This window comes from Urocitellus parryii, chromosome 2 (assembly GCF_045843805.1).
Source record: "Urocitellus parryii isolate mUroPar1 chromosome 2, mUroPar1.hap1, whole genome shotgun sequence".
NCBI lineage: Eukaryota > Metazoa > Chordata > Mammalia > Rodentia > Sciuridae > Urocitellus > Urocitellus parryii.
Genome location: NC_135532.1, coordinates 22543592 through 22615680, shown reverse-complemented (window position 1 = coordinate 22615680; position 72089 = coordinate 22543592). Strand labels below are relative to the sequence as shown.

At 32.7% G+C, this 72089-nt stretch overlaps 1 pseudogene; it reads right to left on the bottom strand.

The window, feature by feature from the left end:
* Window positions 1-33892: 33892 nt before the first annotated feature.
* On the bottom strand, window positions 33893-37752 carry LOC113182470 (rho GTPase-activating protein 29-like; annotated as a pseudogene).
* Window positions 37753-72089: the final 34337 nt, after the last annotated feature.

Sequence of the window (72089 nt, the reverse complement as noted above, 5' to 3'; positions counted from 1 at the left end):
AATGTAGGCATTCCTTAAAGAATATTGTGTGAGAATGTAAGTTTCTTGAGTAAAGCAAAATTTAAATAACATTTTGAAAATGTGTAGTTGAGAGTTGACAACATATTAATTGAGATGGATATAGTGACTATTTTAAGAAGGAATGGGACAAAGAGGAATTTTTGTCTTTAATTAAAATTTGTGATTTCATGTAAGAGACAATTAAGGAGCATGGAAGAATCCAAAGAAGTAGATGTCTTGACAGAATCAAAATACTACTTAAGAAAACTGATTTTAATTTTATTTTTATTTTTTAGTACATTTAAAAAGAGAAGAGGTAAAATAATTATGCTTCAGGTAACTAAAGCATGATAACAATTTATAAAATGTCCTTAAAATAATCATGTGGTTATTAATTCGAAAGTACTAGGCTAGTGTTAAGATACATAGAAGACACATTGTAGCCAATGACACAAGAATTAGGTTAAGGTAGCAAGATACAGGGATGCAAATACTTACCAAGGAATACCATGTCTCAGAGCATTGTTAAAAAAAATAAATAGATATGCTTCTCCATGAACTAATATAATGTTGGTGCCTTAGAGACCTTGTACCAATTACAGAGGGTGAAATTTCAGTTGTCTTGGTCATACTATAACTGTTAATATACATCCGCTCCCTTAAAAATGAATAAAATAGAAAATAAATTATTACCAAATAAGGTCAATGAAGAAATAGGGTAATCACATAGCTACATTCTCTTTATCTCTTATAGTTCATGAAAATCTCCAGCTTTTTTTTTTTTTTTTTTTTTGGAAAGCATGCACTTTCCTTCTCTTCTAGTTCAAAGTCTTCAGAAATTTTAATGGAATAACACCTCCCCATTAACAGCTGCCTTAGAAGCTGATGAGGAACATGGAGGAGTGTGCACCCCACAACTGACCTCTTAGCATAGTGTAGGTAGATAGAAGCATTTTCAGAAAAAGACTGCAGTAATTAAGGGCAGCATCATGGGAAAGAAATGTTTCTCATGGCACATTTAGGAATGATATTTCTTGGAAATGACCATATGTCACCATTTTTGGCACCATATAGGTATCAATTCACTAGAAGGCAGTGGAGTTTGCCTTTTGAAATTAAAAAAACCCTTTTTTATATGCTTTATAACATAAACAATGTACAAGCACTTAATCGAGCACTTATTTCAGTGGGGCTTCAGAGTAAGTGCACTTGTCTCACAGCCTATCCTAGATGGCAAAGGCTGCTTAGATAGAGGTTTCACATCAAAATAAGTAGGAAAACAAAAATGTTTTTCTTGCCATGCTCCCTTTGCATACAGATTTTAAATAATGTAGCTTTAATAATTAGTTGACAAATTTGGAGTCCGCAGCTTCTCTCTGAATTCATTTTTATCAGAAAGACAACTAATAAAAATAAATTCTAATATGAATAAGTACATGAAAAGATAATAAAATGATATTTTTAAACATCAAATGACAAAGTATATTTATTGTATTGTGTTATGGATGTTAGAGACTTTTTTTTCAAAAGTTATATTTTTAAGAAATTTCAGGCCTTATTAAAAGTAGTTGGAGTTTTAACCCTGATAAGCATGTAAAATGGATGCACTTTTTGCATGTTTATTACAATGAAAATGTAATGTAGTACTTCTTTCAAAAGAAATGACATAGACATTTCCAATATTAAACACTAAAGGTGACAATACGTTTTTGTTGCAACACCACTTTTACTGGGCTCAGCTGTTTAAAAACACATTGAATTTTAGAACTTTCTATTATTTAGGCTGCCTAACATTTAATTCTATGTTCTTGTACCAGAATAATTATTTGTGACCATGGAATCTATTTATAACTGAATCTACATTGATTTACTATGTGTCCCTGAGCAAGGCAATTAACTTCTTTTTGATTCCATTTCTTAATTTATACGGTACAGGTGCCATTATTATGAAGGAATGGTGGAATAAATTTTAAATTTCCAATGACGAAGAAACTAAGGGGGAGCAAAGGGCACTATGTGATGGAAATCTGGTCATCCAGCTTAAAACACTAGTTTTTAAACTCTGTGGAAGCTTCAGATGACTCAATCTATATAATAGATAAAAGTAAGAATATAAATGGAATAATGTACTTAATGCTTTTTTTCCAACAAGCAGGGAAAGCCATTTTACATATAACAAGAGTCATTCTTATGAACATTAGCTGGTTCCACAGGATAGTAAGGCTACATATAATGCCAATCACAGCAGAAAATGGGTTACAAATTATTTATTCTTTCCTTATCAGAAATCCCTATGAAAAAGCAATGCTGATAGTCCTTAGCTCTGTAAGTTTTCACATTAGACATGATTTGCAGTATATTTCACGTAAGCATAGCTCCCTGGAGATTATCATTCAGATCCCTGCAATTATGACATTAGAAAATATTTTCCTCATAGATACAAATTACCTTATTCTATATTATGAAAATAATTCCCTGATTTAAAAAATGCAGAATTAAATATTAACAAATATTCCCTAGAGCTTTTGTAGTAAATGATCCCGAGGATGATGGAATCTAAGTGGTAATCATGAATTGAAGAAATGGCTGCCCTGAAGAATTGTCAGTACTGTGTGTGGGTAGGGTGGAGATTTGGTGTTGGCAAGAGGGAGAAATGATACACTCCTTGATCAAATTAAGAGAGTTTCACTTTCAATGAAAGATTAATCTGGAAGAAAAAAATAAAACCAGAGAGACAGCTACAGAGAAATAGATGGAAGGAGAAAGAAGGGGAAGGGAAAAGGAAAATTGAAAAGTAAAAAGAAAATTATATGACCTGGAAGTTAATTAATGGGGGAATATTTCTCCTCCCATATTTTAGTATCAATAGTTTCCTCCAATGATCTTGTGGTTTTGGAATCCCATTATAAATAACTTGTAGTATCTGAAAAGCTAGAAATTGGAAAAAATAGTTATGGAAGTCACATTTTAGTAAAAAGGTAGTCAAGCAAATGCAAAAACAAAAAGCTGCTGCTGTCAGTGTTTCTAAAACTAAATCCTGGAGGCTTAGAAATCACTATTCCAAATTGCTAGACATAAGTAAATATAGCATCTTATTGTAGATTCACCAGAAAAAAATTATGGCATAATTAGTGTTCTTATTTTTATATTGAGTGACTCATCAAATATATAAAATAGGAAACAATAGACAAAGTATTTTAAAAAAACAGCTTATTTTTAAAAAAGTGACTATATGAATTAATTAATGTAAGCTTAAGAAATGAATAAACCAACACAAAAGATGAGTTGAAAAAACAATTAATGAATTGGAAGATGAGACTATAGATATAGTGAAAAATAGAGTACCCAGCATCAAAGATATGAAACATGAACAAGAAATAATGTAATAGGAAAGATGATAAAATCACCAATATATGGCTACATGTAATTCCAAATTTAAAAGTAATTTTAAAGTACACACACACACACAGACACACAAATCACAAAAATTCCCAAGCAAAATGCATATAAATAAAATTATACAAAGTCTAATGCTTGTTAAGTTTCAAAATATAGACTATAAATATATCTCAAAAGCAAATGAACAGGGCTGGTGCTGTGGCTCAGTAGTAGAGCACTTGCCTAACCTGTTAGGCACTGGGTTGGATCCTCAACTCCACAATAGTAGAGCACTTGTCTAGCATGTGTTAGGCACTGGATTGGATCCTCAGCACCACATAAAAATAAATAAATAAATAAATAAAGGTTAAAAAAATGAACAAAATGAATAAAACCCCCCCAAACAACCAGAGTAAATGTAGAAAAAAAATATTTATTAGAATACTTACCTCTAGAACAGTCTTAACAGGATGTAGGGACTTAGGGATACTATAACAAAGCAACTCAAAATGTATAGATATGTGGGACATTGTTTCCTAGAAAATGTCATATGAGCTATGATTTCAAAAGAAGAAAACTAGCAATGTTTCATAGATGTCAATGGGTTGAGTTAATTTCCCAAGGGTTCTTGCACTAGAAGCCAGTCCCAGGGAGGCAGTGTTAGGAAGTGGTATGGAGCCTTAAGAGGTGGGAATTAGTGAGAGGCTCTTAGGTCAATGAGGCGCATGTGCTCAAAAGAGACTTCAGCTTCTCTGTGGTTCTTGATGGTGTTATCATTTTTGTGTCCTGCATGTGTTCCCACCATTCTGATACATTTACCTTGATGGTTTCACCAGAACCAAGCAGATATCTGCACCAGAGCTAAGCAGATGTCTGTACCATGACCTTGAACCTCTGGAACTGTAAGTTAAATAAGCCACTCTTCTTTGTAAAGTAGCTTGCCTTTATGTTACTATATTTAATTACAGTGACAGAAGACTAATGCATTGTTGAAACACTCCAATGCTTCATGGAGTAAATCCAGAAAATCTCACTCATAAATCTTTTCTGTTATTTTAGTTCAAAACTAAATATCTGTGAAGAAAAAATATGGAAAGCTGGCCTTGACATCCTTGACATTCCTTGATTTTTCTTATTCATTGCCTGAATCTTTAAAATTATTAGTGAAATAAGATGTCTATTTATTAAAGCCTCATCTAAAATTCTATCTCATGTATTAGTCTTATTAGTTATTTTTTTTCCATTGCTGATTATAAGCACTTGTTCACACACTGTGGAAAATATGCTTAGAATATCTTATTTATCCCCTGTATCCTTTGTATATAAAAATACGAATAGAAAATGTGAATTAGGGGCTGGAGTTACAGCTCAGTGTTAGAGTGCTTGCCTCACACATGGGAGGCACTGGGTTCCATCCTCAGCACCACATTAAAATAATGTAAAATAAAGTTATTGTGTCCACCTTAAAAATTTAAAAAAGAAGCATTGTTTTTTTAAAAAAAGAAAAGAAAATATGAATTAATAAATTTGAGACATTTGAATGTGATTTTTAATATGCTGGCATTCTGAAGTAAAATTTGATGGAATATATATTCAAGGAAACAGCATTTTCTGTTCAAAATCAATTTGATTAGTTCAGTAAGTCATTTTTGACATTTGAGATCAGTACATTAATCTTCCATTTAGCCATTATTCCTTCAACTTAGGAGATCAAGAGAGCAAACTTAAATGCAACTAAATGGTACTTAAAAGCACAAGTACAGAATCTAGTGTCCTTTGGGCACACACTCACTGAATTCATATTCACTCTAATTTTTATTTTCTTTGACATAATTCTATTACTTTTGTGACGTATTTTATTACTCAAAATTTAACTTGCAATGGAGATGCCCTTAAATTTGTCCTTGAATCATGCAATCATTTCCCAAGAATTCAAAGGTACTTTAAAGAAAATGAGTTATTGAGATAGAAAATCAAAGAACAGTTTAGACTAGTACATGAGAATATAATTGCAGGAAAACTTATGAGTAGGTATAATATTTTATATTATTAAAACTAGTTAAAATATTCAATCATTTTCTACATATGAATCTTCAAATTGAGAAATATCTATGCTAAAAGAATAGTATTAATTTTGTCATTTTATGCTGATTTTTGAGCATTTCATGGATATTTGATAAAGTTAGTGGCAATTAATAGAACTGGTAATATTAATAATCCCATTGGTTGTAAAACTGGGTCATAGAATCTTAACATGTTATGATTAGGTAAGAAGTATTTTCTTGGCACTTTTCTGAAACCTAAATAAAATAGTGAACTTGAAAAATTATTCGGTGTTCATTAATTTCATGTAGTAAAATTATATTAACATGAAAAATACCCTAAATTTGTAATTCGTTGCTGAAATGAAAAATGATATAACAGTCGAATGACTGATAATCAAGAAGGCATATTTTCAGGTACCATGCCACAATGTTTATATAAACAAGACTGGATAAGTGACCATTATATTTACAGATATAATTTAGGGTTTAGATTATTTTTAAAAAAATGACAAAGGCACCGGTATGAAGGAAAATAAAGACTAACATGACTAGATGATACAGAAGTAAAGTACTGCTGCCAGATTATTCAGTGGTGAAATCAACCATGTGTACCCTCTAGGTAGGAAGGAGGCGCAAATTACTAAACCACAAGTTATACTCCAGAAGATAGTAGATTATTTTAAAACTGGCTTCTATTGCTCTTGTTGGCAAATAAGACATTTTAATGAAAATATTTGTTGAAAGACCACATAAAAATTATTTTTAAAGTATATTCCAGCCTGTTTGAGAATTTCTAGACATTTATTACTAGACAAAAACATAGAAAACAAGTCAAATTGTACCAATGTTTTGACTGATTGATTCATTTTATGTAGTATCTTTTTACTGACACTATGTTAGGTGCTGAGGGTCAGTCTCTGCCCTTACAAACTGGCACAACTACCAAAAATAAAAATGAAATACAATCAAAACAAAACAAAAAATTCTTAAAAGTTAAAAAAAAAAAACTCGACAAAAGGAAATTTATCCAAAATAATGGCATTTTAGTGGGTTGAGTTGTGGTGATCTTTTTGTCTCTGCTTTTTCTTTTTCCTGTGAGGTGACTCTTACCTTATAAGCACCCTGAAGAACTACTGTGGGAGCATGGGGTGCTTTATAAACATCATTTCATTCAGCTAATGATTAATTACAATCTTATACTTACAGAAACTAAGTTTTTTTTTTAAAAAATTAAACCTCCCTTCGGACACTTAACAGTAATTTCTCATTTGTAGGATGACTTTTGTGTCTGTATTCTGACATTGAGGAAGTGTATCTCTTCTGAATAGTCAGAATTATTTTGGCATTCGTATCTGTAATGATTTGAATAAATGGTTAGAGCACATACAGAAGAGCTTGCAGATCTAAATTTTTGTAATGTGTTCTAGAGCTTATTTACTTATGGAAAGATAACTTGATGACCGTTATTTGAAATTCTGTTAATAAGTGATGTGACCTCCCCCCCAAATATTTTAAAAGTAATATCATCCATCTGCAAATGTATGTACATTATACTTATAGCTACATCTCCTCCCATGTGACCATGTCATCTAATGTCCTTTGACTGCTTTTGCGGTAAACAGCTGGATTCCACACACTGCTTTCAGTCTCAAAAAAAAAAAAAAGTGCCACATTTTAACAATTTTTTATTTTTTTGTCAGTCATATATATTTGTCCAGAAGTGTGATTAATTTGAGTTACAAAATCATTTTTGTTTGCTCTATAAAAAGGATTGGATCTTCAGTAATTTCTGAGTTTTGGGATATTTGGAACCTGAATAATAGGATTTAATTAGGCAGACTGACTCATTTTGAGACTTAATAAAAATATTTCAGTGAAAAACTCATTTGTGGCAGTTTGAGACTTTTCCTAGGTCATGTTGACTGAGTTTACTTTTTCCAGAATGGACAGATACCAATGTGCGAGAGGTGAGATGTCTCAGTTCCAACTGCAGGACAGAGAGAATTTTATTCTATGACAAAACCAGTACCTATAAAACACTTCCGTCATGTCCTGTGCCTCATTGTATAAAATTCTTTCCAGATCTTAAAGTTAGAAAAAGGAGGAAAGGGGGTAAAAATAAGAAAGAAAACTAATGGAACAAGATTCTAAGAGTGAGACAATCATACTTGAAATTACTTGACTTTTAAATACAAGAGATTTTTCTAATTACAGTTACTATTTTTTTTTATTGGTTGTTCACAACATTACAAAGCTCTTGACATCTCATATTTCATACATTAGAATCAAGTGGGTTATGAACTCCCATTTTTACCCCAAATACAGATTGCAGAATCACATCGGTTACACATCCACATTTACATTTTTACATACTGCCATATTAGTGGCTGTTGTATTCTGCTACCTTTCCTATCCTCTACTATCCCCCCTCCCCTCCCCTCCCATCTTCTCTCTATTAAGCTGAAAATTTGACTAGGCAAAAGTGTTTATCTGTGAAGAATTGTAGGTACAGTTCTTGATTTCTTCATTTATCTACATCATATTAATCATAATATAAAATAAAAAAATTTACACAACTGATTCCAGGTTTGAAACAGAAATAATGCAAAAGAAAAGGACTTCTCATTTAATAATAAGAATTTTAAAAATGCAAAAAATTCCTACAATCCTTTTATTATATTTTTCCTTAATTGATTCATCCTCATAGGGAAATTTGGCTTACCAGTAAGTCTGAGAACATCTCTATTGTTATTTACTGTCTCCAAAACTTAAAATGGTTTCATGCATTACAATATGCAAGCCAGTTTTCAAGAAAATACTAGCCTCTGCTCTGACTTTAGGATTCACATTTTATCTCCACATAGACATGTCATACTCCCGAGTTTGGATGATACCTGTGGTTCTATTATAGAAATTAGATCTTGTCAGTTCTTCACAATATTGAGGTCCTACACAAAATTTTACATTTTTTTTTCACCAGGCCATAGGGTTGCAATTTTATAATCTGTAAGTCATTACTGAGTAAGTCAAAATAATAAATGTGCAAATACATTTTTAAAAATTCTCCAATCATCTTCCCCAACATTAAAATTTATAGTACATGCATATGCATATGTGCATGTGTTTGTGCAAATGTGTGTATGTGTGTACACGTATTTACAAAATAAATCATGACAAATCTTAACATTTTAAAAAGAAAATTAGTGAGGAAAATAGATGATAAGATTGGAAATTTGTCCAATTTTAAATTTTAGAAATCCTTATATAATTGAATTTAGGTGGAATGCGAAACTTAAATATTTGCATTGATATTTATGTTGGAAATTGATGATAATTACTTTCATGATAAAAAATGATGATAATAAATGATTGTCTGATTAATTTATTAATGGGTATCAGATGCTTTTGGCGGGTCTTTGGCCTATTGTGATTATCTTGGTTTGAGACAGCTCTGTAAGTTGAATACTATGATCATCATTGTTTCTCTAAATGGGGAATTTAAGAAACAAGGAGATGGGGTGGTTTTCCTGGGATGGTAGAAAGAATAAGCAACAAAACTAATTCCTCAGACCAAACCGCATCACAGCATACTTGTGATTTATAATCTTTAGCTACTGACTTACTAACAAATATTAAGCCATATGGCATATTTTAACAGTGCAGTTCTATGAAACAGTAATTTATATAGAGAGAAATATAAAGAAATGTGTCATGCTAAAATGCTAAGCAAGTAATATGTAGCATATTTATTAAAAGAAGAAGATATTACATTAAGAAAAGAAAAACAGCATATATGTCTGTATCCTATTTGCTTCTTCTCATGAGAACATCTTTAATATTGAATTGAGCCCAACCTAAGACCCCATTTAACATTTTTTTTTTGAAAGTGGGTATAAGAGATTAAACCCAGGGACACTATCAATAAACTACACTTCCAGTATTTTTTTATGTTTTATTTTTAGACAGGGTCTCATTAAGTTGCCCAGGCTGGCCTTAAACTTGTGATCCTCCACCTTAGCCTCCAGAGTGTAAAATTACTGGTATTCACCACCACACCCTGCCACCAGATTTGACATCACTTACTGACTTAAGACCCTTTCTTCAAACCCTGGTACAGTTTGAGATACTGAGAATACTTCAACATATGAAGTGTGAGGAGAAATGATTCAAATCATAATAGATGATATAGACATGTTTGGAATATTGGTTCTAATTATGGCTCCTATGTTGTTTTAACTGAGGGAGCAAAGTTTTGGCTTCTGACGACCAACCCTGTCCTTTAAGAATATGTGTAGAGAATATTTGAAGTGTGTATTAAATTAAAAAAAAAAAGGTATACCATACAAGAAAGTAGCACCTGGAGCTACTTTCAGTACCCTTTGTGTACTGATAAAATTATGTAGAGGTCAACTGTAATGTAACCATGTATTTAGAGAAGTTTTCTTGAGTATTCTAAAATAGAGCACCTTTAATCTGGTATTTCCATTCATAACAAAAAAACATTTACTTGATTTTAGGAAATACCCCACAAAAATAGGTGGGTGTTCTAATGATGATGGTTACAATGCAACAATTGGATTTTGGAAGATGGGAAAAGACATAACACTTGTTAGAAATTCTTTCTACTAGATCTTTAGGTATTCCAAGGAATTTTATGGTCTATGATAGAGGTATTGATGCAAGAGATAGAAAGAAATTTTATTGTTCACCTCAACTTCTGAACAACAATATTTGGGTCCTGAGAGACAGGACAAAAAATTCTATACAACACTTCTTACAGCAGCACTATTTGATTTATAAATAGAGGTCTCCTTTTTTTCCTAGCAAATATAATGATTTCTCAGTGACTCTCTTTTGCTTGTCTACTGTAAAGTATCTACAAAAATTCTCAATTCATAAATAACACAAGATTTCTGTCCATTTTGTTTTATTTTGAAGGCCAGTTTTTTTTTCCCCTGACCTATTCTAAGTCATTTATTGAGTCTTGATATCATTTACTAGTTGAAATCTCAACTGTCTATCTCTAATGGAAAGTTTCTGAGATAGCTTTATATAACTTTATATAACACAGACTATACTTTTCACTTCAGATTCATTTATTTGAATTTTGTTTACCTATGCTATTTACATTTTCATTGAATTTTTGTACTCTACTGATTTTAGCAACATTCCCCTCTAGGGTGCTAACAATTAAGTGCAGGATTTGATTAAGTAGCATTTAACAAAATCTCTATTTTGATGCAAATTTCTGTCTGTTTTCCTGAAGTTAAAAAAAAAATCTTTAATTATTGACCTTGATTTGGCTTTAGACCAAGGTTGAAATTCAGTTGGTATAGATCCAAACTTTTGCCCAGGAATCTTAGTGGAATATTTGTATAGAAACTGTTCTTTTCCTTTTGAGGAAAGAGGAGGAAAAAACACCCACAAAAACAGACTAATGAATGGTTAGCTCATTTTCAGAAATCAGGATAAGAAACAGTACAAATGAGAAGTATTTGTTTTTATTTACTTTCTTTTATTTATTAGAATTAAAATAAATACGGGGAGTGAAATGGTTTCCTAAGCACAAGTTAAAGTATGTTTGAACAAAAGTGAGTGAGTTTCATTTAATTTTGTTAGTCTTTTTTCATAAAGACTATCACCAGAATAAAGAATATCACAAAGATTATATTTAATTTTGAGGCTTCTGGATGCAAATCAATTAAAGTAGATCATTGATTTTTTTTTTTAATTTGTCCTCCCCATCACTTGCTTAAGTGCTTTTTAAATACTCAAATCTGTCAAATTTGTCATTTATGTATCTTTAATGAAACTTTGTCAATGATATCAAGTGAAGGGAAGAAGTTATGCTTTGGTTGAGAGTATATTAGTCAAATTATTTCCTGGAAGTAAGAGCAGCTTTCTTTTTAAATGTTTTTGTTAGTGCATTAAAATTATGCGTAATACTGGGGTTCACTGCAGCACAGTCATGTGTGCACATGACATGATTTATTTATTCTCCAGTCCTCCCCTTTCTACCTTGCCTCCCTCTACCTACTCCAAGTCTTCTATTATTCTGGTAATCCTGTTATTTGTTTACATGTAGAGTTTTCATTAATTCATTATAACTGCATATAAAAGTGGGATTCATGGTGGTTTTGCAGCTTTCTTGTAGATGGAGCCTTTAACACACAGGAGAGGGGCCATCACAGTTCTAGCATGTCCCAACCAAGCAGGTGCAACAAGTAATGGCAACCTTTCAATCTCTACTATCAGAATAAGGAAAGGAACTCTATTTTGTGACTTTTTCTTTTTCTTTGTATCAGAGAATGCTCTGAAGGTTTGCTAGGGTTTCAAGACAAAATATGACAAGTTATCTTTGAATTAATCATCAGATGAATAGACTTAGAGTCATTTGGACCAGCATGAATTGGAGACTCACATGTCTTCGCATGCTCTTTATGCACTATTCCTTCACCAACCCAGCAGAGAAAAAATAATTGAATAGTGAGCTAAACATTTGAAATAAAGTTTTACCCAACCAAATAGTAAGCATTATCACAGCCAAGAAAACATGCTAACTGGATGCAAGTTATTTTAAATGATATTGTGGAACAGAAAATGGATGTTTAATAGATTAAAAAAATTAATTTTGAGTAAATTATATACTTCATTAGTAATAACATATCAATATATGTTTATTATAACAAGTATGTCATATTTATATAGATAGTAATATTTATAGGAGGGAAACTGGGGCAGGGATAGATGAAAATGATTAACACTATCTTTTCTGGTTTTTATATGAAAGTAGACTATTCTACAATAAAAAGTTCATTTTACAAAAGGAATACAGAAATTTTTAAAAATAGGATAATACAAAGAGTATTTATAAATATTGCTCTTCTGATCCCAAGCTGTAACTAATTTATGAAAAGACCTCTTAAAAATCCTGGGATAAAAAATAAGAAGCAGAACATAAATAAGTCAGTTCTGAAACTGTTTTTGTGAGACTATGTAGATCTGAAAGACCGTTGTGAAACAAAAGGTCTAATAGACACCTTTAAATTTTTTTTAATTTGTTTTAGGTATACATGACAGTATAATGCACTTTGATACATCATATATAATGGAGTATAATTTTTCATTTTTCTGGTTGTCCATGATGTAGAATCACAGTGGTCATATAGTTATATATGTACATAGGGTAATAACATCTGATTCATTCTACTGTTATTCCTACCCCCATACCTTCTCCCCTCCCTTCACATCTCTACCTAATCTAAAGTAACTCTATTCTTTTCTAGCCCCACCCTAATTTCGAATTAGCATCCACATAGGAGAGAAAACATTCAGCTTTTGGTTTTTTGGGATTACCTTATTTCACTTAGCATGGTATTCTCCAGCTTATCCATTTAGTGTCAAATGCCATAATTTCATTCTTCTTCAAGGCTGAGTAATATTCCATTGTGGATGGATGTGTGTATGTGTGTGTGTGTGTTTGTATATATATATGGATTAAATGGATTAAAAAATATGATGTGTGCGTATTTTTAATCCATTCATCTGTTGAAGAGCATCTAGATTGGTTTCATAGTTTAGCCTTTATAAATTGAACTGCTATAAACATTGATGTGGCTGCATCACTGTAATATGCTAATTTTAAGTCCTTTGGATGTATACCTAGAAGTGGTAGAGCTGGGTCAAATGTTGATACCAGTCCAAGTTTTCTGAGGAATCTCCATATTGTTTTCCAGATTGGCTGCACCAATTTGTAGTCCTACCAGCAATGTATGAGTGTTCCTTTCCCCCACATCCTCTCCAACATTTATTGTTGTTTGTTTTCTTGATAACTGCCATTCTGACTGGTGTGAGATGGAATCTTAGGATAGTTTTGATTTGCATGTACTTGTTGACTGATTGTATTTCTTCTTCTGTGAAGTGTCAGTTCAGTTCTTTAGTCCACTTATTGATTAGGTTTTTTTGTTTTTATGTTAAGTTTTTTGAGTTCTTTATATATCCTGAAAATTAATGCTCTATCTGAGGTGCATGTGGTAAAGATTTTATTCCATTCTGTAGGCTCTCTCTTTGTGTTATTGATTGGTTCTTTTGCTGAGACTAAGCTTTTTAGTTTGAATCCATCCCATTTATTGATTCTTGATTTTAGTTCTTGTGCTTTAGGAGCCTTGTTAAGAAACTCAGATCCTAAACTGACATGGTGAAGATTTGGGCCTACTTTTTCTTCTATTAGGCACAGGGTCTCTGCTCTAGTGCCTAAGTCTTTGATCCAATTGGATTTGAGTTTCATGCAGAGTGAGAGGGGTTTAATTTCATTTTGTTACAAGTGGATTTCCAATTTCCCAGCACCATTGATTGAATATGCTACCTTTTCTCCAGTGAATTTTTTGGTGCCTTTGTCTAGGATGAGATCAAAGGTGTAACAAACACCTTTTTTTCCCCCCTTGAGACCTTCATGGAACATTTGTAGTTATGTTTTTTTCCTTAAATTGTTGAATGCTCCAATTTTTGATGCTCAAAATTCAGAAACAAAAAAATTTGTTGTTTTCCTATAAAGGGAGAGCTGGATTTGTAAAACTGTCTCTTTGAGCAAAGGCAGAAAGTCCTTATCTTAGTGGGAAACACAAAATTCAAGAATTGGCAAACTTACAAAAATCAAAGTATTTAGGAATGGTTGACCTCTAACTGTGGAAGCATGTTTAATGGAGTGCTGCTTTGGCTGGCTTCCAGAATCATGGTTACTGAAGTGAATTGTCATTGATTTATGGAATGAGTATAAAATTAGTTCCAATGGTTATGTTTTACCTTGACCAAGGGAAGAAAATCTTTTTTTTTCCTAGAAAACAAAAGACTTTTATTATCACACCAAAGAGAATACAGATATTTAATTGTTCAACATTTTTTATAACAAATCTGCAGGTTTCTATAATGATCTGATGCATGCTGCATCCTGCATATTTTCAGTGGGTGCCAAAGCTCTTTCAATGTGATAGAGTCAATCAGAGTATTGTAGAAATGAATATATAATAGTTACAGTGTTTTGTTCTAACATTTATTAAGTGTTCCTCAATTTAAAGGAAACAGAGAAATCTTCAGTGAGTTTCTCACACAATTCTCACACAAGATTCTACCACAGTGAAGTTGCATTTACTTCCATTCTGATTTAACTGGATGACAGCAAAGCAATCAAAAGAGTCTGCAAACAAATTTTTGTTCTTGGTGAATGTTTCTCATTATATTTAAAGGCAGTAGAAAATGATAGTAATAATGCAATTACAAGTGTGGCTGTAATTTTTTTGAGTTTATACTGTTTGAAGTTTTATGGGAAGCATACATTAAAATTAATCATCCTACCAATCCTAGAAGATAAGGAGGAAATGGAACGAACTATTAGAAGTACTTTCTTTAAAAGGACAACTACAAAACTAGAAATGAGAGTTTCTTTTATGTTTTACCTAATGTGAATTTGTGAACCAATTTTTTATTTAAATGCCTTTAATTAATAACATGTAATAAATCACATACTCACTGTTTAGAAAATAAAAATGAAGCCAATAATCAACACATTTACTAATCAAGTTGAAAATAAATTACAAATAATATGAAAGTTGAAGAATTTACACATCTGGTGATGTATGAATAATATTTTTAGTCCAAGATTCTACCAGAAATAAAAAATTAGTAAAACTGGGCAAAATAGTGACATGTTATTTCTTGTGGTTTCACAAAGACAGAAGGCAGTAAGAAATTTTAGTTCCAGTATCTGGAAGAAAAGGAAACTCAGGAGAGTTTAATTGGGTGCATAAAGCTCCTTTTCCCTTCAGGGCAAAATTGATAATTAAGAAGAACATGTATCCACTGAGAGAATGAGAAGGCAATTAGAATCCTCTTCCCAGGCACTAATGTGGAGAGTCCTGAGGAACATCATAGTTTTGGTCTTGGCTTTATCTGTTCACACACCATGAGTAATAAACAATGGAACAGACTCTTGCACAAAATTTGAAACCCAACCCAAATCATCATTCACGTTTATTAAGAAAAGCTTCTTTTATTCTAGCTGCTTTCCAGGAATGAAAATAAATCTTCTCAGGAGAGTTACCATCATGTGGAACTACATATTAATTAAAATATTTCATTCACATATCTTCAAATTCTGTATATTTTAAAAAAGAGAACAGAGAGAAAAATAAAAATTAATTTTAAAAAGAGAAATAGCAAATTAGAACACATGCATACAAGTTCCAGATATTGGAGTTGTCAGTCATTCCAGTTAAAAGAACTATGATTAATGTTAAGAAATGAAATGACAAAATAGAGAATTATAACAGATCACAGAAAACTACAAAGTAGAAATAAATTAAAATTATATAATTGATAATACAAATTATTAAATTATTATTTGAGGGAATACTCAAGTTCAGAAAAGGTCCAGTACTGGTGATAACATAATTTCAAATGAAAAAATCCAAATACAAGTAAAAAAGAGACCAAAGATGGAGAATACAGTAAAGATTCAAGAAAGCATGCAAGTCAGAGTAAAACATCTAATTCATGTGTACTTGAATCCTGAAAGAAGGGTGGAAATAAAAAGGTCAAAACACATTTGAAGAGATAATAGGTAATATTCCAAAATGGGAAACTGCAATATGGTATACCTTGAAGAACAGTATAAAACTCAAAGGAAAAGAAAATAAAATGAAGAAAAACATGACTGAGCACAAAGTAGAAAATCCACTAAAAAAAAATCTGATATCAAAAATTGGAAGTTTACTTCATTTATTTAAATACTTTTGGAGTTTTCTCAGTATGGAGTTTTGAATATATTTTTGCTAAATTTATTAGTATGTTCTATGGATTTGAGGTTATTATTCAGAAATAGTTTAATTTCCAGATATGCAGTTTTCATATACATTTTTATTTTATTGATTTTTATTTAATTATTTCATAGATACAGAACATACTTCTTTGTTTCTCTGAGACCTATCAATAGTACATTTATTATTTACTGTATGTGAATTTTATAAAACTTTCATGAGATTTGTCCTTAGGATTTTATCAATTTTTCTATATCATATATTTTCTTTCAATTTTATTTTCAAGTTGTTTATTTTTATTGTATAAGAATATTTTTCTCTCATATAATTTTGCAATGCTCAGAAAGTTTCTTGCTAGTTCTAATGGCACACCTGTAGACTCTTTTTGTTTACTATCCAAGAACTCATATTACGATAGTGTATTTCCTCAATTATTATGATTTTCATTCATTGATTTTATCTCATTTCTGTGACTATGATCTAGAGAATTCATAATGTAGTAGATTTGAATATTATGTGGTAAAACACTGATTGATAGGAGAAATGATGTTTTTCTCACCAAAACTACCATGAAAATAAAGCTGAAAATATAGTGGAGTTGAAGGAGATGTATAGGAAGGAAGGGCTTTTCTCATAGATAAAAGCAGACCACGTCTGAAAACAATACATGATCAAGTGTCAATCTCAGTTCTTGAGAGTGCTGTTTATTCATGTTGCCACCCAGAATCCTGTTCATATGTGAGTAAAGCACGTCGGAATCAAGACTCAAAGTCTTACAACCCAGTGATATTGGAGAAAGAACCTATCAAAGCCTTTGTTGGTCCTTAATCACATAGTAATAAACCTGGCAATTTCAGAAATCATAGATAATCAAATAAAAATTCCCAGAATTCTAGCTCTCCAAAATAACTACTTTCATATTTTGGTTTATTATTGTTCTTTCTCTTTTAATACTGTGTAGTTCTCAGAGTATCACTTAGGGGACATACTGTCAGGTTACCTCACGTGCTGAGGTTAGTTATTCATTCAAGGAGCTATCTTTCAGACCTCTTTATTGCTAGAAATTTAAAAATTGTAATTGACTTTAATGGACCATTCAAATATTTCAATACAAAATATGGGTCAAATGTCTCAAATACATATCATTATGCTTACTTTTCTCCGGAAAATAATTTTGAAAACTTTATGTTTATTATTTTATAAGTTCACTTTGGATATTTTTATAAGGGTAGCCATTTTTCAATATATCAAGTATTTTTTTATTAGTAAATTGAAAGCCAAATGCAGCCCCTCTACAAGGTAGAGTTTTATTTATCTTTTTAAAATAATATTCCACATGTGTCATCCATTGAGACTTCAGCCCCAGATTTCCACCTCTGGGCATGTAATTAATCAAGGACCTCAGGCACTGCTATGTGAAGAGTTTTCTTCCCATGGTTTGCTCTCAGCTTATGACTGAGTATTCACCAGTTTTAATAATTCAGGCCTAGTATCAGGGATCCTCTTTCAAAGGTTGAATTTGTCTCAAGAACATCTTGAAACCTTTGCTGAAACTTCCTTAGATTCACTGTAAGATGTTTTCACCCAACTTCAACTTTACTCAAGGTCAGACTTACATTATGTCCTCAGGGCTACACAGCTTTATCCTGCCTTCTTGTCCAATCTTTGAACATTTAATACTGGCTTGGTGTGTGCTTCTCAGAGTATGTGCACCACCACACCACCTGTAGGCAATGTGATGTGGCCTAGCTAGTCTTCCCTTGTCACCATGGTTCCTATCTGGATTCATAATGACGGCTCCTGCTCCTATCAAAGTACCTGTATGCATTCAGGAGAAAAGAGGGGAGTAAAACATATTTCTTTTGAAGGCATAGCAGGGAATGATCCGTCTTCACTTCTGCTTAGATATCCTTACCTATTTTTTCCTTTTTTATTTTTTGTTCTCTTGACATAATTGACAAAAAACAAAACCAAGAAAAATTTCTAATCATCTAAGAAAGAGAAAGAACTCAGATTAGTCTCAAAGGGGAAAATAAAGAAAGTGGAAAGAAATGTAAACAAAAGAAAGAAAAAAAAGGAAACTTCCATCTGAAATAATAGTAATAAATAGCAAGAGAAAGCAAGTTCACTTTTTGAAATGTATCCAGCTAATTGAACAATATATTTTTACACACATGATTTATTAAAGATAATTTACTACTTTTAACATCTTTAACATTGTTCATTAATGAGTAAATGGGAAAACATACTAAAGAACAATGGGATGTTTTGTGAATTCCCAGAGTACAGAAAAAGATGCCCTTTACCTTATCTCTATTCTAATGGTCACCTACAGTGGTTCTTCATTTAGAAAAATACCTACATGAGTACATTAGAACAATCAAATAATCACACAGGCAAGCACGAAGAATATCTAACCTGACACACAAGATGTATATGCATGCACATGTTCACATGTATAAACGAGTGCACCTACACATATAGATGTGTGTGTGTGTATATATATATATAATATAAATAGACAAACATTTATATAATAGGAAATTTATAAAGTTCTCTAGAATATGTTTGATATATTTGTTTGCTGTTTTTAAAATTTTAGAAATGATGATATATGGAGCAACAATGCCGGTAAATTTGCCATCTGCTTTAAGCATTTTTGTTACAACATGGAAGCAGTAAGAAATAATTATAAGCATAAAATGAATCAGTGTTGTTTCAGTTGATGAATGTGGGTATGATTGACTTAAAAATTCATGAAACACTGCACCCAAAATTTATACAGTTACATAGCACAATATCTTAGAGGATCAATAGTACATTCAGGTAGAACTTGTTTTAGTAATATTTCTTTTAGTGATATTTCTTTTCACATTTTGAAATACTATAGAATAATAGCAAAGAAAAAAATGTAGTTTTAGGAAACAGTTTTTTAGAAGAATGATGACCAGAGTAGCAGTCAATATAAAATCATGAACAAAATCACAAATATTATATATACAGTAACTTAATAATAAATATCAAATATATGTATAAATGTATATACATATTAAGATAACAGTCTTATGTAGGTCTATTTTAAGGATTTAGGAGTATTAAATCTATACTTAATTAAGAAATTAAGCAATAAGAGTACTTACTAATAACAATAATATAAATAGAAATACTAATGATGTTGAAAATTATTAATCTGACAAATTAAATGCATAATTAAATGATGATTTCAAATTTATTTTGTATCATAATAATTAACATATTAATTTGTTTTCAGAAATATAAGTGAAATGGAAATAGTCAATTCATTTTAAAATTGTTGAGTAAGTGATAAAATTCTAGTGATTCATATCTGTAAAATTGAAAATTGTTTTGTTAGTTTTCTCTGGTGCTTCTTTCTTTGCTGAACGTCTTATGGTGCAGTGACTCAGGGTTCAATCCTTGGTGGCCGTCTCCCTCCACACTTTCTCCCCTTATACCTCATCTAGTTTTATTGCATTAATACTATTAATAGGCACAAAAGTCCCATATTAAAATGCTTAATCTAGCCGGGCACAATGGCACATGCCTGTAATCCCAGGCACTTGGGAGGTTGAGACAGGAAGATCTTGAGTTCAAACCCAGCCTCAGAAACTTAGCCCCTAAGCAACTCAGTGAGATCCTGTCTCTAATGAAATATTTTATATATATATATATATATATAATTGAACCCAGTCTAGGTGACAATCCTGATTAACCATTACATCTGGCTCTGCACTCTGCCTGCCATTTTTCTCCTCAGATATTCTTTCACGTCCTTCCATGTTTTAGTCCTATTTCAGACTCATTGATGCCAACTGGATTGTCCTCTAAAAATTGCAAGATGTACAAGTTAAGAGAAGTGTGTATAAAGCACTTAAAATATTTTCTGGCATTTGGTGATGAGGTTAGTAAAGTTATTAAATGATCAGTAATGAAGATGAGTTTAGTATATTGTCTTATTCAGAGAAAAATAAGCCTTTTGAAGAATTCATCTTAAAAAAATGTTTTTTTTTTCTTGTCAGAAACATTAGGGTGAATGTTTGTCCTAAACAAGTCTAAATACTTTTAAAAAATTATAAATATAGCCATAAATATGTAGAATTATTTGCTAGAAATTATACAGTAACATGGATATCAAAAGCATAGTCATATATAGTGTTCAATGTGTATATATATACATATATATAATGCATGTATACATTTAACAAAATTTTATGAAGTTACACAGAATATCATAAAGCAGTTTTATGTATATTTATATATACATTTGATCTTTTGGAGATTACCTTATCTAGTTGTATTAATTGGCTGATCTTGTGCTCTCTTAAGAAAGAGTTGTGCAATGTATTTTCTTCTGCACAGAGTTTACCACTCTCAAAGTTTTTTTCCATCAACTCATTTTATAATATTATCTTCCATACTCTGAAGATAATAATAATAGTAATATAACAGTAATAAAAATAATAAATAAGATTAAAACTTGCTCATTTTTATCAATCTGATAAAAAAAAATAGAATCTGGTTTTAAGCTAGATGAGCCTGTTGCTAAGATTGGACTCTGTATTGATTGGGATTCTCTAGAAGAATAGAAGCCACACAATATAAATGAAAGTATGTTTATGAAAAGGGGATTTGTTAGATTGCTTTACATGACCCGAAGCTGGAGAGCCCCACAGTGGACGTATGCAGGCTGGAGAGTTAGAGGAACCAGTAGCTTCTCAGTGCAAGAAGCTGGAGCCCCAGAACAAGAGGAACCCATGGTGCAGCCCCAGCCCAGGACTGAAGGTCTGGAAAGTCACTAGCCAGAGTCCTTCTGTGGAAGGGGGAAGGAGGTGGAGTCTGATGTCCTCAGGAATTCACAGCAGCAATCTAAGTGTCTGCTCAAGAAAAATCAAGTTTGTGCCTGCTGCTGCTTCCTCCTTTCCCCACAGCTTTGTTCCACCAGGCCCCCAACCTCCTGGGCTGTGCTGCGCATATTAGGTGATTCTTCCTCTCAGTATGCTGTCCCACCAGGCAGTCATTCCTAGAAACACCCCTCTTGACACACCCACAAGCCTCTTCTTAATCTTAGACATTTCTTAATCCAATCAAGTTGACAATTCCCACCACAGGCTAAAAATGTCCATGTCCATCTTTTGATATAATCTAGCCTCAGACATTCCAATACAGTGAAAAATAACTGTCTTTATTTTTTAGAGGCAATTCACGATGTGCAGGTTCAATATTTTATTACAAAGTCTACACTTCAGCTTCTCAAACTCTATTTGTTTATAAATCACTGGAGGGAGGACCTTGTTATAGTGCAAATTTGGCTTCAGTAGATATGAGATGGGGCTGAGATTTTCAATTTTTGATTTTTCCCAAGTGATGTTTATAATGCTGGTTTATGTATCAAACTTTGAGTATAAAGGTTATATGGTTATGCCAGTTAAGCAAAAAATGTGACACCAGATTGATTTCTACTATAGTGTATCTATTTAAAAGACAATAATGCTGGATTACCTGTATTATATGTTTACTTATATCAGCTTTGGAATTATATGGATGTACTAACACATAAATGAAGGGGAAAAGGCATGTTAGTATTTCAGTAAAGCATGTAGGAATGAATTAATATAGAAATGTATATCTTATCCTAGTGTCATTGTGAGTTTATTCAGGAACATTCAACAATTTATAACAGAATGACAGTGACTCATATTATATCTTATTCTAATAGTTTATAAAAGTTATTTCACATTAGTGATTATTAGATTCTTTTTTATTAATTTTTTATATATGACAGCAGAATGCATTACTATTCTTATTACACATATAGAACACAATTTTTCATATCTCTTGTTGTATACAAAGAATATTCACACTAATTCGTGTCTTCATACATGTACTTTGGATAATGATATCCATCACAATCCACTGTCATTTCTAATCCTCTACCCCCTCTCTTCCCCTCCCACCCCTCTGCCCTATCTAGAGTTCCTCTAATCCTCCAATACTCCCCCTTCCTACCCCATTTTGAATCATCCTCCTTATATCAGAGAAAACATTCTGCATTTATTTTCTTTGGGATGGGCTAACTTCACTTAGCATTAGATTATTTTCTTTTTTCTTTTTCTTTTTTTTAAGAGAGAGAGAGAGAGAGAGAGAGAGAGAGAGAGAGGAGAGAGTTTTAATATTTTTTTTTTTTTTTAGTTTTCGGTGAACACAACATCTTTATTTTATTATTATGTGGTGCTGAGGATCGAACTCAGCGCCCCGTGCATGCCAGGTGAGCACACTACAGCTCAGCATTAGATTCTTAATATATACTTAGAGCAGGGGATCATTTTGTGGTTTCAAAGAGGAAGGCATTGGGTTTTGGATGTGTTTTAAAATTGGTTATATGTGCTAATCTCATAATTTTGAAGTAGGTATAATTAATAAAGTAATACGTATATAATTTCTTTTCCAAAATTATGAGTTGTATATTAGAATAATCGACCTATGGAAGGAAGTTTTCGATGGAGTATGAGTTGTGGAAAGATTATTTTGCCACACTGACATTCTGACATGCAATCTTCTTTTCTTCTTGGCCCTATTTATATGATGTATGTTCTAGTCTATTGTATTTAGAGGGAAAAACAGGGTTTACTATTTGTAGATGATGCCTATGGCAAATATATAAGAATCAGTATTTCTTAAAAAATATTTTGACAAATGAACTGTACATATTTTTAGTAATATTTTTATCATCTTAAAATTAATAAGGCATTAATCAGAATATGATGAAGTGATATTTATCTTTTTAAAAATCAACAAGCCTGCTTTTTCTTCTTTAAAATAGCTATTTTTTTCTAAATTCAGGAAGTGACTTATTTGTTAAAAATGTATATACAGACCTTGTAAGACTTTACCTCAAGTCATGTCAATGATTTTATAAAACAGTAAATTTAAAATATGTATTGATTTTTCCAGTTTCAAATTATAATTGAAAATTGTTAATATGTAGAAACTATAGTAACTGAAAGATAAGAAATTGTTCTTAGAATGTATTTTTTCAAAGACCACATTTATGTTCATATTTCTTTAACATTTTTCACAATCATAACCTATTTATATTATTTTCTGTGACCATTTGCAGCTTTAGTACCAGTGTTTTACTCAATAATCCACAGGCTACATCTGGATGACAAATAAAAACATAGTACATACCACTTTTTATAAAGTCCCCTTTCCCCTCTGATTACTCATGCAGCCATTTGGAAGTGTTTATACTTACCACTAGGAACCTGTTCTAAGTGTTTCACTTCCCAAAGGCAGGTAACTGCAGGTGTTTCTCACGCAGGTGTTTGCCTATGGAAAATCACTGCCAGTGAATGCAAAACACAGCAGTTCTAGCAGCAAAAAGTAACCCAAAGTGCTTTCTGTCAGGTGAATTTTAAGCCATGGGATATCCATACTAAAAATGCAAATTAAATACTGAACTTTCAAATTGGAAACCAGGAATACAAACAAAAGATACTGGTTTGGTCAAAATTGAGCAAAAAAAAAAATATTATCTAAAATGATAATATGAAGAATTGCCAAAAGAAGGCATTCTGATAAAGGTTAATACAGAATCAAGTATTGGGGGATTATTTGATACACTGCATTCTACAGTCATATTTGTCTACATATTATGATACAACTTAATGCTGACCTACATTTCTTTCTATTTTTTAGTAGAAATAGTGATGATCATTCATTTTATTTTTTAAATATAAAACCCTTAACTGGAAGATGTACATAAATCAAGACAGTGCTTTTATGGACATGATGGCACTTTAAGGGGCAGAAAGTGTGATACTAGTACCCGGAAGTGAAAGAAAAGATTGACAGACTTTGAGAACAGTTATAAAGTATCTGAGAAAATTCAGATAATTTCTTGATATTTGGAGTTAATAGATGAATTATCCAGCTAGTATTTGGGTGATCTTATGATTAATATTCCAGAAAGTAACCTTTAAACTGATGCCTTCTTCTGCATCCCCCAGATTTGAGTTACCAAATGCATTTTGCTGAGATACAAAATTCCATCTGGTAGAAAAAAAAAAAAAAAAGAAAGGACTTTCTGAGACATTTGGGTTAAATTCTCATTTGAAGAAAAGATAATATATATGATAATATAAATATATAATAATATGTATAATAATATATAATATATACATATATTATACGTATACAATATACCCTTCTATATCTAATTGAGCTGTTGGTAAAAGATAACACTGGCTGACACATCATGCAATATATAGACCATTTTTAGCTAAGGATGCAATGAGTGTCTTTGTATTTTAATATCTGTTCTAAGTTACATCTATTTTAACTACTAATTCAAGAGAACTGATCACTTAAAATGAGGTTTACAGTTTTAAAATAAGAACAGGGATGAGGTATCAAAGGGGACATCTTTTTAGAGTAGAAATAAATGTAAAAACAATGCAGGCTATAAAATATTCAACATATGTAAAATCTATTTCTGCTCTGTAACCTTAGGTGAAAATTTCACAAGTGACCCTGATAAGAGATTCTGTTTATCTTTGTATTTTTCTTATATTCTTTTTGTGTTCTACAAAGCCAAAATACTTTACAGATTTCTTTAACATTGACTTTAAGTATTACCAGGTAGTACCTTCAGAGATTTGCAAGACAAAAATGTAAATAGTATTTTAGTGAAAGTGAGACAGGTTCTCTAATGTTCCTAATGAAATACTCAATTTCAGATTTCCTATAGAGAAGTTGCTGCTATCAGTTAATCATTAAAATAGGCCTCTGTTCTAACTTGTTCAGTTATAAGCACTTTAGGAATGAAAATGTTTAAAATTCTTTTTAGTTTGAGAATACAGTGAGTTCTGAAACACAGCATAGTTTTAATTAAATATGATCTCTTTTGCCAGTCCTTTATTTGGCTTTGGACCTTCTTGTATTCTTCCTTAACCTCACTATAAAAAATCATGTATTTTATTTTGTGTTAAACAAAAATTACGGAAGGCCATTGTTTTAGACTGAGCACTTAGACTTGGCCCCCAGAGATCAGACTGAATCAAAATGGAGCTAATCATACTAAATGCTAAATAATCCAGACTGGGGCATTAAGGAAGCAGATAAATCCCAAACAAATTTTTTTCCCAGAAAGAAATGATTCCAGTCTGTCTAAATCAGTGTAATGAGGAAGTCTCCTATGCTTTAAACTTTACAGAAAAGTAACCTGAAACAACTGGTCAAATGATTAAATGTTGCTAATGTTTTTTTCATTTGTCTATTTCCTTTGATCTACCTTACAAAACCCACTCTTCTATCATTACCTGTTGAGAGATTTTATTCTATTTGGTAAAATGGTTGCTGTTCTAATTCATGGAATTGGGAAGAAAATCCAATTAGATTTTTGACTAAGTTTGTTTAATTTTGTCTTTGACTTAATAAATTCTAGTTTTTTTTTTAAAATTGGAGAATGGTTATAACAATCAAGATTTGCATGATAAGTATACTTATAAATACTAAGATTTCATTATTTGGGGGCAATTTTAGTCAAAAGAACTTGGAAATGTATGTATGCACACTAACCCACATCTAAATACATTGATAGTAGTTCTGTATATCTATGTTTAAATAAATATAGTGTTCATTAATTTTATATGTCAATTTATAAGCCACAGAATACTCAGATTAAATGTTTTTTTCTTTTCTGTGATTGTAATTTCAGATGAGGTTAGCTCTTGAATCAGTGGAATTCAGTAAAGTAGATTTATTTCCCCAATGTTGCTGGGCATTATCCAATCTATTGAGGGCCTGCAAAGAACAGAGAAAGGTAAAATTAGTATTTTTTTCTTTTGATTTTTTTCTTCCTGTCTTTTTTCTTTTTCATTTCTTTCCTATTTTTTTCTTTTTGCCTTTTTTTACTGCTCGAACTAGGACACTTCATCTTATTTTCTCTTGCTCTAGAAATCTACAACATTGTTTTCCCCAGTTGCACATCTTTAAATACTAAGAAGGACTGCACTAATAGGTTTCATGGATTTCCAGCTTCCAGACAACTCAGCTGATCATGAGATGCTTTAGACTCCACAAGGGCATGGTAAATTCATATATCTATATTTGCACTTGTATTTATAACACTATTTTAGTCCCCTTTCTGTCACCATGATCAAATCTGAGTAAAACAGGGAAGGAAAGCTTGATTTATTTGGCTCATGGTTTCAGTCCATGGCCACTTGGCCCCATTGCCTGGGGCCTGACGTTCTTGTCCTTGTGGAGAGCACGTGGTGGAAGAACGCTCACCCCATGGCAGTCAGAAAGTCAAGAAGCACAGAAACACCTATTTCCTCCAACTAGGCCCAACTCCTGAGGTTTCCACCTCCTCCCAATAACCCCTTAAGTTATGAATTCCTCAATGGATTAATCCCTTGATAAAGGAGAGCCATCATGAGGCCAATCACCTTCCAACTCCGCCAACCCCCAATCCCTTCCCATGAACATTTCTGCCTTGGAAGACAAGCCTTCAACACGTGAGATTTGGGACACATTTCAAACCTAAAATATAACACACACACACACACACACACACACACACACTCATAACTAATGAATATTTATAGTAGGTATTCTTAACAGTTGTAGCTTGTTTCTCTTGAGTTTCATAGGTCATGGGTACCTCCCTGACCCTGCCCTTGTGAGGCAGTTGTGCCATGCACCAGTTACAAATCTCAGGAGAGAGCTCTATTCTAGGATCCTAAGCCAGCAGGACTTTGCATCAGCCCCATTTGCTGCTGTGTATTTATGTTCAGTTTGCATCCTATTTGATTTTATGGTCTCTTTTTGAGAACTTCTGCAACTTTAGAAAGTCCATCTGTACTTTAGGGTAAAAAGGAAAACTGTAAGTATACATGTACTGAAACAACTTCTTGGTTGGAGGTTGATGTTTCTGTTTCATATCCAGAACTCCATCCATTTGTTATTTTTATCATGTTTATAGCAGCCTGTTTTTTAGCATTGTTTTTAGAAAGCAGTTTTGTTTTTTATTCCAGGATGAAAACTGATATTGAATATTGCTCTGCATAAGTACAGGAAACTCAAATGAACAACTGGCCCAACTGCAGCAAATATATATTTTTTTCAATTAATAGGAGTAAAATTGCCCAGTAACACTCCTGCCCATTGTATTTGTTTTATTCTAACAGTGAGATTGTTTTGGCTATTGTTTTACCAACTTACTATATCTTTCAGTAACTTTCTGCTACTAGCAACTTTACTAGAGCTCCTATAATATTTTTTTTGAGATGTTTTTATCTGTGAAGGGAAGGGAGATGAATATTCCATAAACTATCTTGATCTAACACATCCAGAACTTTGTATTTCTGCACATACACACATTTATAACTGTCATCACAAACACAAATATCTACAAAATCAGTCAAATTAATAAAATTGGTGAAGAATGTTCACTGCAGACTTTGACATTTAAGCCACGTCCTTGTGTATCATTTGTTGGGCTGAGGTCAAGAATATAGATTAAGGTTCCCAAACCATATGTTCAAATATTTTTAATTTTCAAATCAAATTCAAAATGCTTTTAAGTCTTTTGAATTTTAAGAAAAATATGTTGTGTTCTCCTAGTTTTCAAATAAACTTATGAGACTCAGCCAAGCTCCAAGTTTACATTTAACTTTTACCTGGTATTTAGGGCACAGAAGCTAAGAAATGAAAGATGGCAACCAGCCTTCTGCTTAAACCTTCTTCTCTTCCTACAGTAACCACTGTGGGCCCTTTTAACATAAGTGCATATACACAGAGCTTGAATATCTATGGGCCAGGGTAGTATAGTCCACCCTCACAGGTTCCCAAATGACAAAAGTTGAGAAACCTATGGCTCTTGTCATGTAAATTCAAAATAGAAACATTATTAAAGTGTGCACATCCATTAGGGACTGCCTTACATGGAATCTGATGAGCCCAGTTAAAAGCTCCAAGTCATTATTCCTCTGTGTTAAGATGGAGATGCCTTTTCTTTTGCACCTGTTGAGAAGAGGACATCTGAGAAACAAGGAGACCAAAGTGAAGTCCCTTCTGAGATTGCTTATATTCTGCTGGTTACAGAGGAATATCTGTGCAGCCAGACTGCAATTTTTCACCAACACTATACACAAATACAAGGTATCACTGTTATCAACAGTGTTGAAACTGGTACAAAGTGGAACACTGTACTTTAGAGCTCTCGTCACAAAATAGCATGATCAGGATATTTTATGCCTTCACTTCTGATCAATGCTGTGCACCTTCATATCTTATTTCAGTGAAATAGCTAAAACCAGTTCCAAGCATGGAGGAAGTAACCACAGCACACTGCATTCCTCTTTTCCTGTGCAAGTGTCACACTTATTAATCTTTTAAGAAAAACTGCACTGTCTGATAATACAAAGTTCATTACATTATCTATAATAGTGTGCTACTTAGTCTCAACATCCTTCCCTTATATGATCAATTTTAAAATTATACTGTTAAGTTTTATCACTTCAAAAAGAAAAGAAAAAAGTAAACAATGCATTAAAGTCTATATACTTCACACAGAGCAAAAGGACTTTTTTTTTGAGTTTCCATTTTCATTTGTTCTAATTAGTTATATATAATAGCAGAATGTATTTTGACATACTGTACACAAATGGAGCACGACTTCTCATTCCTCTGGTTGTACATGATGCAGAAGAGTCACACCAGTCATACATGTATATAGGGTAATAATGTCTGTCTCATTCCACCATCCTTCCCACCTATAAACCCCCTTCCCTTCGCTTACTATGCCCAATCCAAAATTTCTGTGTTCTTCCCTACCCAACCCCCTCCCATTATGGATCATCATCTGCTTATCAGAGAAAGCATCAGCCTATCAGAGACTGGTTTATTACACTTAGCATGATATTCTCCAGCTTCATCCATTTACCTGCAAATTCCATAATTTCACTCTTCTTTAAGGCTGAGTGATTTTCCATTGTGTATATTGACCACATTTCCTTTATCTGCTCATCTGTTAAAGGGCATCTAGGTTAGTTCCATAGTCTAGCTATCGTGAATTGAGCAGCTATAAATGTTGATGTGATTGCATCATTAGTATTCTGATTTTAAGTCCTTTGGGTATAAACCAAGGAGTGGTGGTTCCATCCCAAGTTTTCTGAGGACTCTTCATACTGCTTTCCTGAGTGGTTGTACCAATTTACAGTGCCACTAGCAATGTATGAGTGTGCCCTTTTCCCCACATCCTTTCCAATTCTTATTGTTGCTTGTATTCTTGATAACTGCCATTCTGACTGGAGTGAGATGAAATCTTAGAGTAGTTTTGATTTGCATTTCTGTAATTGCTAGAGATGTTGAACATGTTTTTATATATTTGTTATTCAGTTATATTTCTTGTTCTGTAAAGTACTCGTTTAGTTCCTTGGCCCATTAATTGATTGGATTATTTTTCCCCGGTGTTCAGTTTTTTGAATTCTTTATATGTCCTGGAGATACATAGTACTCTATCTTTCTGTAGGCTCTCTTTACATTATTGGTTGTGTCCTTTGCTGAGAAGAAGCTTTCTAGTTTGATTCCATCCCATTTCTTGATTCTTGATTTTACTTCTTGTGCTGAAGGAGTCTTGTTAAGGAAGTCAGTTCCTAAGCCAACATGATGAAGTTTTGGGCCTACTTCTTCTGTTAGGTGCAGGGTTTCTGTTCTAGTGCCTAAGTCTTTGATCCACTTTGAGTTGAGTTTTGTGCAGGGTGAGAGATAGGGGTTTAATTTAATTTTGTTATATACGGATTTCCAGTTTTCCCAGCATCATTTTTATTCATATGTGCTTTGTGTTTCTGTTGTTATTGGAAATTATATTTCACAAAACAATGTAAATAATATTATTAAAATATAGAAATGCGACTGATGTACATTTACATTGCAAGCCAATTCCCCAAACTTGTCCAACACTGTTAAAATTCTCATATTGTAGCTTGGAGTTCCTATGTAAACAATATGAAAAGCATGAGGTTTTTTTTTTTTTTTTTTTTTTTTTTTTTTTTTAAATGATCCTTTTCTGTACTTGTTACTTCAAATAACCATATAACTTAAAACACTTTCCATGAGTTCCATCACAATATTGAAATTAAAATATAAAATCATGGCAGTGAATGTACTTGTATTTATTTTGAAAGAAAATTTTCCAAATATGATTTTGTTTTCTCTGTTTTTATATTTTTGTATTTTTAGAAACATATCATGAGTTTAAGTCAAAACATTTCATGCATAGTTTGTTAAAGATTTTAAAATGTGAAGTTTTTTTGGTTGGACATTTTCTCTGTGTTTTCCCCCTTAGTAGTTGTGATGTATATTTAATTCTTTTTTTCCTCAACATAATGTTAACAAAATGCTTCTTAGGAAAACAAAACTAAACAAAAATAACTAGGCAATGCTTTTAAGAAAAAAAAAAAACTTTAAAAGGTAGGTCTGGCATATGATAATCTGCATATAGGTGAAAGGCAGTTTCATTCACTGAAACCTCACTTCTCACATGTGAGAAAGCAATACCACAGTCAAGATGATGAATATATTTCTCAACCAAAGGAGACTTTATTTGGACCATTTTGAAGTCTTTATTCCTCTTCTTTCCCACCATTACACACATCTCCAGGGAATCACTGTCATACTAGATTAGTTTACCCTAACTCTACAGATGGGAAAACCAGGGTGTGATGATTACCTATTTCCAAAACTAATAGAAGACGTAGTTATATCCATTTGTCACCATGTTAGAGGGTCTGGCAAGAGATCCTTCTAACTTTCTTTCTTAAAGCTTAAAAAGCAGTTTATTCATTTCTCTTTAGTCCTTAGTGTTACAGAGAACTATAAGACAACATGCCATAAAACGCATTTCATATTATAGTCAAGTGATATATGAGCCCAAGTGTTGACCACTGAGTCAATGTTTTTTTTAAAATTTTTAAAATTTATTTAATTTTTTTAAATACACAACAGTGGAATGCATTATAATTCTTATTACATATATAGAGCACACTTTTTCAGATCTTTGTATATACAGTATGTTCACATCAATTCATGTCTTTATACATGTACTTTGTTTTTTTTTGCATTACAATTCTTATTACACACATATATATACATATATATACCACAATTTTTTAATGCTAAATGAAGTTAGCCAGTCCCCCCAAAAAAAATGCCGAATGTTTTCTTTGATATAAGGAGCCAATGGTTAATAATCTTAAAGAATCATTCTCTAAGAGGCAACAATTTCAGAGAAGCTACAATAACTAGAAATACTTGAAATAATTTAAGAATACATAGTGTTATATAAGCACATACATATAATTTTTTTTAAAGAGAGAGTGAGAGAGGAGAGAGAGAGAGAGAGAGAGAGAGAGAATTTTTAATATTTATTTTTTAGTTCTCGGTGGACACAACATCTTTGTTGGTATGTGGTGCTGAGGATCGAACCCGGGCCGCACGCATGCCAGGCGAGCGCGCTATCGCTTGAGCCACATCCCCAGCCCCAACATATAATTTTTAATCAAGTATAACATGGTCACACAAAAATGTTGACTGGCAATATAGTTCACACATATAAAAAGAAGCTATTTTATTTTTGTCCCTTTTGTATCCTAAACAAAATGATGAAACCCCCAAAATAACAGGAATTCACTAGTTATAAAAACTGGATATTTTATAAATGAAACAGATCCAATCATCTATACCTTCTCTCAAATTCCAAGCAATGAGGCTTACTGTACTCTCAGCATGGACTTATATAAATTTTGCTCAATTTTAATGGAAATATACATTTTCAATGGTTGATACTCCAGGTGGAAAAAGTACATAAAATGATTTATAAGTGAAAATATTTCATACAAAGGAAGTGGTTTAGCAAAACCCATACAATATCAAGAGAAAATGCATTGAATTTAAAAACATCTGAAGCAGGCATCTTTTTAGACCATTGCAGAAAATACCAAAAAGTTTGGAACTGTCATACAATAAAAATTTATCCAAATGAAGGTTAGGGGTAAAAAACTATTAAATGTATTAAAACCATCGAAAGCCAAATAAGATAATTTAAATTATATTATAATATATCATATTATATAAACATAATATATAATACATAATGATATTATTTATATTAATACCATGTTGATATTAATATAATATATAATATTGAAGCCAATATTAAGAACAGCGTAGATAGATGAATCAGGCCAGATTGAAGAAAACAGACCAAACCAGTTTAGGTCCAAAGGTTGGAAACTGTGTCCTTAAGAGATTGAAATGTTAATGTCCCCAAAGCTGGGCCTACACTACACTCATCCTAAAGAATTGTTAATGAAGCAACTCCTGAGTAGATGAAACTGCTAATTAATTCACCCTGGGCCCCCTTCCTGCCTGAAACACTCCACCTTGACCCCTCCAGCCCGTCTGCTTCTCATCTTTTGGCCATCCCACTGAGCATTTCCTGGGCCTAGTCACATATGCAGGAAGGAGAGAGATAAGGGGAAGAGAGCAGGAGAATAAAGGTAGCCTAGGACATATAAAAAAGGCAGAATGAGCTCACTTCTTGGGATACCAGAATACCAGCTATATATAATAGTATTATATAATTATATTATATATAGTATAATCATATTATTCATTAGTTATATAATTTATATTATACAATATAAATATAAATAATAATATACTGAAAATATCATTTATTTTATTATTGTATTAAATTTTTATAATTATATTAATGTAATATGCAATATATATTATTTGTAATATAAAATGTAATACATAAATTATAATTATATGACTTAAATTATATTATAATATAAATATATGATATATATACTATGTTATATAGATTATAATATAACTTAAATTATATAGTTTAGTTATATATTATTTGGCTTTAGATGGTTTTAGTACATTTAATAGTCTTTTACCCCTTTGCTTCAGCTGTATACATTTTTATTTTATGACAGTCCCAAACTTTTTGGTATTCAAGTGCATTTTCTTTGTACATTAATTGACTACCACATGTAAAAACTGACAAGTAGAATGCAATTAAATACAGATTTGAAACTTTTGGGCCATTGTGTAAATATTAAAAGTGAATTGGAAATTGAAAAATAAAAGCTTGCATGCATACTATGAACACACAAGTAGTCAATGATACACTATAAAATTGTATGGGAAAAAATATGTTCATGTCCAATAAGGATTTTTCAGACACTTGCATCCAGAAACATTTTATAAATAAGCACTTAGTTTTGCTCCAAAATAGAGCTGATTTTTCCCTTACTGCACCTATTTGTTGAGAACTATAGCATACATTAGGGATGCACTTAAATGGGTCATTTTATGGGGAAAATCGCTTGAAATTTTAAAATTACTATATTTTATGCACAACTTCAAAAACACAGAATTTAAAGACGATCCCAGTGAGGCACTCCCATTCTACATGACTACCATTCTATATGACTAGCAAAGAAGATACAAGGACTAAAGGCAAAAATACACACTTTTGCAATCCTATATAAAATTTATTTTCATAAAATCAACACAATACCACAAAGCAACAAAAAGAAAATCTGAATTTTGACAACCCTACACAAATTGTGGGATTTCATTTCAAAGTCTTCAAACTGTTGAGCTTGTTTTAGCCTGTGCTGGATTCACACCAGGCAGTCGGTGTTCCTCAGAGTTCCCTTTAGACATCACCTGTTTGCAAGGGACAAGCTGATGTCTGGAACTGATTTCTCCACAGGACTCAGGGGAGTATGAGCTGTGCCAGGAGGCACTGCTGCTGATGGTGGAGCTGGTCTCTCGTGACATTGCTGTGGGGTTAGTGGTTTATAAAATGTCTGAGCAGAGGCTTCAGTGTTCTGGGTGCTCTGGCAAGAGCCAGAGGGTAGGAATCTGAGGACCAACTCTCTGACCTCTCTCTTGGTGATCTGGTTGGCTCTGTGTGTGGCTTATTGGGCTGTGTGGCACTGCTGGAATGGTCACCACTGACCCTGACGCTCATTGTCACTTTTTCCTGGAGTGCACTAGGCACAATCACTGCAGTCTTTCTTGGTAGTTGTTTTGTTCACATTGTTTCCCCGAGTTTTTTTGTAGAATCTGCTGATCAAAGCCATTAAATTTGGAACAAACAGTAATAGGGCAATCTTTTCTATTAAGTCCTTCAAAGGTTGGATTCTCACAAGAATTGTCGGAATTTACACTTTCCACATTTTTTGCTGCTTCTCTCACTAGGAGGACTTGCAAGAAGTAACCTAACTAACAGGCAGACTTACTGGTCTAATCTTGGTAATTGGCATACGCCTCTGGATATTTTTTTGTTGCCCTATCAGATTTCAGAGTAAGTAGTTTAGTGGTTTTACATAGATCGTCCATCTTTTGGGATGATGGTTCAAGTTCTTTGTTATCAATGAGACATGCATCACATTTTTCCCATGCATTTTGCTTGCATTCTGATTGTTTAAATGATGTAGCTGATTAAAAAATTTCGATTTCACTATCTGCAGTGTGGCTATCTTCCTTTGAAGAAAAATATAGTGACTTCGTGGAATGAGTCACTTTCTTCTGGTGATATCACAGGTTTGGAAGGACAGCTTTGATCAACCTGAGGTACAATAACACCTGCACTACGTGTAACATATTGTGACTGTAGGGACCCATCCAAGATCTTCTGTGAGTAAGTAATGAGGAACTCTACCAACTGTGCCTGATTTGCATATTCAGCAAGGGAGGCTAGGCGATGGTGACAGGAGCATTTGTGGGCCTTGGCCTAATGAGACTTGGTACAAATATTACCCCCAAGTTTTTGGAGTTCATCTTGTTTTTCTCAGCAGGATCTACTACCCGCTTAAGATGTACTATGAGGTAATGAAGACTGTTAAAATTTGATGTTGGCAACTGTCTTAGGAGGTCCTTACTTTTTAGAAGAATTCAGTTTATCTCTGTACACATATTTGGGTATTTTTTGTCCTTGGAGTTATCCTTTTTGGTTTCTTGTTCTTCATTAACATGTAGGATCTCTTTTGCAAGGTCTATAAATTCCTTGAACAATCAGAATAAAACAAATGGTTCTGGGAGCTGTTGAAGGTAAAGTTTTAAGACTTTACAGATGTCATGTGAATTAAATTCTGAAGTGTCTACCAAAAGCATTCCATTCTCCAAAGCTTGACACAGTTTTTCAGTTTTTGTTTTGTTTCCACTAACATGATAAAATCCTTGTAAACACAAGGCTCTATTTTCAATCTCTGAAGCACATATTTTGAGTGTGAAAAAAATGCCACCTGGCTGCTTTTTTGCAACGTGTGTGAATTCTGCTCCACCAAATAAGTGTGTTTTTCTCAGAAGTTTCTGATGACCACAAATGATGACAAGTTTTTCATACATTTTCGATGACAAACAAGGAGATACTCTTCACATTCAACATCTTGGAATACTACAAAGCCGTCACAATCACTGCATTTTGTGAGGGATCTCAATTTTCAGAACTTGTGAGTAAGAGCTGCTTTTGAATCAATATATTTTTAAATGCTCCAAGGGAATTGTGTCCAGTTTCTGAAAGGGGAAGGTGGCTCTCTTTCATCTAAATCATCTGCAGAAGACATGGTTCCACTGGATGGAGTTCCTGGAAGTTTTCCATGAAAGACTCCTGGACTTATAGATTCTCAATCCAAAGATCTAGACTGACTGCTCCCTCCAGTACTCTGAGTCACTAACCATCCACATGTCCATGATCTTATTAAAGAAGAATCTGTAAGATCTGCATTGTTAGAGCATCTGTCCCCTTCAATTTTATTACAACTGTAGGGAAGGCACACAACATCCTTTAAAGAGTCAGCAAGGCCATATCCAGACGTCTGGGAACTATTTGTTAATGGTTTATTTCCATTCCCTTCAACTTTTTCTTTTTTTGGTTGAATTTGTGGCCTTCACAAATTCCCTGTACTCTTGGCCTGGATCATAAAGTTTGGCATTATCACAGAGAGACTGTAAACTGCAAGGGAGGCAGCCTGCAGGTGCTGCATCTGAAAGAGGTTAACTGTTACAGCTTTAAGGGTAAGATCACACTGGAAAACAAGTGTCCTGAGTTGTGTTAAAATTTTTCTTTTGGTATTTTCAAGATCATTTCGTCTTTCTTCAACGTTTGTTATGCAAACTTTGTAGAGGTCATTTGCTTCTTCTACTTTTTGAAGGGCTTCCTCTTCCAACCTTCGCTTTTTTTCTAGTTGCTTATTGAGATTCTTTGCTAATCCACCACTGATGCTCCTCCTCTGCACGAAACATGGAAGATTTTGCTTTTTCATATTCATCTTGACGTTGCATGCATAACAATTTTGCCTTTTTGAGAGCAGTTTCTGTTTCAAGCATTTTATTTTGTTCCTGTTTCCAAAGTTCCTTTATTTCTTTCCTTTGTTTTTACATTTCATTTTTCATCCCCAGTGGAGGCTGTACAAATTTGTTGGCTTGGACAGCTGCAATTGTTTGTTGTAAAAGGTCTCTGTTCTTTATGTCATTGGCGAGAGCACTGGTAAATAGACTATAGCAGCAAAAACTCCTGTAGTCCAATGTTAGCTCCGGTTGCTTCCACCAACTTTACAATATTTCAGGTGGACCCCAATTCCAAGTTAAGCTTTTTTCAACCCATGATGCTATGTTCTTTGTACATTTTGACCATGTTTTAGCATACAACAAGGCCAATTCAATAGTCAAATGTTTTTTTAACAGTACATTGTCTAATTCTATAGGAGAAAAATTTCCATTTTCATTGGATAACTCAGTACTGAGTCCACAAAAATGTTTTAAAAAGACTTATTTTCCTGGGCTGGGGATATAGCTCAGTTAGTAGAGTGCTTGCCTCACATGCCCAAGGCCCTGGGTTCAATCCCCAGCAAAACACACACACACACACACACACACACACACACACACACACAGAATTATTTTTCGAGAAACAGGCAACCCTAACAAGGCGTCCATGCCTCCATTTTTCCATAATGAAGTTTGTAAGCATGTTCCCAAAGGTAAATGCCAAAGTTTCAGTGGAAGAAAACAGTTCTCGGAATAGATTGTTTTTGTTTTCTTCATTAACTTCTGTAAAATTCCCAGCTTGCACTTTCGAGGTAAGCATTAATGCAGCATGTTGAAGATCAACAGAACTGAGTTTCTGATGCTTACTCATCATAGACTTTAAAACATGGAGGCGCTCATCCAGACGTATATGAATGACTTCTTTAAAACAGTCTGAAAAAATATCTTCTTTCAAATATACTAACACATGGGAGAACTTCCTGATATCATTCACCAACTCCTTGATGTCGTCCGGATCAAAATTGGAGATGGAACTTAAGGACCTGAGCCCCATTTCAAAAGTTGTAACATGAGTACAAAGTTGATCTGATGCCCAAACACGTTTTTTTCTTTGTCTTTTTCTGTGTGTGAGCAAGCATCCCCTCAGTTAACAATCAGAAAAACTGAAATTCACGCGCTCCATCCCGCGACCCAGACTCGGAAGCCCACCCAACGCTCACATCCACGGTCGCTGCCTGGGGCTGGAGCTCCCTGTCCCCATCCCCCACGCACTGCAAGAGGACATCAGGCCAAGTCCCTGCTGCCCCTGCAGCCACCTCCCCAACCTCGTGCTGTCCCCGCTTCAAATCCTTCTGACTTAACTATTGCTTTATAACTTCATCACACACTGAAAATACGTAATACGTACAAAAATTGGAATTTAATTTTAGGCATGTTTCAAAGGACAGTTTTTGTACAAATTATACTTCAATTCAAATTGCCAGTCCTCTCGTAAAAATAGAAATTAAAGGAGATGACATATTCAAAAGGATTCTTGGAAGTGATTAATGATGCAAATTTTTACAAAGATATGGACAAGACCAGAAAGCCCTAAGAAGTGATAAAGCACTCCAAGAGCAAAAGTTTTGTAATGGTTTCATAACCATTACTACTATTTTGAGCGAAGTTATTGGATTTCAGTAAAAACCAGAACTAGAAGGAAAATCCTGTCTGGCAGCAGCTGTAGCCTATGGACCAACAGTGCAATGCCTAACCATGCACCCTGGGAAAGCAACCCTGGGGTGAATCATCTTGTTTTCCTATTGAGGCCTTCCTTGGAAGTAATGCAATTTCAAACTAAAGGATAAATGAACCTAAGTTCAAGCAATCATTATGGATTATCCTTCAGGGGCACAGAGCATAATGGTCTGAAGGGTGGAATAGTAGGATATAAAGTGCACACAGCGAATATCCGTCCTGGGACTAAGAAATCACTGAATAAGTATTAAGGCACATGCTTTCAAGATTTTTTTCCTGTTAGGAAATAAGACATTTCTAAGTCATATTAGATATTTAGAACTGCCAGAAAATAGTGGTATCTATGTTTCCTCTCCTATTTATATATTTTTCCTATTGCTTAAAATATTTTCAAGCTTTGTTTTATTTATTTGACTGCCCCACTAAATGTTCTTCTTAAGAGAAAGGAAAATATAGATTTTCTTTGTTGAGAACTCAGGGGATAATTGGATAAATAGTAGGAACTTAATGTGCATATATTAGGCTAATCTAAAAGGGTTGATATGTATCAGTTTTTTCATTACTAAAGTAGATTAATTCTCTATATTTAAAGAATCTAAAGTGATCTATTATATGAAAATATAATAGAAAAGGTATTGGTAACTATTAACAGACTTTAATAATTGGTAACTATTGTAACAATTGTAAAAATGCTATTTATAAATGACTCTTGACTAAGTAACTATTTTCATTTGTGGATTATACTTTTCCCAATTTAATTGGCGTATAATGAACTATACAAATTTCTGTTTTACATTGACACCTGTTTCACAATTCAGTAATTTTTGTATTTTATTTACCTTACTATGTATCAATTTATTTACATTTTTAAATTAAATGTTTGTCTTTCATTTAAGAATGAAGGAATTAAAGGATGCTTTTTGGATGGCTTTGGAAACAAGTAAGATAAAAATAAAAGATGCATAATATGAAATAAAATAAATAGAAAGTAAAATGAATGTAAGAGGAAATAATATAAGGAATAATGCACTAATACAGTGATGTAATGGTAACTGATTACATTTACTAGAGTAAGTCAAAACATTAACCATGATTGGAGAGATCCTGACATAAGTTAGACTACCCAAATCCTCAAAGTATCAAAATTGGAATACCCTGACACTTTTTACAAAAAGTGGATTTCAGTAACAACTAGAACTGGAGGGAAGAGCTTGTCTGGCAGCAGTTGTGACCTGTGAGAAACAGAATAATGCCTAACCATACACCCTGGGAAACAGATAATGTTTAAAGTCAACTTTTGTTTATAAGTAACAAAAATTATATCAACGTCTTCTTGTGTTCTGTAAATTAGTATACAATTATTATTTATCAATTCAAAAATATTTTTAAAAGAAATGGGAATCTCAGATCTCCTGTCTTATCAAGGAGGAGGCAGAATTCTCAACCACATTCCAGCAAACAACCTTACATTTATTATCAGAAAAGCTGTTAACAGAGATAGTCAGTATACAACCCTGGAAATAAAAGGATTAAACATATCAATATTAAAAAGCATATGACTACTGTCTAATAGGAATTGAGCATGCTGCAAACTTTTCTTAAATCTCTGGGTAGAATTCCTTCCTTGGGTAAGATTACAATGTACGTATATTGATGCTATGAATCCTACACAGGTGCTCATTTAGACATTACAGAACAATGGAGAAAAAAATTGAAAATTCCCAAACAGGAAGGAAATATATAAAATTTTAGGAATCACAAGTATTTATGTCTTTTCAGAAGCAACATTAGAATCTTGACAATACTGCAGAAAGTTTTACGGAAGTGATATGTAAGACTATTGATATGGAAAGTACTAATCACATGTAAAGTATGTTCATACATAAAAGACTTCAGAATAATACATTTGGTTGCCCTTTCCATGTAGTCAGTTAATGGACATTTCTTTTTGCAAAATTTGGGAATAACGTAAGATAAAGAAATTCATTAAATAAAGAAAATGTAAGAATTGATAATATAACCTAAGGAAATGTTGGCTAACAGATTAGCAAAGACCTTACTCTATACATACCATAGAATTCATTAAACAAATATTATGATAGAAGAATGAAAACATAAAGGAAAGGAGGCTATAAAGTTAAAATAGAAGAAATGTTATTAACTAAAGTGTTCTACAGTATTTTGAGTATATTACAGGAAATCTGACATGGAAAATTTTGGAAATAGATCTGTACCACATAATTTGGTGATAATGGAAGACAGAAATACAGAAGAAACAGCAAGGAAGTCAGAGTAATACTATAATCAAAAGTTATTTAAATGAAAAACATAAATATGGTACTTCTTTTCTTATATTTAAATAATATTAAAGAGCTTAATATGTAAATAATTTTATATTGAAATATTATTCATTATTACTATTGAATATGGGAATAGGCATGGTTTATAGGTACCTTGAGTGTTGAAGAGCGATAGATAGGATGGATTGAGAGCTGAACCATAATAGAAATCTAGCTCATAATTGAAATATAATGCATAATTGACAAAATTTATAAAGAAAGAAACACCAGTATTTGCATGTTATTTAAAAACATAAAAGTATACAAAAGAAGAGATCATTGAAGTAAGTGAAAGTGCTAGAATTGGAAGTTGGCAACATGGGTGAAACTGTTGTTTTACTTAAGTCTTTTGGAGCAAATTTACTTCAAAGGAAATGTAACACATATGCAATAGCAAAGATAACTTTTAATAATTTTTTTTTCATTTATCCAATTCCCCAACTGTAAAATGACTTTTGCAATGGAAATCCTTGACTGAATTTTTCCATTTATTTCAAAAATTGCATGTATGTATATACAAGAGCAACTGTATACGGTACTCATTTTTCTTTCATTAAAATATTTTAAGATCTTTACAGTTATGCTTGTGATATTCTTTCACTATTTCATAGCTATCTGTGGCCTTTCATTATATATTTCCTGATTTTAAGTACACTTTTAATTAATATTTCTAAAGCAAAATTATCTTGCAATTTGAGAGTATCTTTCTGGTATAACTGAGTTGTTGTTTTGCTCTTGTTAATTTGTTACTTGTTACTTAAAAAATAACAAAATTTATAATCGCATCTTATGTTAAATGAAAAATATCTAATAAGATTCAGTGCTGGACATTTAGATTGTTCCTTTCCCCTCAAAATTAAAAATATATTGCAATATTGCAAATGATATATTGAAATTATTTTTGGAAGAAGTGGAAATGTATTAATAGGAATAAAGTCATAAAAATAAAATTCTAGAACAAAGGCATTTGCATTTTTGATTTGTGTAATTATTATAGAATTAACCTATAGGAGGATGCAGCAATTTTGTATATTCATTATCAGTCTTTGAAAGCATCTACAACTCTACATATAAACCTCTTTTTATTTTTAGACATCATTCTTTGCAAAGTGACTAGTTAAAAAATTACCTATTGTTGTTTTATATATTTTCTTTAATTAAAAGTAAGATATATTTAAATGAAATTACAATTATTATTTTATTTAATGTGATCTACTTGTTCATACTTAATATTTTCTATTAAGTGATGTTCTCAAAATATTATAGCAGCTTTTTAAATATTAAGTGACATCCTTGTTTCATCATATATTTTTTATGTATTATTTAATTTAGTTTCCCTATTATTCTAAATATAATACACTTTTTATGTTCTACTTTTGATTAATAATCCATCTTAAAACCAAAATTAGATTCCTTTTTTTATATTGGCCAAATATGGAGAATGAAATTTTTTAAAGAAATTATTGACAGAGAATGAAACAGAATAAGAGAATAAAGGAGAATAAAATGTTAATAATTTTTTAAATTTTGAGTCTAGCTTTTTCAAAAATACTAGATTGTCTTTCAAAAATGTCACAATGTAGGGGCTGGAGTGTGGCTCAGTGGTAGAGCACTTGCCTGGCATGTGTGAGGCTGTGAGTTCAATCCTCAGCACCAAATATAAATAAATTAAAGATCCACTGACAGCTAAATTTGATCCTCAGCACCACACATAAATAAATTAAAGATCCATTGATAACTAAAAGATATATTTAAAAACAGAAAAAATCGCAGTGTAAAAAATATTCTAAATATTTTGCAAATAATTTTGTATTCTATATATTACAACACAAAAATGTTATAACTTAAAATATAATTTCAGTTACCTATATTTACCCAAATTGTCAAAACATATTCCTGATTCCTGTCAATGACATAAATTCGTAATCATGCTCATAATACATTGGATATATTGAAATTCTTCAAATTTGCATCAGAGTAGCCAGGATAAGCTCACCTAGACAGAGAACATAGCCTTATTATATTTTAACCTTTTTTCCCTTGAAGATAAAATCATTGTGACACACAAATATAAAAATAGGAAATTAAACTAGATAAGATAGTTGCAATGACAGGCAAAGACAGTGCAAAGGAGATATGCTCTATCTCCATCTACCAGAAACAACTGGAGCTCGTCTGCATGAGGGAGAGCTAACATTCCCATCCCGCTTCTGATATCACAGTGATGGCATTCAGGGACTGTCAAAATGAACCCTTAACTGATCCTAATTTCCAGGATGATATATAGCAGCAGACAGTGCTGGACGAAACCTTTGTTTACTTACAACTCTAATAACCTGGGTTATAGAGATGGGAAAATTGTATAAAGTGTCTTTAAAAGACATTTTATTAACCTTTAGGACAATCTCATTTCAATGTTTAGCATATGCATTGCAACACGGGGCCATGTGGCAAAATGTTCCTGACTTAGATTAGTGGTTTCTTTATCAACTGTCAGAGGAAAAAATTCCTTGTGACATTAAGGCCATTTATGTTTCACATCTGTCATAATGTGTTTTATTTGACAACTTATTGAGCACAGAATATAAATAAGATACTGTTGCTTCACTATCAGTAACATTTTAAAAAGTGAAGCAGAGACACTATTCTAAAAAGTTTCAAAGTGTAATTTTGAATTTAAAACTCTACCAACAATTTTGTCCTATTTGCCTTAGAGGTAATTTTTTCCATTACTTTAGCACATTACAGATTTTTACTAAAAACAAAGTTTTCCTAAATATAATTACTCCAATATTAAATTTAGGTGTCACTGAAAATTTTTCATGACTAGATAATTTTTGTAATCAAAGGAAGGAAATCTAATGATGAGATTTATTTACATACCTTTACCTAGAATTTTAAAATTGTATACCACACAGAGGACATATTAAATGAAATAATTATAAATATGATTATATACTTTGGTCTTTGGTATTGAAAGAGAAATTGCAAACTCAATTACATTAGGGTTTTTTTTTTAATCCTAGCATTCATGGTGACATTTTATGATAAAGAGAAATTAATAAAGCAAATGAACTTTGCTGTGAGTTTATTTCCTCAACTTGAAAGCCAGGAAAGAAAATGGAAATTAGGCAATGTCTTACTGGGAATACAGAAAGCTATTGGATGTCAAACTCCATAGACTCTGAATCCAAATTGAATCAATGTGGGCCTAAAGAGTCCTGAAATCAATATGGTTAAATGATGCCTGATCTTTTAGATAACTCTGGAGGGTACTTACCCAATTGATTTTCTTAAATTATTGTCATTCAATATACATTTATTGAGATTCAGCCTTGGGTTAGGTGTATGCAGTGTCATGGGGATATAAAATCGAGTATCATACTACCTATTTTCAAGAATGTTTTAAATTTCAGAAGAGTCAGATAACTAAATCAGCAATCCTAGTACATTAAGGCAAACAGAAAGAGAGAGAAAATGTCTTTAAATGAATACTGCATTCACAAGAGGACGTTTTGCAAATCTGTGGGGGTCTTTTTTTTACATAATATTATGTTTGTATTTAGTTGTCAGAGGCAAGAAATGATAGTTGTCCTATAATATAGTGATAGTCCTATATGGAATGTGATAATTCAGCATCCCACATAACTCAAATGACCTAAAGACATACTTTTAAAAAATGAACCTAGAATCTATTTCAACTTTACATAAAAACTTAGACCACTTTTTGATCAGTTTACATACATTCTTACTTTTGAAGAAATTGCAAGAAATATAAAAATTGAGAAAAGATATATTTAGTTTTTTGAATATTTTCAAGAGCTATTCACTGTAAGTCACGTTGCCATATAAGTGCAATCATATGGAAAGTTTCACTGTAAGTCACGTTGCCATATAAGTGCAATCATATGGAAAGTGTCTTGCCATGTTTTCTAGGCTTCCCTTGAACATTTAACTTAAGTAATCCTCCTGCCTCAGATTCCCAAATGCAGAGACCATAGGTATGTGCCATAGCACCAAAGATAATATTTGACTCAACAAGGAAAATCTATTTACATAAAGAAATTTCAGCTTCTCAATGAAATCATATAGACAATATAAAAACAATGCTGATTTAAATTAATATAGAAAGAAATATCTAAAAAAAGGAAAAATAAAGTCCAAATAAATAAAGTTAAATTGCAAACACATACTGATTTTTTAAAAATAACAGCCATATGTTTTAGATTACTTGAAGTAAACCTTGAAACTCTGTAAGTGTATGACAACGTTTAGTTCAGAAGTTATCTGAGAATAGCATTTGTGAGCCAAGTGAGAAGTTGAATTACAATGTCATTACAACAAAATCTTCACTGATACTATGGATACCTCTGAAGCTTGGGTGTTGCTTAAAATTTTTTCAGCCATGAGACAAGAGACAGTCTATTTACAGCTCTCATGTATATTCTAAGCTCATCAATGCATGAAAAACACTGAGCTCCTTTCCTCCTTTGTGGATCCTTTGTTGACTCTTCCAATTGGCTGTTGGTATGAATTGAGGGAGAAAGTGCTGTAAGAACACTGGAGAATGCATGGGAATCTGGATCATCTAATCATGAATCTTAGTTGTTACCTTTGTCTCTGTACATGCTTGATTGTAGATGCACCACTATTATGTTGGATTGCTGCTGGAGGTATGTTGGGGATCTTTTGATTTGGTGAGTAGAACTGAATCTCACCCTCAAAGAGATATTCTAGTATCTAAAACTTGATGTTTTGTGCTCACAGCCTAACCCTATGTCCATTGATTTTAAATGGTCGATAATTCTCTGCTGCAGGTTGCATGATTTTGCTTTAGTATCATTGATTATCTTTTGTGATTATCCTTTTAGGTCTTTCTGGAAACACCATAGATTTTATCTAATACCCTATAATTTGTATGATATCTTGGCCCAAGCAGCAGATTTGGTTTCATGACAGCCTCCATCTTCTGAAGAGTTTATTTCTCTGACACATTGGCACTCAAAGCTAATAGTCTTTTTCTAGACTCATAAATTAGTGTGGGCAGAATTCTTAAGTATGGGGAGTACTAAGGCCCCAAACCAGAAGAGGTATTTTGTATGTTGCACTTATTTATTTTTAAGTGGGAAGTAAAAGAAGGCCTAGTTGGTTTGTCTTTACTTTGGAGGCATGTTTGGTTGCATCGCTGGGTTTCTGCATTTCTACTGATGTGGCAAGTCCACATCTTTAGATGCCTAAAACCACCTGCACTTTCTATATTCCATTTGCCTTACAAATATCTCCTCTATTTTTACACTCTTTGGACATCCATTCTGATGACACAAGTGTAACTGTTGTAGTATAACACTGTGATCGTCTGTGACAAGTGAGATGTTGCAGAGTCTTTGGACTATTATAATGGAGTAAGGGTAGAAGACATTTAATTTATATCCTGTTGTATAATGGGTGTTTCTTTCATGTGAAGACAAACTGGTCTTGGGCATCCTGGGGAATAATGGATGAAAATTAAGTAGAATAATGGATGAAAATTAACCTTTTCAAAATGTCATGGTTAGGATGATTACCTACTTCTACGCTGAAATGAAAAATTGCCATAAATTGTTGTCACTCCCACACAAAGATTAAAATATCATACCAGAGAATTGTAAGGACGATTGATTTTTGGCATTCTGGTATTTAAAGACCTAATTTTACAAGCTAATAACTGATCCATGTCAGGAAAGCAAAGAGCGCAAATCTGAAATCATGCTTCTACATGGAAGCTATTTCTTTCTTTCTTTTTTTTTTTTTTGTCAGAAGTTCTAATCAACAAATCATCAGTTTCATATACCTGTACTCAAAGGGGTCATTAGGGATGAAATTCTGTATGTGCAATGCTTTCTGAGCAATATAATTCCTTCTGGCACTTATAGGATAGTAAACCATAACAAATAGCCTACCAGTTACTACCATATACTCTCTGGTAGAAGCAACAGCAAGCATTGAATCAGTTCAAAGGGCCCTACGCTCCACAGTCATCCTTATATTTGTATGTAGTAAGACTTTTTACTAAGGCCACTTTTAAATTTTTCTCTTTATTACTGGCTTTGAGCTTTAGATGAGGAGGTGTGTTCTTCATATATCTTGTTCCTGGAATTTGTGGAGCTTCTTGGGTCTACAAGAAATAAAGTTTTGCTTCCTGGCCAGAGGAAACAGGCATTGTGCCCAGCCCCGTGTGGATGTCTTACATGCATGTTCTGATCAATTGAACACTGGAAGCCCTGATGCTCTCCACATGCACCAGTCTCTTCTCCATTACTCTGCCTTGTGGATTCTAGCTGCTTTATCTTATCCTGATTCTCAGCCACATCTTCTCTACTCAAGGAGTCCATTGGACTTCACCAGACTTTCCCTTCCTGATCAACAGTAAGGAAATTCACTCAAGATAATAAGTTTGATATATAAAGTCAATATCAAGCTTATCTGGTTTGCTTCCTATGTCTTTAGGATCAGTGATGGTCATTGATTGTGTGGTGTTCGTTTGTTTCAGAAAGGGGGTCTTCCTATCCTATCTTGACTTTTCATCAGTGTCGCTGCAAAGACCTTTAGAAAATATATAAACTTTAACTTACAGATTTTCAAAACTAAAAAAATTAAAGTACATTAGTTATAAATCAAGAATAAGCATTCCAAAATTAATGAAACATGGTCTGTAATTTTATTATGGCCTTAAATGTATTTAATATTTATTTATTTATACCAGAGTCTACCATATACTGTGTTTTAAAATCCTTCTTTGAGATTGCCTCACAAATCAGGATATTAGTGTTGTTATAATCTTGTTTCTTATTTCCTGAAATGAGATGTCATTGTGGAAAATTACAGATACATTTACTAATATCTGTACCTCTACATAGATATATAGAAAAGTGTTATTTTTCTTCCAGTTCAGCAATTAGCCATTATGAAAGTATTGCTTAAATGGACACTCTAAACAGATAATAAGTTTCATTAACAGAAGGTAATGAATAGATTTTGAGCATGCTAAAATTATTTAATTGTTAGGGAAAGGAAAAACCAGCTAAAATACAATCTCCTACACATCCTGCTCATGATAGTCTAGATTGTAAAAACCTTTCAGAAATTATCTTTAATGAATAATGGAACTAGCCAAACAATTAAGTTGTCACTTAATGGTTGCCATAAAGATGGACAGATGCTACATTAACTTGTCATTTGTGCACTATTAGTATCATTTAATTTCTAATGTATGATAAGGTTTTACACTGGAGAACGCTTAGAATGAATATGATTCTTAACAAGAAAATTATGTTGCATTTTATAGAAGAAATGTACAATATGTCACATGTATTAAAATCAAACTAGTGAAATCTAAGTAGAATAATGCTTTTTGACATGTTTGGATGAACTAACATTAAAGTATAAAATGGTGACTTTTCATATAGGTTACAAGAAATACTTCACTTAAAAGCCAGTTCATAAGTTTTCTACAATAGCAGTTCCCATATACTTTTTGTTAAATTGTTCAGTGCCCACTTAAAATAGTTAAATGAATGCCAAATAATCAACCACCATGCACCATGGAATCTATACCTTAAATTATTGACTGACTCTGATTGACCTGTAGATAAGCACATTTTTTATTGGTTTCTTCATAGAAATTATATTATAGCAATTAATATGTTTTAAATATGACAGAACTTATCTTGGAAACCCGAACTTACATATTTCTTTGACTTACCTGAATTGATTAGGAAAATGAGATTTATCTTTCATTATTGCAAAGATTGTAGCTAGGAATCAGAAAATACTGTCTCAAAGAGTATGTTACTTAACAACTGTTGGACTATTTTTTTTTTTTTTTTTTGCCCATAGTTAGCAGGGATTTTTTTTTAAATTAAAGATTATTACATAGCTCCAAAGAATGTGGATTAAATACTGAGTTCAATTACTTTTTTGGTCAGTACTAAATATAGGGCATCATCAGTGTATGTGTTGTAATAAGCTCCATATTCTGAATACATTCTTCCGGAACTATAACTTACTAGTAAAGATGTTATACTGTTAATGTAATAGACTTAATTATTTCAAACAAGACAGTGCCCAGTTTATCCCTTCATCTGAATTATTAGGACTGTTGAAGATAAAAAAAATATATATACATCATAGTAAAGCAAGTCTTTGGTACCAAATTGATAACTCATGTTGCTGATGTCTTTTTTTTTTTAACTTTTCAATAATAACTGAAGAAGTATCATTGTTTTGGAAATCTTATACTTTCTGGCAACTGTTCTATTAGTTACATGAAACAGACTTACTTTCTCAGGTCCTAATGGTGCCTGGGTGAACAAACCAGGTATATCCTCTCAAGAGATATTAAGCTAGATTGGATCGACCTATATGTATATATAGGCACAGAAATCAGAAAATGACATTTTTAAATTGAAAGTTTTTTCTTACAGCATTTGATTAGAGCTTCCAAAATTACTATAAAGTGTGTCCAAGGATGTGCTCAGCTTTAGGTCTGTTTCTCAAAATTTCCACTGATCTCATCCACAGTACTCATATTAATATTAGTTCATTAGTTAAAACAAACAGAATTTTGTTGGAAGTAAGCATTTAAAATACAAATTTTCATAAGAACATTTTGAAAGTTATACGACATAATTGGGAGTAATTAGAACACAAATGAGCCATTATGTGATTGCTGAAAATTCTTACAAATGTTAATAGATCCCCTTGTGTAGGTACATACTTACTGTAAAAAAAAAATCTCATTTCCCTGTTCTTACATAAAATATATATTTGCCTACCATTTAATGTTTATCAATTAGAATTTCCCATGTGTGCTGAGATGTAGTCACAAGTAAATATTGTTACTTTTTCCCAACTTGGTAATTCAAATGATGATACTTGAAACTAATTTTTATTCCAATACTTATTGATGATTTCACTGCTGGTTGAAAAATAGTCACCCAAAGTTCAACCATGATAATATATTTGATTATATGAAGTAGTAAATAATCACAAAGATTATAGCAAAATTCTATACCTAATCACACATGTGAGTGAACTCAGTTTTCACTTTATGCACTATAAATTATTCTAGCTCTTTAAGATCCCATTTCTGAGCTCCAAGTGTACCAACATCTGTCATTCAAAGCTGTCTCCAGACATCTGAATCCCAGCAACATACCCTCCTCAGAGGTCTGGGTACTGTTCTACAGGCCCACTCACTTACATGACTTTTATATTTGTATCAATGAAGTGTCCCCTCCTCAAAATTCTGAGTATATTCTAATGTTCTTCTAAAAATAACAGACTTCTATTTTCTTCCAATGATTTACCTAGCCTTAGTAATGGCATCAGTTTCCTACTATATATGACATACCATTATTTATTATTTGTTTTTGACATTCCAGTTCTCTAATACTCTGTTAAAACAATCATTTCTGTTTTTTGATCAGACTTAATTAATACAATCATTGCACCCAAGAGTGGGAGAAACCTGAGCACAATATAAAACCAAACCAAACCTGTATTTTAAATTATACAAAATATCCTGCAATTAATACTACAGCTTTATAGTTCAGTGATCTAATCACTAAAGCAATGTTTATTCCTCTAATTTTTTATGATCTTCAGTTCAAACAGCTGTTATTTGACTTTGTTTCATTATGGTTTTTGCAACAATAGTAACTAATCCTTGACAGCATAGTATTACAGTCATTCATCATTCAAGGTAAGAATCAAACATAGCTTTAATTTGTTTTTAATGCCTGGGTTGTACAGTATTTTATTGTATGTCTTATACAATTGTACATGTGTAATTTACTAATGGGCCTATAGTGACACTTGAGTTTTCTTTATTTATTTTGCTTTCCAATGTTCTCATCTCTCAGGTTGGATTTTGAAAATTTTGCTACATTTTAAATGTTAAAATAAAAAGCATTTGAGAATAAAAATTATTTTTTATGTTATATAATTAAATGATCTTAAAAATATATGTATAGATAAATGCAAAAAATGTGATATTGTTGATTTTTGAAGGAATTGAGGTTTACTTTTTATTTCTGTACAGTTACATATTTTTTTGGAGCCACTCTGGACAGTAGCTATGCACACAATTTTAAGTCCTGAGTGAAGGAGTACTGAACAGTTATTGCACCCTGAAATACATGGACTTTTACCCCCATTCGGATAATGAAGTGTGGCTCCAGGATTGGGCGTCACCCAGTGGGGTTGGGTCACACTCACCTGTTCCTTAGTAATCGTACCCCTTTGCTCTTTTTGGGATGGAATGTTCCATGGAACCTCCACTTGTGTGTGTCCCCTATATAAGAATAAAGAATTCCACAGGCTCTCTTACCATGGAAACCTAAGGTCACAGAGCCATCCCTGGATTTTGGAAAAGTACTTCTGTGTGTTTGCGTGTTTTCTTTGCCGTTTTCTTAAGTTATTCGAATAGTCAGATTTTGTGAACCCAGCATTAGGTCACCAGCTTTGATAGATGGCGATACATATTTTTGAACATTCCCCTCAAAATGTTTTTCAAATCACTACATATTTGCTGAATTAATGAGTAAAAACAGTATCAAAATAACTTTGTAATGTGCAAATGGGTTTTGTTTTAGTGATGACTAAAATATCTCTTCATGTAATTCTAATTGTCTTAGCTCAGGTTTTGCCTAATCTTTGCTGTTTATTGTGAATTGTTACTCCCCAGGGCTCTCCTCTTCTTCCATTCTTGAGACTCTCAAGTGGCCTTCAATGGTTTCATCTTCCCGCATTGAGCTGTCAGTTGTTTGGCAGAATAATAGTAAAAGATTTAGGGCTGAAAGTGATGCCAGAACTTAATGGTTCATACTAATAAATTAGCAGCATAGCCTGTCCAGATAAGTTTTGTATCTAACTTAGATTTTTGTGTCCTAAAAGACAAAGTAAATGTAAGTTTTACATAATTGACTCTTTTTGAAATGTTGAAATCAAGAAGATATTTGTTGCACTCCTTTTATCTGAGGATGAATTTATTACCTCTATGGTGTGATTAGGGCTGTTCTTGATGTTGACTCTCTTAATTCTACACATGATGGAACTCTATTTCTCTGCTCATTTGAAAGTAGTATCATCTATGACTTGCTTTATAAATGAAGTGTTGGCAAAGATCTAGTGTGATTTCCAGGCTTTAAGACTCACACTGAAATTCAACATGATCTCTTTTCAGTCATTGTGATATGGGACATCATGACCAGCCATGGTCATCATAATCTAATGAATGATAGAACTATGATAATAAGATCTCCCTTTTAAACCCACAGTGGACATGCACAGGACATGGTGGTGCACTTTCAGGTGTGTGTTGACACAGAGAAGTCTAGTCTACCTCTCAAGAATACCCCTTGAGGATCTCCAGCATGTCTTTCACAGATACAACCTCTGACTCCCACTTGCAGGAGCCTAGCTTCTCTATCTCCCTGCACCCATGTTTGATTGTGGACTGTCTTCAAGAATCGTTAGCCTCTTACTGTTTCCAGAAATTAATGAGTGATTATGATTTCATTTATATTTAGTTTTAAGATAATTTTGTTTAAATATGCACTGTCCTTATAATGCTTATGCTTTACTTTAAGGTAGCTCTTTAAAGATTTATAATCCATTTCACGTATTATTTCATTTTATCCTCAAAACATTTTTTTCTTTATGGGAGAATATTGTTCCCTTTTTTAATTTTAATTTTTTTTGTAGTTGTAGATGGACAGAATGCCTTTATTTTATTTGTTTATTTTTATGTGGTGCTGAGGATCAAACCCAATGCCTCACATATGCTAGGCAAGCATTCTACCACTGAGCCACAACCCCAGCCCACTTGTTCCCCTTTAAAAAAAAAAAAAAAAGACAATTCCAATTGGCAAAATTTTTTGCAAAGTTTCACAGTTATACTCCACATAAATAGGACTCGATAGAGGATAGGAAAGGTAGCAGAATGCAACAGTTACTAATAGGGCATTATGTAAAAATGTGGATGTGTAACCGATGTGATTCTGCAATCTGTATATGGGGTAAAATTGGGAGTTCATAACCAACTTGAATCTAATGTATAAAATATGATATGTCAAGAGCTTTGTAATGTTTTGAACAACCAATTAAAAAATTTAAAAAAAAAATAAATCACAATCACAGTACATAAAAAAAAAAGATAATTTTGTTTTCAATGATAGTCTAATTCACCTTTCCCTTTCATCTAAGAGTTTAAAAAATCAGGTGGAGATTTGAAACAAAATATTCAAGTTCAAATTTAGCTGAAGCACATGCATACTGTCTGTATTAATCATAGGAAATTTTTATACCTCATGCTTATTGTTTCTTTTTTTCCTTCTGTTGTTAACACTTAAATATTTATTAGCTCCTAAATATTTATAGATTGTGTTTTACAATACTTACCTATTTCTTTTCAGGAAGCCTTATTCTTCCTTTTTATTAAGATGTTTCACAGAATGAAAGGCTGTGTGCAACTATAAATAATACAACAAATAACTATGTACCCAACACCCAGTGGAAGCAATAAAATCTCAGAATCGAGCTGGCACCTTCTGTCAGTAGCACTTTCCAATCACATCCTCCACCTTTGGTGCCTGCTCCCCACAATTCTGTATATATCCCATTTGGTTTTGACAATGCATGAGCATTTCCTTATATTTCTTAACACATTTTTATATATCTTCAAGAGTAAGAATCTTCTTTTATATTTTTCATCTTTCAATTTTATTTTCAAAAACAATTATATGAACATTTTTGAAGGTATGTTCTCATATAGGGGCTTTTGCTTAGGAGTGAAATCATTGTCTTACAACACACAGAGACTTTATTTAATGGGTTATCAACTTGTTCAAACTGGCTGTGTCAGTTTACACTTTTTTTAAAAGTGAAAGAGAGTTTTCACTGTTTTATACACTTATTATTACTTGTAATACTGCCAAGATATAAACATGTTCCTTGTCTGGTGAGTAGAAAATATCATGCTTTGGGTGTTAGTTTGCAGGTGTGGATTACTAGTAAATTACTATTTTAATTAGTTAATTGCCACACATTTCTTTTAGTTTCAGGCTTCTTGCTATTATTATTGATGCTCTTAATTTATTAAGCTTATCCCATGAATACTAATCAGTATTTATCTATTTTATTTAATTTATCTATATTATTTATATAAATTCAGTATCCATTGTCACTAATTATTTTATCCAAGTTATTTAAATACACATGTGGTGTTTATATGAGTGCATTCAATATGTTTCAGGGCCCTCTTAACATAAACTAATGCCCACTGGATATATACATGGGGCTAAGCAACACCATTTGTACAGCCACTTTGACATTTTATTTTATTGCATAATACATCACCTCTGTAAGTATTATTCATGAACCCCTTCTAAAGTTGAGGAAATTAAATTAGAGAAAGATTTAGCAACATGCTGTAGCCCATGTGTCAGTAAATATGTGATCTGGTCCTGCGTAGTCTGATTTCAGAACTACTCACCCTTTATAGAAAATTTTATGGTATTTTATAAGGTATAGTATTTATATGACATTCCTGCCAAGCAAGTTCCACATTAAAACAACATGTATACAAGTGGGGCCGTAATCAATCGAGGCAAAGCAACAAGGCATGGAAAACATACATCATCAGGACACTCACTTCCTTGCCCATCTAATTTGCCCTTCAATCCTTGTCCCAAACAGTGTGAAGTTTTCAATATACAGTAGACCAAGCATGAAAAATTCACATTTCTCTTTATGGGGGGCTGCACATGATAAGGCAGCAAAACCTGAAAGTGGATTCTTGCTGCAGCACGACCACACTCCAAGATTGCCAGTTTGAAGTGTAGGCCTTATTCATATTCTGGAAAAGAAAACCTGAGGTCACAACTAACACAATTCATGATCAACCATTAATGGAATACCTGGCTGTTTTCTGAATTAGAAAAATAAGTCTGAATTTAAAAAGATGTATTGGAAGTTCAAGAAGTGTTTTATAATCAGCTATCTTAAAATATCACTGAATAAAAATGCAGAACGTTACAGCGTTGAAACTGGACGGCTTTCTCTAACTCCTACTGGATATGGGAAAGCAATGCATTCTTTCATCAACTCAACCACTACATGTTTCCTTCAGTCAAATCTGACCTGTGTAAAACCACCTGAATAAACTGCTTCAAGAATCCATTGGGCATTCCATTATTTCACACACCTTAAACAATGTAGCCAGCATCCAGGTGACAAAAACCATATGTGCATGGATTTGCTTTTGTTGCCCTTCCTCTGTTCATGTTCAACACAACTCTGGCGGTATATGTTTACATAGTACCTGCAAAGAATCGCCTTTGACATATCATGAATCCTTCAACCAAAAGGCTCCAGTCTTAATCATCTACTACAAAAATAAGATGGCTTGCCACCTGGAAATGACCTCTCTGATGTTGGATTGTTGTTCTATCAGATGTGCTGTTTCAAACCAGAATACACAGCCCAAGTAATCTCAAAAGGGATGCTAGTGTTCTTGTAACTATTAAATAATTTATTTAAAATTTCTTTCCACAGATCTGGGCTCTGCTCTGGTAGAGATTTTACTTCTTTACCTTTCTTGGATAAGCTGATACTAACAGAATTAGGAGATCAAAAAGTCTTAAAGGGGTAATGAAAGGAAGGTGCAGAAGAAGCAACAACCTCATATACAAGTGGATCTAGTACCATCTCAGCCAATTGCATAGGATTTCCAGAGGACAGATGGCCCAGAGGAGTTTCGTGTTAGGCAGAAAGGGCCATGCCCCAGTGCCTTTGCAGCAGTCAATCTTTGACTAAGTGATAACTGTTAAGAGAATGGCCTTTACTCAAATGTTGTGTGCAAATCCCCAAAACGTACTTGAAAGCACTCAACGGCAATTAAGAAGAGTTCTATTTACTATTTGCAGTTTGCAATGAAGTGACAAACTTTCCCTCTTCATTTCTTCCTTTCTTTTCTCTCGCTTCCTCCCTCCCTTCCTTCCTACCTCACCTCCCCTTCCTCCCTCCCTCCCTCCTTCTCTCTCTCTCTCTCTCTCTCTCTTCAAGGTCTTCCTAAATTGCTGAGGCTGACTTGAAATTATGATCTTATGCTTCAACTTTTCGAGTCATTGGGATTTCAGGAGTGCCCCACCATGCTCAGTATGACAAGTTTTTTCTTAAGGAAGATTTAAGTGTTGAACTTTTATAGCTGGCACTGAGACAAGGATACAATAAATATTAAATGCAGGATTGTGACTGCCACCTTGCCATATTGGTTTTATTCCATTTTAAAAAGTAATAAGTGAGGTTAGAGGGTAACTAGCATTTGCAATAAAGTATAAATAGAGAATTGATTTAATAAATGAGAGTACAGAAGTTTAAGTGCAAGTGATTTCAACACACACCTTTCTCACATATATAATGATTAATAGGAACTCTTGAATCTCATAAAAACAGGGACACAGAGAGCTAATATGACGTCAGAGTGTCAATGTTAGGGTCACTTCTCTTGTCAAAAATCTCTATCAGAATGAGATTCATCAAATTATGTTACATGTATGTATTAATATGGCAAAATGAATCCCACTATTATGTGTAAATATAATGCACCAGTAAAAAATAATCAACTGATTTTTAAAAATTCCTGACCAGCTAAAATTCCAGTTGAAGTAAAGATGAGCACAGAAACAATTTTTGGGAACTGAAGTCATATAAGTGATTAATGACCTGAAAAAAAAGTCACTATGCACAAACGCACATGTACATTACACACACACACATTTACACCAATATTAGAGTTCTTTTATACATGGATACTTAATAATATATTTATCCAAAATTGTCTTTTAGAACGTATGCTACATTATGGAATATGTTCATCACCAACAACAAAAGTAGTAGAGGAAAAAACAAATAGTATGTAACTTCATTGAGTCCATGGTTTATTATCCCTAAACTCCAGTTATGGCTTATAAAGTAAATTTTAAAACAATGAGCCCAATGTATTATGCAGTGTTTTGCTAATCCTATGTATTCTGGAGTCAAACTGGAGCCAATCCCAGGTCTACTCTCTCTAACCATACATTTTATCTGATTTCTAAAATGAGAATGTTACTGAACAATAAATCCTAGTTAGACTCTGAAAGTTATATATGTACAAAAATAAACTTGGCATTTAGTAAGTAGTCAACATTACCTTTTTTTAATAATTAGTTATCACTTAAATTTCAATGTCCTAAATTTCAATGCTATCCATCATACATTTGTTTTGTTTGTTTCAGGAACATGTTTGTTTATTCAGTTTTCCTACTCTAAAAATTAAAGCTTTCATTGCTTGTATGAAATTTTATCCTTCTCCCTGATATTAAATGTGTTGAAGAACCAGACCTCAGTCCCCTTCTAGCAGGTCACCCTTAAACTACATACTCATTCAGTTATATCCATTACTCGAAGGAAAATAATAATTTCCTCTCATTATATGCACCCATTTAGAAATTTGAGGCAGTTTTATTCTCAACTCTCAAATCACACCTTCTTTGTGAAATATGATTAGATTTTTAGTTCACTCTAACATTTTGGTACTCTTTTAAGGTCATTGTAATTTGATTTTGTTTTGTAATATTTTCATATAAATGTCTTATTATCCTACTAGGTCATAAATGACTTAATGGGTAGAGTTCCAAGGCACTGTAGTGACTTTAGAATAATGCATGATTACTGAATGATTAAATGGGGGATTTCAACTGGTGTTTTCTAGTCTCAAATTTTAACAGAATGTGTATGATATATGACTGAAACTTATTTCTTTTAACTAAAATTTTGTATGCTTTGATCAACATCTCTCCAATCTTCTCCACCAACCACTGTCACTCAGACAGTGGTAATCACCATTTAATTCTCTACTACTATGAAATCAACATTTTTACAGTCTACATATGACTGAGATGATGTGATATTTACCCTTTTGTACCTGGCGTATTTCAATTGGCATAATGTCCTCCAGGGCCATCCACATCTTTGCAGATGACAAAATTTCTATTGTTGAATAATAATCCATGACATGCAGACACGTGTGCACACACACACATTTTCTTTATGCACATTTTTAGTTCAAAATTTTAAAATGCTATGTTAAGCAATCTCTGCACTATTAGTAAAAAATTTTTAACTGTTTATTAATATGATTTTAATATTGCTCTAATTCCTCATACTATCAAAGATTTTCCTTCAACTACATATTTTTAAGTGTGAAAAAAGGAAATGTTCTGTGAAAGTTATAAAAGTGATTTTGTTTTTTTATTTATGGGATGTGTCAAATGACCATTAGTATTAAATTGATCTTTTATTAAGTATTTTCCAAGAATATTGTGTTTTGCATTGATTTTTTAAGTCAATTTTTCAAAGTTATGACTTTTTAATTTATGAAGGCATATTTTAAATTCTTGTTCAAAAAACAAAATTGAACAATATTTTGAAAAGGTGAACATCAGTAGAAGCAAATTAAAAAAATTAAATTTTTTTGATGTATAACAATCCTGGGACCCTTATTTCAGATATCTCTCTCTATCTCTCTCTTTCTCTCTGTCTCTGTCTGTCTGTCTGTCTCTACCCCCAGACACACACACTCAAACACACACACACACACACCACATTATTTATGGCAAACTTTTAAAAGTAAATAATAACATCTAGAATGCATTACTCAGGGAACATTAGATGATTTTATAAAACCAAAATTAACAAGAACTGTATATAAATCTAATGTTATTCTCTATTTGGAAAATATGTAATGTAAGAGCAAGAAGTTAGTTACCTGTATTAAGTAATATGGGTTTAAGTTTTGCTCTTTCTTTGAATATGATGAAAGGGTATCACATATTTTGATGGCATGAATTTTTCTCATTATTTAAAGTACAGTTAATGTGCATATCCAACATTTTCTGTTTTGCCACATTAACTATTAGAGTTTCATAATGCAAAATTCCACCAGATATTTTACTTGAAAAATTATTAAAATGTATATTATTTCTTTACAGCATTAGTCACTTGTTAAATCGCACACATCAAACATCTGTCTTCTGCTAGTATCATGGTCCCTATTACAAAGACAATAGATACTTTGCAGCTAAGTTTCAAAAGAAAAATTCTTACCTAAAAGTTACTATATGCCCAGTTTTATTACAGCTCAACTCGAAGGGAAAAACAAAACAAAATCTGAAAGCTTATATTTATGAGGAGAAATTAACCACAAATCAGAATGTTGGTTGATATTAATATTGCATTTCAATTTGTCAGTTCTAATATATTTCAAATTAACTAAAGTAATAATCATATGAATTGAAGCTTCATTTAAAGTGAAGATAACATATAGGCAATTATTGATTGTCTAAAATAAAGGTATATAAAACAAACTACAAAAAATAGTATCTTTTGTTTGAAGATAGGAAATGAATAAAAATTTATGGCGCTAGAATATTACTTTAGAATTTGAAATGTTATACTAGCCCAGTGAAAGTGGTAAAGAATTGATTTTATGATTTCATTAATTTAAATTTGTCAAGAATATTAAGAGTGTAATGTAAAATTTTCAGACATCGTAGTAGTCCTGATTTTAAGTTGCCAGGAACTTCCATTCTTTTTTCAAAATGACAATTTCCTTTAGGGAAGAAACATTTGAATTTAACAAAATGTACTTATAACAATTTTTAAATCCATACAGAAAATACCATATAAAATGTGCCAGGCCTCTACATAAATCCTGTATTAAATAGCTTGATTTTATTTCCAAAGCTAAATTGCTAAAGGAGAGTTGATTTGAAATCTATGCAATGCCTAATACTTACGGTGTACTTTTTGCTTTTTGTTTTTAAAATTTTAACTTTAAAATCATTAATTTATAAAAGATTCCATGCATATCTTCTTTCTGTCATGCAAAATTGTCAGTCTTGACAATTACTTATGTTTTATCAACGATAGATGTAATGTCAATAATGTAATAATATTAATAAAAAATGTAATAATATTAAGACTACCACCAAATTGTACTTATTGTAATAGTTTAATGTTATTTTTACAGATAGTTTTTCCCTACAGTTTATTTAGTTATTTGAAGAACATGACATTACAGTGTTTTAGGGTAGACTAAAGTAGTTCTTTTGTGTGGTGGTACTAGCAAATGCATATTAAAGTATGGTAACTTATTTTGCCAATTGTTGTTTTACTTTACATTTAGTTTATATATGATATTAAAGTCAGTTTTTAAAAATCTGTAATTAATGAATTCAGCATATGTTAGGTATCTTCTATCTTACCCTCCTGTATTTTATTTCATGCTTTATTTTTCCACTTTCATCTAATATAATTGATATAATTGATATATGTATGATTATATATGTGTATATATATACATAAATATATATTTATGTATATATATGTAATGCTTTCCTTAGATTCATGCACAACAAAAGTTTAATTTGACCACATAATAAAATTTATATTCTATAGTAGGATATATAAATATCCCTTCTTATATTTATGGCTATATTCTATTGTAAGAAATGTACCATCTGACACATTCTCTAGTGACTTGCATTTGGGATATTGCCTGACACTCTGTAACTTTCACAAATATACCTAATATCAATGCACTTGTGTATAATTACATTTCAAAAGTTTTTCATCATATACTGAGAAGAGTTCTTTAGAAATGAGCTTGCCAATTTAGAGTGCTGGAGCATAATTTTGCTAGATACGGGCAGATTTTCTTTTGTAAGGATTAAACCATTTTGCATTTTAATTAGTGATGTATTTTTATTTTTCTCACAGTTTTTCAAGAGTGTATCTTGTTAAATGTTGAGTTTTACCAGATAGAAACCTCGTATTGTTTTAATTTTCATTTATTATAAGTGGGGCAAATTATGTGTAGGTAATTTTCATCTGTTATTTTTCTGAACTGTTTAGAATGTGAGAGTTTATTGTTGTTGTTGTCATTGTTTTTTGCAGTGATAAAGTGCTACCAGGACAGTACTTTTTAAATAAAATCTTGTTAAAAGTACTTTCAGCCTGTAGTTCAAGAATGGTTTTGAAAATTGGTAAAGAACTCATTCTTAAAATAATTATCACTAGCAATAAGTTCTAGCAATGTTATGGTTTGGATCTGAAATGTTCCCAGAAAGCACGTGTGTTGAGGCTTTGTCTCCAAAGCAGCAATGTTTAGAGACTGTCTTTGGGAAAGTGATTGGATCATGAGGGCTCCAACTCCATCTGCGGATTATTACTTTGATGGCATTATTGGGAAGTCCTGGAAATTGTAGGAGATCCGGTTGAAGGAAAGTCCTTGGGGACATGACCTTAAGAACTGTATTTGCCTCTGGCCCTCTCCTCTCTTTCTTGCTCTACCTTCCAGTTGCCTTGAAGTGAACTGTTTTGCTATACCACACCCTCTCCACCATGATGATGCTCTGCCTCACCACAAGCTTGTAGGAATGGAACCAAGGCACCCTGGACTGCAATCAGTGAACAAAATAAACATTTCTTCCTCTCAGCTTTTTTTTCCCCATGTATTATATCACAGAGACACAAAGCTGACCCAATAATATGATTGTGAGCTATAAACAGGTGGTCAACAAATGATCAAAAATTTAAAAAAAAAATCTCAAAACTTAAATACTAATGAAAAAAGGCAGAGACTGTTGGGGGTGAGATGATGTTTTTAAAGAATTTTACACTGAAAAATCTCTTTGTGGAAATGACTTTGGGATCTGACAAAACAATAACATAAAATGAGCCATTTGAAGTTCTAAAAGTGGGAAGATGTAACACATGGAAAGAATGAAATCAGTGGGTAACTGGCAAGTTTGGTTCGCAGTGCCAGATCGGTTAGCATTTTGAAAGATGTATGTAATGAAGAGGCTTGATTCAATTCTAGGTTTATAGGAAACTATTGGAGCCTTTTAACAAGAGAAGAGATACAAGTTATGCTTTCAAAAGGATAAGTCTGGCTAAAATGTGGGGAACACACTGGGACTATAGGACAAGGATGTCAGAAGAGGAGCTACTGCGTGGGCCCAGCTAGAAGGCGAAGGTGATGCCAGGCAGAGTTCCTTCAGAAATGTCTGTGTTCCCTGCCACCACAGTCAAAGAAATACAGCTCTGTTCCCCAAATTCTTTACAAAGTTTTGAAATCATTTAACAATATTCCTGAAAGCTTACTATATTCCAAGCACAGCTCCAAGTAGTTTAAGTGAATTGATGAATTTAGGTCTTAACCATTTCACAAGGTAGATAATCATATTATAGATGAAGTAATTGAACTCCAGAAAGGTTAACAAAATGGCCCAGGGTCATAGGTAGCACTCAACATGGAACTCAGATTGTCTATGTCGACTCTAGCTTGAAACTTTTGTTAATATTGTATGGAAACAAACTCGAATGTACAATAAGTAGATAATATCAAAATACATAATTACATTTACAACACTCTCAGGACATTATTTAAGGGTTTAAATTTATCAGTTCACTTCAATGCTGCTTTGTCTCTGTTAATTAACAACCTGAAATCTGGAGCTATTTCATTAGAAGATTGAAGTCACATGAGATATGACCTTTGGTGTTTCTAATTGAAAACAAATTAGCACACGTTGTTTTCATTTATTTCATTGTTTTAATGCATAAATATTGATGCAAAAAATCAAATTTGACATTCCATTGTCTTCAGTGAAAAATATAAACACAATATTCTATTTTATGTTACATTAAAAATGCAAAAATTCATAAAAAGTGGTTTTAAACATAGGTTTTAAAAAACCTTTTGGGAAATGATGATGATAGATACAGGCAGTTTAATAGGGCAGCTGTGTTTTCTGCTGCTGGTTATTTGTTGCCAAAAACAAGCATGCTAAACATTTGACTATAGTAGCACAATAGCATAAAGGGAATTGGAAAATTTAAGACTTAAATGCGCATTTCCTTTTTAGTACAATATTGCTCTCTAACATGCACACATATTAACCTTGAAAAAAACTCAAGAGTTGTAATGGCTCACAACTCTGTTGTGAAAGAGTATGTGAAACCAAAGTAGAAAAATAAAAATTAGCTAAATATAAGTTATATTTAAACATATATAACAAAATTTCTCAAATTAAGAACAAGTTCCGCTTCCCACATTATCTGATGATTCATCTAGAGAAGCATGTTCATTTCCCAGTAGGGAATCATTTTTACCCTAAAGCTCCACTAAAGAGCCCAAACGCTTTTTCAGAGGACTGTGTTGTGCAAAATAAATACTTGGTTAAAAATATAATGAGATACAATTTAATACACACAAAGATGGCAATTGTAAAAATATTGTAAAATAATAAGCATTCGTGAGGGTGTGAAGAAATCAGAAGCCTGATATAATGCTGGTGGTAATGTAAAATGGCACGGCTGCTATAGAAAGCAATTCGATGGCTCCTTCAAAAGTTAAACACAAGCTGGGCATGGAGGCTTACACCTTTAATCCCGGTAGCTCAGTAGGCTGAGGCAAGAGGATCACAAGTTCAAAGCTAGTGTCAGCAACAGCGAGGTAGGGAAGAACTCATTAAGACCTTGTCTCTAAATAAAAAACAAACACTAGGGATGGGGATGTGGCTCAGTGGTTGAGTGCCCCCAAGTTCAATCCCCAATACCAGCAAACAAAAACAAAAGGAAGTTAAACACAGACATAACTTATGCTCCAGCAATTTCACTTCTGGACATATACATAATAGAATTGAAAAGCATATGTACTCAAATAATTGCTTCTGAATGTCCATACAAGCACTATGTCAAACATCCTGAACATCCATCAATAGAAATTAATTACTGGTATATATGCTACAGTGTGAATTAAATTTGTAAACAATATGCTAAGTGAAGGAAGACTATGTGAAAGATCATATATTGTCTGATTCAATTCATACGATGTACCCAGAAGAGGTAAATTCATAGAGATAAAAACCAGATTGACTGGAGTGAGATGAAATCCTAAGAATAGTTTTGTTTTGCATTTCTCTATTTGCTAGATATCTTGAATATTTTTTAACATATTTGTTGATTGATTGTATTTCTTCTGTGAAGTGTCTGTTCAGTTCGTTAGCCAATTTATTAATTGTTTTTTTTTTTGTGTGTGTGTGTGTGTGTGTGTGTGTGTGTCAAGTTTTATGAGTATATATTCTGGAAATTAGTGCTCTATCTGAGGTGCATATGGTAAAGATTTTATCACATTCTGTAGGCTCTCTCTTCACATTATTGATTGTGTCCTTTGCTGAGAAGAAGCTTTTTAGTTTGATTCAATCCCATTTATTGATTCTTGATTTTACTTCTTGCACGTTAGGAGTCTCCTTAAGGAAGTCAGGTCCTAAGCCAATATGATAAAGATTTGGGCCTACTATTTCTTCTGTTAGGTGCAGGGTCTCTGTTTTTGTGCCTAAGTCTTTGATTCACTTTGAGTTGAATTTGTGCAGGGTGAGAGATAGGGGTTTAATTTCATTTTGCTATGTATGAATTTCTAGTTTTTGCAGTACCATTTTTTGAAGAGGCTCTCTTTTCTCCAGTGCATGTTTTTGGTGCCTTTGTCTAGTATGAGACAACTGTATTTATATGGGTTTCTCTCTGTGTCTTCTAATCTGTTCCATTGGTGTACATGTCTGTTTTGGTGCCAATATCATGCCATTTTATTACCAAAGCACTCTAGTATAATATAAGGTCTGGTATTGTGATGCCTCTTGCTTCACTCTTCTTGCTAAGGATTGTTTTGGCAATTCTGGGTTTTATTTTTCCAAATAAATTTCATTCTGCTTTTTCTATTTCTATGAAGAATGTCATTGGGATTTTAATAGAAATCTCATTAAATCTGTATAGTGCTTTTGGTAGTATGGTCATTTTGACAATATTAATTCTGCTATCTAATAACATGGGACATCTTTTCATCTTCTAAGGTCTCCTCAATTTCTTTGTTTCGTTCTGTAATTTCCATTGTAGAAGTCTTTCACCTCGTTTGTTAGATTGATTACTGAGTATTTTTTTTTATACTATTGTGAATGGGGTAGTTTTCCTAATTTCTCTTTCAGTGGATTCATCACTGACATATAAGAACACATTTGATTTATGGGTATTGATTTTATATCTTGTAACTTGGCTGGACTCATTTATGTGGCTAAAAATTTCTCACTGCAATGTAGTAACAGAAAGTAGTGTATGGGGGAAAATAAATAAATAAGGATAAAGATGGCTGTGTGTCAAACATTTATGGCATCATTCAGCATGCTACCTCTCCTACTTGACAAGACTGCAATGTATTTTCCTTCACTTCCTTTATACCCTTGGACTTCTTTGCTACTTCTGTAGATTTTGAGGAAGCATAAAGCACATTTTGGAATAATTCTCTGACTCATTTAATGAATCACTTGGAAGCATCAAGATTTGAGTGGGTTTCACAGTAATGAGGGCTCTGCAGTGAGCATAATCTACAGTACAGCTATCCTGGAATCAGACATCTAGCAAATCTGAAGGTGCATTAGATCTGCAATGGGTGAGGATGTTTTATGGACTGTGTGGTAAGTTTCTGTGATGAAGTCACAGCAGAGACTCCTAATGTACTGGAAGAAGCACATATTTTCTGTGGAATAAATTCCACTCTCTTCTAAATGTAGAATTTATGTAGCTGCAGGGTCCTACTAAGAAAGAGCTTGGCCAGATGATATCAAGAATCTGCAAGGAGAGCTGTCCATCATAAGCACATTTCCCATGAGCTGGAATACAGGGCATGCTGGAGAATGTGGAAGCTGTCCAAGGCCAGAAAAAAGGGTAATTATTGCTTATCTAATTATTCCTACTGATGAAGCATTCATCTCTTAGAAGCTTGTAGAGTTCTTGATTTTTCGTTCTCAATACAGCCACTGGCCACTACAGATGGATGGCATCGTTGCCAAAACACTTGCATGTATGGTGCTAGCATGCAAGATAACAGAAATTCTACTTGATTTTCTTCATTTTGTGAAAGAAAATAATATATTCAAATATGTTTTGGTAATATTCTTTATGAATGCTCAAAAAGAAACTGTAATTTAATATTGAGATAATTATATGGTATCAAGTACCAAAAATATCATGAATATTATAATAAATTTTAGAATTTGTTTTAATGTTTTTCAGCAAAAAATAGTTCAATATTATTTACTTCTATATTTGGTTAATTACAAATACAACTGTGTGTGTAAAATACAAATTCTTTTTAAATACAAACCTTTTGGTAATTTATTTTATCATTATATTCTTATTACTAAAAATGTCAACTCCAAAGTAGGAAAAAAGACAGACAATTGAAAATGGAACTTGAAACTAATTCTGATTAAAAATGGCCGGGTTGATGTACCATCTACTCATTTACAGATCCATACATAAGAACTTAAATAATAAAGGTTTATTTAATACCACAATAAATATACACACATCAAATGTTGTAGACTACAAATACATACAACTTTTATGTGTCATGGAAAGTATTATTTTAAAAAACATTTATTCATTGTTTCACAAATATTTACCAAATACCTGTTCTGTGTTTGGTCTCATCATAGAAATTGGAACTATAGCAAGGAAAAAAGCAAGTGATACTCAGATCCTTTAAAAGTAGTATCAGAGCTGAAATACACAGCATTTGGTAATGATATTGGAGTAGAATTTAGATTAATTATTTTATTTACATCCCCACATTTTCCATGCAGATATTTAAGTCTTCCCATCCAAACCACTTTTTGTGTTTTCATTTATAGAGAATTTAGAGGAAAATAACTTTGATAATTTTAGATGGGACTTTGAGTTGCTATAAATCTTTCAAGTTTTTTGTTCATTCCTTAAGTTCCTGAGTAATGGTAATTTTTAAGTATTTTTGAAATCCAACTGAAGAATTTACTGCTTCCATGTACTGTGCCATCTGAAAGAGAAAAGAAAGAAGAGGAAAGGAAACAAAATAATCTAAACAAATATCCTCAAGAATCTTAAGAAAATTAGTGTACATTGTAAATTGATCTTAATGATTTACATAAAGAAAATTTTGTGCACCAAATTGAAGTACGCTGAATTTATTTTAAAGGTAAAAACTGGGCAAACTTCTTGAGAAAATAAAATTATTACTTTATAGTAAAAATTTTAGCATGAAAAATCAGTACCTAACATTCATTTGTCTTTAAAGTGGGTATTATTACTATTCCTGCCTATAGATAAACTGACTCAGGCACAAAGATTTCCTGTTTAAAGAAATATATTGGGAAAGGAATTAAAAACTAGCTTGAACTTTTCAACCCAGATAGTATAGTTCCAGAATCTATAATCTGGCTACTACTGGCTATGATAGTCTATATGGTAAATCATTGTGTGTGTGTATGAAAGCTTATATATGTTGAAAAAATAAGATCAAAATTACCTTTCAAGATACAAAACAGCTCCATTGAAGTTACTTGATTATTTTTAACATAAATTCAGAGGATTCTTTTCCTGAATTAGGAATATAAACATTGCAATTGATTTACTGACAGCATGAGGGCATCCTAAGATCATGAATACATAGACACACAATCAACTTTACTGGACCTCAAATATATATTTCAGGCACTATTTTTTATTATTAGTACCAAATAATTTTAAAAACAATCTGCCATTCTGCAATAGTTGAGAGAAAGCAGTTGAAAACTTTATGGTAAAAATGTTATTGCTTTTATTTTACAGAATACTTCTGCCCATAATACTTTGTTCTTCTATTTATTTGTATAAAATTCTATATTATAGTAATGTTGTACAATAGACACTATTGGGACATCTTTTCAGGATCGCTTTGAGGATGCTAATGAAAATAAAGGAGTAATTGCCTGACATCTATTTTCTCACTGTTCCTCTTTCTTCAGATGATAAATGTACAGGCACACTTGATCCATGTTGGGAATTCAAAGTCTCTGCATTGATAGTTTAATTTGAAAGGCACAGAAATGGAAGTTGCAGTTGTATGTGCACTAAAGACCCCTTCTGAGATCTGAATTTGTGTTGCTTGTATATGAGGTGTTCCTCAAGAGCTCCTGTTAATGCAGGAACAGTCAGCAATCCAATGATTGAATTATGAGAGCTGTAACTTAATCGGTTCATCCTAGTTTGAATGGACTAACTGTGTGGTAACTGTAGGCAGCTGGGGCATGATTGGAAGAATTGGATCACTACAAGCATAGACTGAAAGGGTGCATCTTACCTGTTGCCTTTTTCCTTTTGTTTCCTGGTCACCATGAATAGAGCAGCGCTCAACCACCACGAATTTGTGCCAAGATTTGCTGCCTCATCTTAGGTCCAGAGCAATGGAGTCAACCAATCATGCATTGAGCCTCTGATGCCATGATCCCCAAATAAAACTTTTTCTCCTCTAAGTTGTCCTCGTAGTTATTTTAGTCACAGTGATGCGAAGCTGACTAACACATGCACGAATGAATTTTAAATAGTTCTTGTAATCTGTTTTATACCCTAGAAGTTTTACAACAAATTACCTTACATTTTTTAATGTAGGTTTTATGATTTTTCCCTATATATTCAAATGAAAATAAATATTTACATGGAAATGAAAATCATCTTTGAAAATTAATAGAAAATTTCTGAATGGAACTATGCATATGTAAACAATTATTGTAAATAACAATATTAAACATTTACTGAAATCTTATAAATTTTTTCATAACAATGATATGTAAAGCATTACAATGTATTTTTTTCGAGTCATACAAACTTCAATTGCTGAGTTGTATAATCTAATTTGTAGTGCTGTACTAAGCAATATATCAGAATTACACATTGTAGTACCTGGAATATAAAATTATCATAAAATATTAACTTCTTATTTTTCAATGTATCTTCAGTAATTATGACAAAGTTATCAGTTTTCACATTAAATTGTTAGCAATACTAAATTATTTTAATAATATATAATTTTCCATTTTTAAACAATTCATGGAATTATATTTAATTTTTTTTTTGTTGCTTAAACTATGAAGCTGATTTGTTGTGAAATCTGAGGCAAAATAAAAACACAATTTATGTGAAATCTTATACACTTGAAACTCTGTTATCTGGCAACTACATATGTATGTAGAAAATGTTGAAAAGTATAAAATAATAGTAGACAAATATTCTAATGAGTCATAATGAAAGTCACAAAGAAATAATGATAAGACAACTGCTCAGCAGCTGGCTTTGTGCATGTATGTGTGAGAGGGACACAATTCATTTTTATGAGTCACTCATCATAATGCCTTGTTACAAATTAATGTATAAATTTTTCACCTATTTTTCTACTTTCTCACTATCACTAGCTAGGCTTTTAGTAATAGCTGAGCGTAATTATCTTACACTTTCTTCTCTACAACAGGAGATCCATAATAAGATTCTGGTATAAGTAAACGTTAAAAATAATGTTCATATTCAGGGTAATATTATAATGACACATATGCATTTAAGCCACAATAAACTTTCTGAAAATTCATTTAATATTGATTTATATAGTATGTAGATTCACATTGAAATGTTGGAGGGTGAGATATTTTTCGATTTAATTTTAATTTCTCTTGTTTCTGCACATGCTTTGAGCCCTTGTTTCAATACAACTCGCAAGTCCTCATTCCACACTATCTTTTCAAGGAAAGTTAAAGAACAAAGAGCCTTGGAAAACTGATACGGTGTCCCCTTGTGGCGCTAACCACAGCAAGGCATTGGGTAAATGAAAGATGGCTTCTTCCTGAACCAGGGTCCTTCATGTTTACTGGCATTACAAAATCTTCAGATTGACTAAGCACAGAGCCCTTCTCTTGTAAAACAGTCCACTCCTTAGGCAGGCATAGCTCTGGGGCCATTCACACCAGCTTCACAAGCCTGGAGGGGTGAGGGGCAAAGGGAATAGGCAATAACATAATGGTGCCCACGAACCATTCATATTTCTTGATAGTCTTGGAACAGGAAAGGGGTACTTAAGGGACATGATTTTTCTGAAAGAGGAAATGTGAAGGCCTTGTGAGGCAGTTTACAGGGTGCTAGGGAAATTCACAGGAACCGGTGGCAAATACGTTAGTGAATCTTAGAAGAATCTTAGAGAGGAAGTTGTGGAGGTGATTACAAGACAATTTGTGAACTACGTACAATGACCTCTGCCTAAAATGTGACCTGCTTATTGTTCTCTATTCCTTACTTGGGTAGAATTTCATCAATAATAGAAGGTCAGTATAAGATCTTCTCGTAGTAAATTTTGTTACTTTTATTCTTTTTTCAGATTAATAAAAAAATACATAGATGTAAACTAGGAGTTTCTAGTTCAGGAGAAAAATATCAAAACTTGTAAGTTTTGCCAGTTTTCTTGTAGATGAGGGGAAAATGCATGCAGTTCTTGTAAACAACAACAACAACAACAAAGCAATAAGAAGGCCACATATAGTTCAAAGTCTTCTAACATTTGAATGCTTTTGGAGATGACAAGACTTTCCTCAATGGGCATTTGTTTCAGTAAGTACAGTCTTGCCATAATAGAAACAGTTTCAGAAAGAAAAAGAAAAAAAAAAAACTGTGTGAAATAAAAGCAAAAAGCAATGTATCTATCCTTTTGACAAAAGGTCACTCATGGGTAAATGAGAAACTGACCCAATAGAATCTAATAATTCCAAAAGTCATTTCACTCCCGGGTAAAACTCACCTCCTTATATGTTAAAACCAGACCAAAATTTAAGAGATGCTACCATGCCAATGTAGCATCAAATGACTGGAAGTAAAGGGAAATTCCCTAAAGAAATTCACTGTTGTATGAACCAAGCCCAAGTCAACTAAGGAGCACAAGACACACAGCTCCAGCCAAAAAGCCATGTTTCATGGTTGTTGATTCAAGGGATTCCCAAAACTGAAGCAATCACATCAGTAGTGATTACCCTGCTAATTCACATGAAGTTTAAGTAGACAGAAATCTTCTGAAGTCAATTTGGTTTAATAGAGAGCAGTCCATTAGCATTGGCATGGCATAAAAAGCACTTAGCTCTTTGGTGAAAATAATCCACTACATGAAGCAATGCTTTGAACCCTGACTCCCAGAACTTGTCTAAATATCTAGGTATGATGCCCCAGTAGTTTATCTAAGTTGAAACCTAATTATTTCCTCCATTGTGTCACTTTGGATCTTTAACCTCAGGGCCAGTTCTGCAGAATGAAAAATATATTTATGAACACTTACTTGATGGACAGAACTTAAAGCCTTTTTTACAACACTAAATATTACCCCCTTGATATAAAAACTTGTTATATTTCTACCAACTCTGGGACTGCAGATATATTTTCAACTCCTTGTTCTACCACATGGAAAACTATACACAATCAGTCTGGCATACTAAAGTCACTCCTCTTTGGGACCACAAATTTGTCAACAAATTGCGGCTTCTAATTTAACTATCCGTATGATTCATACATTCCCCCCAAATGAGCCCATTCTCTGATGAGACAGACTATCTGAAGTTAGGTTACATATTGGCCTATAATTCTGATGGCTACGATCACTGTTTGGATTCACTATTGTACCAGACAAGAAAACAGATTCATAATTATAGATTGGCAACAAAGAAGGAACCCTATGTTTCTGATGAAATATTTAGCACTCAAGAATTTTAACTGTCACTGAAAGTCACTTTCTAATCTGGAGCATTTGTTATTATGTTGTCATGATGACATCTCTTAAATTTTCATCTGATTTTAACATATGAGGTAGACAAATTTTCCAGGGTGGTGTGCTGAAGGTAAGAGTTCATTAAATGCCATTGGGTGAGTTCCTCATTTTCTTGCTAGTCACTTTTTTTTTTTCCCCAGAAGTATTAACAAATTCAGGAGACCACACAGCATTCTGTTCCCTACATATTCCTGACAAAAAAACATTGACCCTTTCTTAGAGCTCATGGCTGAGGGCCTGTTTTTATGTACTTTGTTGCAATGTTGCTGTTCCAGTCTGATCAGTCAACTCCACTCACATCACTATAGTCTTTGAAACTAATCAGTCAGGTTTTCAGCAATCAATGTCATTTTCAGTCTGTCCATGATATATTTTTCATTGTAAAAGCCACTCAAGAGTGGACTGGCTGAGGTTTTCCAGATTGCAGAATAGAGAATGTTGATTTCCAGGCTGCTCTGTGGCAAGAAAGCAGCCAGGTAGCTTCTCTGTAAGGTGGATTTATTAAAAAAAAAAAAAAAAAAGTGGGGTTGGGGTGGGTGCTTTACTGGAATTTAAAACTGGACATTCAAAGCAGATCAGGGACTCAAGAGGTCAAATATAATAAAAAAAGAGAAGA